This window comes from Papaver somniferum, unplaced genomic scaffold, assembly GCF_003573695.1.
Source record: "Papaver somniferum cultivar HN1 unplaced genomic scaffold, ASM357369v1 unplaced-scaffold_19, whole genome shotgun sequence".
Classification (NCBI taxonomy): domain Eukaryota; kingdom Viridiplantae; phylum Streptophyta; class Magnoliopsida; order Ranunculales; family Papaveraceae; genus Papaver; species Papaver somniferum.
Genome location: NW_020628818.1, coordinates 13,921,436 through 13,993,524, shown reverse-complemented (window position 1 = coordinate 13,993,524; position 72,089 = coordinate 13,921,436). Strand labels below are relative to the sequence as shown.

General features: G+C 35.7%; 2 protein-coding genes and 2 pseudogenes across 2 annotated transcripts; all 4 read right to left on the bottom strand.

Moving 5' to 3' along the window:
* Positions 1 to 41,361: 41,361 nt before the first annotated feature.
* LOC113338915 (uncharacterized protein At2g38710-like) lies at positions 41,362 to 44,472 on the bottom strand. Its single transcript, XM_026584310.1, has 5 exons — positions 44,156 to 44,472; positions 43,680 to 43,799; positions 42,868 to 42,982; positions 42,276 to 42,369; positions 41,362 to 41,811 (listed from the first exon to the last, which is right to left on the bottom strand). Exons 1-5 carry the CDS (start codon positions 44,260 to 44,262, stop codon positions 41,615 to 41,617), a joined length of 633 nt encoding a protein of 210 aa, XP_026440095.1. The 5' UTR covers positions 44,263 to 44,472; the 3' UTR covers positions 41,362 to 41,614.
* Positions 44,473 to 47,918: 3,446 nt separating this feature from the next.
* On the bottom strand, positions 47,919 to 49,213 carry LOC113338703 (protein PXR1-like). The gene is made up of 2 exons (XM_026584077.1): positions 48,925 to 49,213; positions 47,919 to 48,508 (listed from the first exon to the last, which is right to left on the bottom strand). Exons 1-2 carry the CDS (start codon positions 49,140 to 49,142, stop codon positions 48,193 to 48,195), a joined length of 534 nt encoding a protein of 177 aa, XP_026439862.1. The 5' UTR covers positions 49,143 to 49,213; the 3' UTR covers positions 47,919 to 48,192.
* A 6,555-nt stretch (positions 49,214 to 55,768) lies between these two features.
* LOC113338702 lies at positions 55,769 to 58,796 on the bottom strand (annotated as a pseudogene).
* A 3,501-nt stretch (positions 58,797 to 62,297) lies between these two features.
* On the bottom strand, positions 62,298 to 65,694 carry LOC113338701 (annotated as a pseudogene).
* Between the last annotated feature and the right edge of the window lie 6,395 nt (positions 65,695 to 72,089).

The window sequence follows — 72,089 nt, the reverse complement described above, 5'->3', positions numbered from 1 at the left end:
AGTTCCCTGTGTCTCACCAGGGATAAAGTAAATAATTGGCCAAAAATAAGTAAGTAAATAAATAAATAAAAGAGGAAAAAAACGGCAATGTAATTCAATTCCCTATTATCCACCTTCCTACAATCTACACCTCATATTAAGGAAATGGTTAACCCACCTGAACCTGAATGCGGATCTCGATAGAGATGTAGGGTTTAGATTAGAGGGAGGTGAATAGGAAGGTGGATAATAGGGAGTTGAATAGCATTGCCAAGCATGGTCAACGACTATGGTGAGCGATTTTGCCAAGAGCAAAGGCTATGGGTAGTTTCCATTTGGAGACTAACTCGCCCGTATGAAGGAATTAACGTATACTCCCAAACTACCTGAGCTTTGGACACTCTAATCCTACCCTCTCAAGCCCGGTACTTTCTAGTCCAAATTTTTAAACGCGTGTACCGTTTAGTCCAAATTAGAACGGGTTAGACCAAATTTCAGCCAATTCAGAAAATACGACCTTTTCTCATTACCTTCATTACCCTTTCTATCTTCCGTATTCATCTTCCAGATCGAGAATTTTTGAAAGATCAGAAAGAGAGACAGATGCGATTCAGTGTTGTTCTTTAGCAAAGATTCGTTCCTCAGGTTAGCATTTGAGATTTTAGATTTATGTTTATTTGATTGGTTTCTTCTTCTTCGATTTTCTAGGTTGGATCTGTTTCTCAATTTTATTTTCAGTGATTTTTCCTCTTTCCTTAAATTGCTTATTTGTGTGATTAATTAACACGGAGACTTGTTGTATTGCTGATAAATTTGCTTCATGTTCTGTAAATAGTGTAATAATGTCTCCCTAACCCCATCTTTTTCTGGTTGACTGAAACTGTTCCATGTAGGATTAGAATGTAGTCCACCAAATAAACACCGAATTATATATATACTTTTTTTTCTTGCTTGCTTAATTTTGAATATATTTGTATTTCATTGATGTTATGTACTTTAAGTAATGTGTGGTTGTTTGATGATGGGAAATTTCGGGAGTACATTTTGCATTTAGGGTGTTTGAAGACTGATTGAGATGTTGTTTCTTTGTGTTTGATTGATTTATGAGCTTAGTGGGTAAGAGATTTAGTTTTCATTTTGCCTTTAAAAATACTGGAATCTGGTGGAAATTATAGAACAAAATTTGACAAAATGGAGTGGCGCCCGTGATTTATGCAGTTTAGTTAAATGCATATTTCTTTGTTAAATTGGAAATTTGGGGTTTACAAAACTAGTCAAGAGGTCTTATTAGTAGTTTCAATTGCTTCAGAGAGAACATCCATTATAAAAAAAAAATTTAAACGAGATAGGTTCCCTTGAGCTTCCAAGAATGTTCATGCATTATTTCTCATTATTAGGCAAAATACGGCAAGATTACTTTTTTAATTATAAAATGTGTCTTGATTACTTTATATGCCAATTAATGGTGATTTAGTCCACTTTGCATCAGTGAGAACACCTGGAATTCTAGGTGTGTGATTATTGATTAACGCACGAGTATAAGGGTTCAATTATCTTCATAGGCTTTTGCTTGTAACATGAGACTGAAATTCATGTTTGTTTATAATTAATTCCCATGCGAGTACAGCTTTAGCGAGCATCGAGTTAATGAAAAAATTGCAGATCTTTGAAACCAGTCTCCCATGTCTTTTTGGTGGTTCCATGACGAATTAGTATGAAGGCTTTTGTGAGTCCTAACTAGATTTGTGCTATTTTTTCAGCGTGCTTAGTGTAATGAGTGCAAGACTGTTCTATATCAATATCCTTAGTTTTTGAGAGCAAGTGGTTCTCGGGTGTATGTACTTTTGCTACCTGATTGGAGCAACGATGCTAATACTCTTTTCACTTGTCAGATGAATTTACAAGTGTTCGCTTACCTGTTTATGGCTAGGTTAATAGGTCAAATGTTTTTTTCCTTGAAATCTGATTTGAGTTTGCATATTTTTTTTTTCAACACTTGTCATTTTAAACACTTTCTTTACTAGTTTGTGCGTGTTTTTTTTTTTTGAATTATTAATGTGTACATATTTAGAGAAACTTACCAAATGTTAGAAAGACCCCTAGTCCAAGTTCTTATCTCAATATACAGATACTTTAAACACTTTCTTTACTAGTTTGTGCACTTTTTTTTTTTTGAATTATCAATGTGTACATATTTGTACACATGTTGATTATGTAGGTGTACATAGTTGTACATGTGTTATTCATTTTGAAGTCTAAGAAATTAGGGACAACACTAATGTGAACGTTATGTTATTTAGATGTACATAGTTGTCCACGTGTTGATAATTTAGGTGTGCATAGTTGTATTTGTGCAAAAATTACAAACCAAAAATTAGGGAAAGTACTAATGTGTACAGGTGTTGGATTTTTTTAGGTGTGTATATAGTTGTAAACCATTGCCGTATCTCAATAATATATAGTCTGTTTTGTGGGTATGGATGTTAGATTTTTGTAGGTGTGTATATAATTGTACAACATTGTGCTTTCTCAAAAGTATAAAAAAACTAATTTTTAGTAAAATCTTAAATTGTTGTTTTTCGACATCATGGGATGATTTTAATAGCATGCTTGCTATATGTTTAGGTACTTTTCGAGGGAGCTTAAGAAAGTGGAGAAGAACAATGGAGAAGTTTCAGATATTAATGAGGTAGCTTTCAAAAATATTCCTAAATGAGAAAAATACTCATTGTTTGCTCGTGCTTCACTTTTTTTTATCTTGTTTTAAGCCCAAGTTATTTTCATAATAATTATAGTTATATTGAAAAGAAATGGACTATCTCTGCCATTGTGTGTCCTCAGATAGTGAGCTCACAGATCTCTGTAGTTTTGAAGCAAGATTGCACTAATATTACTGCTGCTCTCACTTCTGATATTCCATAGTGGGACAACATAAACATCAGGAGAGTTTGTGTAAGTGATATGGTGCCATTTTACGTTGGTTTTTCTGACAGTCGGGGGGTATCTGATGATGTTTGTTCTACGGTTTGTTGAGTTCTTTATGTTTGGTTGAATCATTTAGGACTGAAACCATACGTTGTCACAGTCGAGGTTCTTTTTACTTTTTTGAGAATTTTAATGGTTCGTACATGATTTTATTTGCAAGTGTGATGTTGAAGATTTTAATCTGGGTGACAATTATTGTAGCTAGGGATTGGTAAAGAGAAAGATGCAGACATTACTCAAGATGTGCAACGAACGACATGGAAAATTATTGATCTAGGTGAGTTTATCTTCTTCCTTTTCTTCTTTTCTTATTTTCAGTAACTACGGGTACGAAGTTGCGCACATGTGAGAAAACGACACATAGTTGGTTATGGAGATTCCTGAAAGTGTTTTCGCTTACATTATTTTATGGATACTCAAATGGTTGTCGTGTTGTTGGTGAGAGAAACTTGGGTCACAGGGTTATACACATGTTGATTCTTAATGTGTATATACTTATACACATGTTGATTCCTAATGTGTACATAGTTGTACACCTGCTGATTTTTAGTGTGTACATAATTGTACAATGTAGATTGTTGATGTATACAAAGTTGTGCCGATGTTGATTATTTCATACCCTGATGCACCTTTGGCATCCGTTTTTCTTTTTTTCGTTTTATGCATCAAATTTAGGGACTCACAAGCTCAAAATGGTAGAGTTCCCAAGCCTATCACAAGGTTTGTGGAGGTTGACGGTTCAAATCCATTTGAGTTTCATGTTATGTGGTGCACTTGTGTAAATCCGATGAAATAGATTAGTGTGTAGGGGAATATGGTTGTTTGTTCCATGATTTGTATAGTTGTACATATATGTACACCAGTATATCTTCCATGAAATATAGGTCGATGTGCGTATGAATGGTCGACTTTATATGTGAGTGTTTTGTAGGGTATAAATATTGGTGCATCTGTGTAATTCCCATGAAATAAACTTGTGTGTGGGTATGAATAATCAATTTTATGCATGTTTGGAGGGGTGTACAGATATGTACATCCATGTAATTCCCATGAAAAAAAAGGTTAGGTGTGGCCATGAATGATCGTTTTTATCTATGTTTTGCAGGGATGTAAATATTGATGCACCAGGGTATTTTCCAATGAAAAAATAAATTTGTGTGTGGTTATGAATAAATAGTTGCATGCATGTTTTGCAGGGGTGTACAAATTGGTGTACCAGTGTAATTTCCATCATGAAAATTAAATTTTTTTAAAGTGCAAATTATATAGTCATATGGGTACTCTTTTTGTAGCTATCTGAAAGAGCTTCTCGGATATAAAAAGTTTGTGAGTTTTGGACGAGCGGTTTGAAAGATAAATCGTTTTTAAATTATTTTTATATTATTGAAAATTAGTGATGTCATCATAAGTCACGGTGGACTAAACTGAAAACATTTGGATTAAATTGTAAATATGAAGGGTTATTAATGTACTTCCCACATTTCAAATAAATAAATGACTAATTTGTACCTAGTTGAATGGGTGTGGACTAAATAGTATATTAGGATGAGGTTATGGACTAAACTGTATTTTTTCCTATGAAGGACCCGTCGCTCATATGAACGAGTGAACCCATTATGGGCAAATAAGAAAAAGACAATATACGGGAGACTGTCTCATGTGCGTTCATTTTTTTGAAAATAAACGGGGGACTGTCCCCCGTCTAAACCTTTTTTTTTAGAGAGAGAACTGTGCGGGACTTTCATTCTTCAGAAAAAAAAAAAGAAAACATAGATGAAAATGGAGAAGCGATTAGAAAACTAGAGATTACTACAATAGTTAAATATATGTGATTCAATTTCAGATGAAGAATTCAAAAAAAGCTACGAAGAATTAAGTATGAACGAAGAGAATCATAGCAACTGCTTGTTTACGCGTGTCCTTAATCCTCTAGAAACGACTCTTCTCCAAATATCTCCTCCTCCTACTTTCTCTCTTCTCCAGAAATCTCCTTCCAACATCTCCTGGTTTCTCATGTCCAAAACCTTCATTCTTCCTCTGATGTCTCTTCTTCTTCTTCTTCTTGATTGATAATTTTTATATATTTGACTACAGAATCCATTGATGATTGACGCTGCCTGCTACTTCAAGATGCTTAAATTTAAAGATCGTTTAAAACAGAATTACTCTGTGATAGCATAATATTCCCGTTACAAAACATGTGTGAGAAATTGGTCCATCAAACGGGGGATAGTCCCCCCGTCTAACAAAAAAAAAACTCAAACGGGAGACAGTCCCCCGTCCAAACCCAAATATTTTTATACACGGGAGACAATCTCCCGTTTTTCTTTCTTTTTCAGGACGGGGGATAATCCCCCGTCTAATGTTACACTCCCAACCACTTGTTCAGATGAACGAGTGTATGAACGGGTTTGGGAAAAAAGTGGGGTAAACACTACCCATAGCGACCTCTAATCTGCTCAAATTGGTAGTGCAGTCCTTTATTTGAAAGAGTGATACTACCCATATGATTTGCTCTTAGCAATAGTTTACTTGTAGAGAAATTTAAGTATTATGGTTTTTCGTGTCGTTATAGTTCCTTGTAGCAAAGAGAAATCACACGAAACTGAGTAATCGTATGCTTTTTCGCTTTATGAAACTCAATTTCCGTGTAATATTCAACAGATATTTCGTATTATCTTTTGATTTTCATTATTTTACACTAATATTTCTCTTTTTCTCTCTTTTTATTTAATTTCACTATTTTTCGTTTACTACACCATACTTAGTATTCGTTGGGCATTATTTACACAGAAACTAAGTTTACACAGAAACTTGGATTTGGAACATGAATTGTTCTGGCTGAAAGCAATAGAAGTACTCATAGCGTATACTTCTGAGGAGGCACTAAAAAAGATGGTCAAAATTGTAGGTGCCTATCAAAAGCATGATATTCTACCTGGAAACAATATGCTATAAAAGGATGTGATGGTCCAAGTCAAGGTGGAGGTTAAGAAAAAGGTGAAATACATGATGGTAGCGGCTGATGAGGACGGGGTGAGAATAATTATCAACTTCGAATATGATTTCCTCCCTCCAAACCTATGTACAAAATGCAGTATCATGGACCATCCCGAGATGCATTATAAAGGCAACAAACAATGGCTCAATCCGGCAATTCAGAAGAAAACGGGTGGTGGAGAGGGGTCAAGCTCAAAGACTATAAGAAACACTGATGGTATGCTTGGAGGGAAGGAAAAACATAACTTTTCTCTCAGGAGTGGGAGAAAAACAGAAAGAAGGGAGGAGATGAAAACTCACAGCCAGCTTTACAAATTAAAGATACAAATATGACTGACTGGCATGAGAAGGAGGCAGAGACGGACACAGGAAATCAAGATGGAAAGAACATCAAATGCAAGAGTGGTGGAGTATGAAGCACAAAGCACATGGAAATCAACATCAACGATGAAATGGAAATAAGGGGAAAGGAGCAGAAAAACTCACTGAGAAGACTAAAGGAAAAGAAATCGTTGTAGAAAACAACATTAATGATATGTTGGCAGGGTCAAATTGGAATCTGAAAGGGTCCCATAAGGGATAGTAATAAAATATTATCAGAGAGAATACCCTGATAACAAGATCACAACAAGTAAGCTCAGTATACAAACTCTCAATTCAGAAGAACCACTCAAAAAGGCATTTCACAACCTGAACCAGTCAGAAACCTTTCACCCAGAAAAACAGAACCCACCCATTCATGAAGTTTACAAGTCAAGCCAGAAGAAAACCGTCCCAATTAAGCAAAGAGCCCGAAATGTAAAAAATCCAAGTCAAGCTTCTCCTCTAACAAAGAGGAAACTTAACTTATGGGAAGATGAAGTAAATACTGAAGGACATAAGAAACTTATGTCGAATAAGTAAGAAAGAGTTGTAGAGTTACTTCATGATGGTTCTAAGTTCCAGATGGGACAGGTGGATGCAAGGGAGAACATCAATAAGCCTACACACAATGAAAAAAAAATCAAAGCCAAATTAGACTCCATAAAAAAGAGCTATAATATCACAAGTCTAAACTCATATCAGAAAGAGGAACCATATCATGAGGATGCAACTAGGGGGTACATGGAACTATGCAGGCAAACCCGGATACGCACTCCATCCTTGGGCACCAGGTACAACCTAATTTCAACATTTCCCCAAATACTGAATTTTACATGATGTACTACATAGTAATAAAGCCTAAAATGAAACTAGGATTGCACCTATGGATTGGCTTGATTTATAAGGCTTTTAAATTCCATGTCTTCAACAATCATTATATGCACGATGCTGGATTTGTTAGAAATATCTTCTGGAATTACCAAGAAATATGAACCAACCTGCAGGTGAGAATGTTCTCCAAAAGAATAATCAACATGTTCGCCAGAATCTCTTGCTTCAGATTTCATTTGCACAACAACCATTATAGACATCATGCTGGTAATCTTAGAATCATTGTTTGAAATTGTCAGGGCCTGGGAAATGACACAACACAATCATAAGTATGACCCCGGCATATTGTTTTTATCGGAAACCAAAATATGGGGAAATATGTTTCAGACTACATCACTAGTCTGGGATATAAAAAATGGTTTATAGTAGATCTGATAGGTCTTGCTGGTGGTATTGTACTTGCTTGGAAATCAGGTAATAAGTTTAGAATAGGTTGTTCCTTTAGCAATCTAATAAACTGCCATGTAACTGATGCTACAAATGGAAAAGAAACTTTGATATCATGTGCCTATAGCCCTGCAAATTGTAACCAGAAAGAAAAATTCTGGAACTACATGGAAGATGCTTCACCAACTTTTAACAACAATTGGTTAGTGATAGGGGATCTCAATCTCACTTTTCACCAACATGAGAAACAAGGAGTAGGACCCTTTAACAGAAACAAGGCAACCAAGTTGAAGGTCATATTGGATAAAGCTGATCTCCAAGACCTGGGACACAAGGGATATAAATTCACATGGACAAACAAAAGGAAATATAGGCAATTAACATAAGCACGTTTGGATAGAGGAATGGAAAACACGAACTGGTGCAAAGAGAACCCGAATGCAAGTATCACTCATATCCTAGCAGTGGACTCGGATCACTGTCCAATAATGTTGAATACAAGAACTCGGACTCAGAATAGCCACAAGCCTTTTAAAGTGTTAGGAATCTGGATGCAACACCCCTCATGCAAACAACTAATTCAAAACTCATGGAATCAGAAAGTGCAAGGTAGTAATATCTTCATATTGGCAAAAAAGACTGAAGCATACCAAAAATGAGTTAAGATTGTGGAACAGGTACACATTTGGAGATATAAGAACAAACATCAATAAGGCAAAACAACTAGAAATCATCAGCAACACCAACTCAGTAACAAATAGAAGTGAGAAGATAAGAAATAAAGAAGAGGAACTGGCATACTGGCACATGACATAGGAAAAATACTGAAAAGTTAAAAGCGGAGACAAGGACATATCTTTGGGGGACAGAAACATGGGATATTTTCACCAGAAAGCTGAAAAAAGGTACAGAAGAAACAGAATTGAAACATTGCAAAACTCAGAGGGAAAGTGGATAGAACGAAAGTTGGATGTAGCAAAGCTAGTGACTCAACATTTCAAAAATGTGTCAACCTCAACTACGCACTTCACTGATGCAAGCTACTTAGACGTTCTTCAGAAAGTGGTCGATGGACAAGATAAACCTTCTCAACCGTCTACCAACCATCACTGAAGTAAGATCTATCATTTTCTCAATGGTCCCAGATAAGTCCCCAGGGTCAGAGATATACATCATCCTTCTTCCAAAATAATTGGGAGATAGTAGGTGAGGATGTCCATAAAATGGTTAAAGTTTTTTCAGAACTGGTCATATTCTCAAAGATAACAACTTTACTTTTATTTCGTGAATCCCTAAAGTACAATACCCTCAGACCCCCGCTGACTATAGGCCAATAAGCCTATGCAACATAGTATACAAGGTGGTGTTTAAACTGTTGGATAATATACTCAAGAGTATACTACCAAAAATAGTCTCACTTTATCAAGTTGTTTTCATTCTGGGAAGGAAGATCTCTGAAAATGTTATGGTGGCTCATGAGATCCAAACAAGGAAGCGAATTCCTCATGGGGATTAAGATAGACATGTCAAAGGCTTTTGATAGGATAGAGTGGCATTTTCTGTTAGCTGTTTTGGAAAAACTCGATTTCGACAAAAAATGGTGTATGATGATCTCACAATGTATTTTAACAATATCTACTTCGGTTCTTATAAATGGGGTCCCTGGGGAAAGTTTCATACCTTCTAGAGGGGTCAGAAAAGGCGACCCTTTCTCTCCAGACTTGTTCATAATCTATATGGAGGTGTTATCTAGAGTACTCTCTAATGCATAAGATAAGGGTTTTATTCATGGGATAAAGGTTGTACCAAGTGCCCCTTCCATTTCTCATATACTTTTTTCCGATGACCTTCTGGTTTTTGCTAATGCAACTAAGGAAGATGAGTAAAATATTTTTAACTTGATTTCTGAATTTAGCAAGTAATCTGGTCAACTTGTTAATTTTTGAAAAATCAGACATCTTTTCAGCTCCAACACTCACCAGTTAGTTGTTGATAAAGTCACTGACATTCTAGGTGTAAAGGTATCAATTAGGGATAAATACTTAGGTTCCCCATTGCTTACTCATGTTTCAAAAATCACCTCTTTTCAATATATTTTGGACAGAGTGGAGTGTAATCTCCAAAATTGGAAATACATTACTCTTAACACGTCTGGAAAAACCACCATAGTCCAAGCTTCCACATCTACTGTCCCTTTATACCAAATGAGCTGATTTAAAGTTTCGGTTACTGTTGTTGACCAACTGGACAAGATGCAAAGGTTTTTTTTTTGGGGTAAAGGACAAAGAAGGAAGTAGAGGGGTGTTATTGAAATCTTGGATAGGAATTTGCAAACCCAAGAGTATAAGAGGTTTGGGCTTCCTAAATCTAAAGGTCTTCAATGTTGTGATGCTTGATAAGTTTCTGTGGAGGTTACTAAAGGAGCCGAGAGCTTTGTTGGCACAAATTTTTGAACACAAGTATTTCAAAGAAAAGAATATACTACATGAAGATTACAACTTCCCAAATACTGCTTCTTGGGTCTGTAAAAACATCATCAAAGAGACGGATAATATAAGAGGTAATTCGATATGGATTGTGGAGGATGATTTCACATTCAGGATATGAGAAAACGAATGGTGCATACAAGGATTAGTTCTCTCGAACAATATGGAGGAGAAGAATAAGTTGGTGGTTGTAAATGATCTGATGGACTGTACCCAACAGCCGTGGAGATGGGATCAGACAAAACTAGCCGGTTGTTTTGAGGAAAGCAGTATCAGAAACATCAATCTTATAAAAATTCAGCTGGAAAAGAAGGACCAAATCAGTTGGAACCTTGAGAAGGATGGAAATTTCACAAAAAAAATCTTTGTATAGCAAAATGATAAGAAAAGGTCACACTGCTGATCACGAAGCGAAAAAATTATGTGATAGAATTTGGAAAACGGATGTGGTTCCTAGAATAAAAACTTTTATATGGAAATGTGTTCACTCGATTTTCCCCCTAAATAAAAAAAATATCTCGCATTGTCAAGACAATAAACAAAATTTTCCCCAACTGTGGGAAGCAGGAAGAAACTCTTGACCATCTTTATGCATTCTGATTTTGCTTTGTCTATGTTGTTATGTTATATCTAGATATCCCTGCTAACATAAATGAACAACATTTTCATAAATGGTTGCAAAATTGGTTTGACAAGTCATATAATGCTCACATAGGTATAGAAGATTGGCCAGAGATTATGGCCACTGTGTTGTGGGGTATTTAGAAGTCGGGATGTGACTGAGTCTTCGAAAAGAAAAAACTACAGCTGAGATGGTAATAAATTTGATAATCTGCAATAGAAAAATGAAATCCAATTTAGATAAATAGAATGAAATCATCATTAGCACAATTTCTGCTTTCAGTTTACTTGGTATGTTTTTTATAAAAATCAATAGAGAAACTTCTTACAACGGATCAAGGACTAAGGCCGCTGTAATAATAGTTGAATCTGATTGTGCAGGTGATGTCCTTGAGGCAGAAGTCTCAAAGCTGAAGGATCTTTAGAGGGCAGGGAGACAGAAGGACAAACGGCTTATGCGATAATCAAATTGCTACAACAATAGAACCTACCAAATATAAAGATATAAAGTAACAACGTGAAAGTTTTGGAAGCGGTCTTGCTCAAAATCTTAAAGTACAAGAAAAACAGGACAATGTTATATGGAGGCACCACAAAAGACTTAATCTTATGTATTAATAGCTTTAAATATCTTAGCCTTATTTCAGAAACAAAAAACTCAATAGCCTGCATGCTAGCGGCTAAATGTCTTACCTCAGCTACCTTCAGAAACTGGAATGCTCAATCCCTGTTTAAATTTACAACCTTGTTTAAGGGACAAGGATAGAAACATTTCGGAGATGTAACTCCAGGGCGACGTCCCATGTTTTATCTATTAAAAAAATGTAAGGGATAATAGCGCCATACTGGGGTTGGCTTTAGACCCATTTCCCTTAGCTATAAATAAGTTATAGCTAAGAAAAATCTCTCTCCATAGTACTTGGCCTTAAAGAGAACATTTTTTGTTTGTTGAAGAAGTTCCAGTGGGATCAGAAGATAAGAAGATTTTCACATTTTCACTCCACAGTGGGACTGATGAGTGCTAAAAAGTGCATATTTCTATATCTTTTTGTTGGCATTTAACTCATCTTTTGTGCATTAATTCTACATTTTATCCCATATTCTGTATTTTCTTTGTTTTCAAGAATAAATATTTTTATTAACTAATTTTGCATTTTTAGGTAATAAATAAAGTTTGGATGAATAGCGGAGCGGAAAAGAGCAGAAAAGTGGTGAAAAGCCGGGAGGAATTACACAAGGAAACCGCGAAGGATGTTGTGCACAAGACCAGAAGGATGAAAATGGGCTCACAAAGGAAGAAATTGTTCTTAAAGAAGAAGTGGGCTCAAGATTGTTTAAGCCCAAACACATTTCCTAAACCCAAACCCATTTTCTAAGCCTAAAATCAATACCCAAACCCGTTTCTCCTCTTAACCGTCAGATTGGATCCATTCCATCATCCAACGGTCGCTTCATCACAGTGCATCAAACTCTGAAGCTCATGTCTAACACTACAGCACCTAACTCCATATGGAGCCATCAGTTTTGTTGTGTCTCACAATCCTACGGTCGCTGCAAGCATTGCCATCTCAGCCAATAGATTCGATCCAGATGTGTCGATCCAACGCTTTAACTCACTGGACATCGAATTCTGATACATCCGCTCAACACCCTAATACCTAACCCTATTCCTACCCAACCAAACACCCCCCTCACTCTTTTTCATCGACTCCATCTTCTCTTTCTCCCCTCACCTCCTCTGCAACCTCCATGTCCGCCACCATCTCCTCCACCTGCTATCCCAACTGCTCCGCCATCACCACCATAATTACCACAGCGTCGAACAATGATAACCCATCATTGTTCCCCTCTCCCTAGTCCGTCTACTTTACTTATTCCACACATTTTCAACCGAAACCCTAAAGTGTGAAATAGGTAAATTAGGTCGATCTAGAGGCAAATTGAAGGTATGGGAAGCAAGAGAAGACTAATTCTAAGCATGGGTCGAAGTTTGATTGGAGTCAGAGATTAGGTAAATTTCTAATTTTAATTTCTAAAACCTAATTTTTCTGATTTGGGAAATTTTTTGGGGAAATCAATTGAATGTTAAATTGAAGTATGGGATAGTCTATTAGGGTTGTTATCAGAGTTAGGTAGGATTTTTTTTGATTTAATTTGTATTTTCACCAAACCCTAATTGGACTGATGTGGTCCTGTTTTGGGGAAAGTTGGTTTGTGTATAAATAGAGATGATGGGTGTGTGTTAGAAGGCATGCCTGGACTAGCCAGAGCACCACCAAGAGGCCTGGAATAGCCAGGACCTCAGCTGTTAATTTTGTTTTCAATATCAGTTCATTTTAAATTTCAGCTGTTCAATTCATCATGTTCTAGTTTAATTGTTAAGGGGGAGATGAAATCATGATGCTTCTGCTAATTCAATCCAAGCTAGATATTGTGCTTGTTGTGCTGAAATGTTTAGGATAGTCTTAATCAAAGAACATCCTTTAGGTTGTTAAAACACCTAAGTGGCTTCTCTGCGGGTAGTTGCAGTGTGAGAGCCCCAACTATCACAAGGTTTAGAATTATCTTAGTACCTTTAGCCTCCTTTCTAACCCAACCCTTTGATGAGCAGCAGGCATAGAACCTCCACTGCCATCTAGTTAGTCAGAAAGCCTAGAAGCTGACTGATAACTAACAAGGGACGATAGCAGTATTGAACTGAGATTGCCTTAGCATAGGTAAAATGGTGGATTTGAAGCCTTAGTACCCTGTTACCTTGCTTTACTTTCTGTCACTAATTCAGTTACACCAAAATAGCTCAGTTGTGTTTTAACACAACACAAAAATCTCTAGGAAAACAACAATAGCTCCCTCCAAGTCCCTGTGGACAAACCCCTGCTTATTCACTCACTACAACTGACCCTGTATACTTGCAGGTCTAAGTTGTAGGTTCTTTCAAAACCCTACCAAGTTTTTGGCGCCGCTGCCGGGGACTCGGTAGCGGCGCTGTGTTGTCTCTTTGTTTTTCTTGCATTCTTGCTTGCTGTCCATAACCATCATTCCCTTCTTGCACTGTCATCTTGCATATATTACATTGTTATCTAGTGCATCTTCTTGCATATACTGCATATTCATAGCATCATTGCATCTTGCATTCTTGGTGTAACTTAGTGTAATCCTGTAGCTTTAACTGCATTATTATTAATTGTTGTTAGTTTGCTAGTTTATTGTACTTCATCTTAGCTTAGTTTGCATTACTGTTACCTAACTGTCATAAGCATTATTGTCATCCTCTTGTTCATTGCTCTCACTGCATAACTTGCATACTTTTCATCACTGCATCACTGCATCTTGTCATGTTCTCCATTTCTTTTCTTGCTTACAGCAGCATCTCAGTTACAACTCAGATTGTATCATAGTGTAACGTAGCTGCACTGCACCTGAATCTTGTTCTTCATGGCTATGCAATAGTCACTTTGCACCATTTCAAATTGGTTCCTAAGAACTGCAATCTCTGCAATTTCTATGTTCATTCCCATTGTTGTGCACTGAACCATTGTTTCTGTGCTATGTTGGTTATCTCTGTTGAGCCAATTTTGAGTTGTTGCAAGAACTAATTAACTCTATCTGTTTCAGGTACCTGAGGAGCTGTTAATGGACTTGATAAGCTGTTGCTAGCAGCACTGAGAACCAAAGACTGCAGCTGTTGAAGTTGCTACACAGTCAGTTCTGTGGACTTGAGTTAAACAAAACACTGCTGGTGCCAGAACTGTTGCCTGAAGCCTGCTGGGCCTGTTGCTGAAGCCTGAACCTGCCTTGCTGAGCTGCTGATCTGTTGAGCTGGGCTGGGCTGGTGCTGTTGGAGTAGAAGTTGTGACCCAACTGGGCCTCTGTTAAGGAGTTGAAGAAGGATGATCCAAAGCCCAACTGGGCTTTTGCAACCAAACTGAACAGCTGGGCTGTGCTTCAAAGGTAAGCCTAAACCCATTAAGAGAACCCAACCTGTGGGCTTCCATTTTTAATTTGTGGGCTTGTAATAATTTTTTCCATTTTTTTTGTTGGGCTTGTAATTTAAGTTAACTTTTGGGTTTGTATTTGAGCTTAACTGTGGGATTGTCCCTATCAAAATTTTGGGTTTCAAAAAAAAAAAAAAAAAAAACCCAACAAACAACCTAAACAAGTTTAACTGAACCTACCAACTTAGCTGGGCTTCATTAGTTTCTGGGCTTGCTGAAGTCGTTAGTGGGCCGTGTACCCAAACTCTAGGCCGAAAGTTGGGCTCTGTTTCACAACAGTTCCCAAAACCCATTGCCTCACCAAAGCACAACCAAAACAGTGGGCTTATCCCAATAAGAACCAAATTTTTAATCCCATAAAAACCAAAGTTTTCAAAACCCATAAAAACCAAATGTTTCCCATCAAAAACCAAATGTTTTTCATTCCCATCAAAACCAAATTTTTCCCAAAAATCCAAACCCATTAAAACCAAATAGTGGGCTTTGTGTCTTTTCAATATGGGCCAACCTCGTGCTCTCCATGAATACATGTATCCGACAATAAAAATTCCATTATCATGTATTGTATTACCTCAAACCAATAACCCTTTTAAAATAAATGCAAGCATGATACAAATACTTCCTATTTTTCGAGGGTTCGATTCTGAGAACCCCTATACTCATGTAAGAGAGTTTGAACACACTTGTCGGACTATGCAACCTGATCATATGTCCGAAGACTCTCTGAAATTGCGTTTGTTTACATTTTCTCTAAAGGAAAGGGCCAAAACATGGTTTTACGGTTTGAGACCACAATCAATCAACACTTGGGACCAACTCACAGATCTATTTTTCAAAAAATTCTTTCCACATCATAGGACCATCGCTATTCGTCAAAGTATCAATTGTTTTGTCCAATTGGATGAGGAAACTGTTTTTGACTATTTTGAACGTTTTAATGATTTGTTGAGCGAATGTCCACACCATGGATTTGAGAAGTGGAGACTTGTCGCTATCCTCTATGAGGGACTAGACTTTAAATCTCGAGCCATGGTTGAGTGTATGTGTAATGGTGAATTTCTTGATAAAACTGTGGATGATGCATGGAAATTTTTAGCTGAGATTGCGGAGAAAACCCGTCAATGGGAATCCATTAGGGAAACTGAGACACTATCACATGATATAGGTGGTAATGAATTGAACTTTGAAAATAGCATGTCTAGTCCTTCTCATGTGTATGATATTGAATATGAACCTAATCTAGAGGAACATGAGTTGACTAATGACACCACAACTGCTAATAGGGACAACTATGCATATTATTATGATGATGATGATGATAATGTTATGTTAGAAGAACATGTCTATGCTGAAAATGTTGTGGAACCTTTGGTTTCAAATACATTAGGCTTTTCTGCCCCGACCTTCATGAATGATATTTCTTCTAGTATTCCATATGCATGTGATGTTAATACTGATTTAGATATTGTGAAATTATCCTGTGAAGAGCATGACTTAGGTAAATCTTCTGTTGACACTAATGATCCTATGCATCAAAACATAGTTGATGTGTCTGATTCCATACTTAAGCCACAATATATTGCTTCTGTTGATGATAATTTGAATATATCGGATAACCATGATTCTGAATTAGGACTTGTGCAAATTTTTTGTGATGAGCATGCTACACATCTTGAGTGTGACTTAGATAATGCTGATGTGACTGATATTATTGATACTCTTGATCTCATGCATGTGAGACACTTAGATGTCACTTTCTTGCCTAAGTCACAATCTGATAGCCTTGCACCCTACCTAGATTTGGTTTGTAACAATATTTTCAAACCAATTTTCATGAGAATACCTAATCTAGGCCTGGAACTGTGTGCCTCTCAAGTCCTCTTGGACTATTTTGCATCCAAATACAATACTTTCGAGGAGCCACAGTTAGGATATGCATGTTTGCCCGTCCCTAGCAAAGTTCACTTTGAGTTAGACCTTGTACATGATGAACCCCCAAAACTGCGAGATTTTGTTTCCAAAATTTTATTCGTTGAAAAATCCAGGTTTGGGGGTAGCTCATTTTGTTTCACAGCTTCACTTGCATGCCTATTATATTATTATTGTGTGAAGCTGTTGAAATGTCTACATTTCGTCTTTTGGGTTGATCCTCAACTCTTTAGACTGTATGTATATAGTGAATTGTTTGTATATAATCCGGTAGGTAATGTTTAGTGGAATCATATGTTTCTTGTATATATTGTGTTAACCCAATGTGAATTTAGTTGAGTTACTGTTGGGTTTTTCCCTGAATAACGGAGTTCTAATATTACTTTCGCTGAAATCGGGTATTCTCTTTCCTTTTTCTCTACTCAAAATGATCCTCTTCATATGTTGTATTATAATTTTGTTCATACTTTGAAACATTGAGGACAATGTTTAGTTTAGGTTTGGGGGTGAAAAGTAGATACTTTGATAATATGCCATAATTGAAAACAAGAACTCCTTCTTTTTGAAAAAATTAAAAAATTCCAAAAAAAAAAAAAAGAGCTCATTTACCTTGAAATGTTGACTCTTGTGCAAATATGTAATTTTTAGGAGTCTTAGTCTAGATATTTAGGCACCCTGATTCTAGCACAATTCACATAGTGATAAGAAACTTGCACGCGCAAGATCTACCAATACATGTATAGCCTCGATATTCAAGGTGTTTGATAGGAAGTCACGATTGCCAATCACTTTAGAATACTGAATGAGACTTGACTAGCTTGTTCTTTGGTTGGCTGGGATAGAAGTTGGAGGATACGTTAAGAAAAGCAACCATAGAATTTGACCGGATGCATTCGATAAGGGCCACCTCTTGCTAAGAGTCATGTAATTATGTTTTTCTTTTTGTTCATGTATCAAAAGTGTCACTATGTTGTAAAGATCAAAGTTTTTTCTTGAAAAAAAAAATCAAAAAAATAAAAAATAAAAAAAAATCAAGTATTTATTTATTCCATGTTTTGTCATGTTAAAGACAATAGTTCTCTCTTGTTCCAAAAATAAAAGAGAGTAATCAATGTAAATAAGAGTCATGTAAAGAGTCATCTTTTTGTTGTAAATAGTCTTGTAATAAGAAAGGAGGGTGCAGCCATCGATGTATAACGCGGGTAAACTGAAATATCACCAACTCATTGGGTGAACATTCACAATTCTCGTAAAGCCGGACAGCTAGCTTGGCTTAGAATTCGGTTCTTAGCCTAAAAACTATCTCTTGGTGATTAGTAGTCATAACTTCAGGTCATTCTAGAAACATGTGTAGATACACTTTACACTCTTATCACATGTCTTTATTTGTTATCAGTGCTAGGATTGTGTCTTTGATAGCTAGATTGACATCTCCATTTTGCTGTAAGCTTCTACTGTCTTGCACATGTCACATTTGATGGAATATGAGCTTATATTTTGGCCTAGAACTTTGTAGGTACGTTCTAAGCAAACCTTCACGAGACTTCACTCGTCCACTAGGGACACTTAGTGGTTTAAAAGGCTTAGTGCATACGCTAAATGCATTCGAGAGACCAGCGACAGTGGTATAGGTAGGATTTCCTTAGTTTTGTTTTACTTGAGGACAAGTAAAATTCAGGTTTGGGGGTATTTGATGAGTGCTAAAAGGTGCATATTTCTATATCTTTTTGTTGGCATTTAACTCATCTTTTGTGCATTAATTCTACATTTTATCCCATATTCTGTATTTTCTTTGTTTTCAAGAATAAATATTTTTATTAACTAATTTTGCATTTTTAGGTAATAAATAAAGTTTGGATGAATAGCGGAGCGGAAAAGAGCAGAAAAGTGGTGAAAAGCCGGGAGGAATTACACAAGGAAACCGCGAAGGATGTTGTGCACAAGACCAGAAGGATGAAAATGGGCTCACAAAGGAAGAAATTGTTCTTAAAGAAGAAGTGGGCTCAAGATTGTTTAAGCCCAAACACATTTCCTAAACCCAAACCCATTTTCTAAGCCTAAAATCAATACCCAAACCCGTTTCGCCTCTTAACCGTCAGATTGGATCCATTCCATCATCCAACGGTCGCTTCATCACAGTGCATCAAACTCTGAAGCTCATGTCTAACACTACAGCACCTAACTCCATCTGGAGCCATCAGTTTTGTTGTGTCTCACAATCCTACGGTCGCTGCAAGCATTGCCATCTCAGCCGATAGATTCGATCCAGATGTGTCGATCCAACGCTTTAACTCACTGGACATCGAATTCTGATACATCCGCTCAACACCCTAATACCTAACCCTATTCCTACCCAACCAAACACCCCCCTTACTCTTTTTCATCGACTCCATCTTCTCTTTCTCCCCTCACCTCCTCTGCAACCTCCATGTCCGCCACCATCTCCTCCACCTGCTATCCCAACTGCTCCGCCATCACCACCATAATTACCACAGCGTCGAACAATGATAACCCATCATTGTTCCCCTCTCCCTAGTCCGTCTACTTTACTTATTCCACACATTTTCAACCGAAACCCTAAAGTGTGAAATAGGTAAATTAGGTCGATCTAGAGGCAAATTGAAGGTATGGGAAGCAAGAGAAGACTAATTCTAAGCATGGGTCGAAGTTTGATTGGAGTCAGAGATTAGGTAAATTTCTAATTTTAATTTCTAAAACCCTAATTTTTCTGATTTGGGAAATTTTTGGGGGAAATCAATTGAATGTTAAATTGAAGTATAGGATAGTCTATTAGGGTTGTTATCAGAGTTAGGTAGGATTTTTTTTGATTTAATTTGTATTTTCACCAAACCCTAATTGGACTGATGTGGTCCTGTTTTGGGGAAAGTTGGTTTGTGTATAAATAGAGATGATGGGTGTGTGTTAGAAGGCATGCCTGGACTAGCCAGAGCACCACCAAGAGGCCTGGAATAGCCAGGACCTCAGCTATTAATTTTGTTTTCAATATCAGTTCATTTTAAATTTCAGCTGTTCAATTCATCATGTTCTAGTTTAATTGCTAAGGGGGAGATGAAATCATGATGCTTCTGCTAATTCAATCCAAGCTAGATATTGTGCTTGTTGTGCTGAAATGTTTAGGATAGTCTTAATCAAAGAACATCATTTAGGTTGTTAAAACACCTAAGTGGCTTCTCTGCGGGTAGTTGCAGTGTGAGAGCCCCAACTATCACAAGGTTTAGAATTATCTTAGTACCTTTAGCCTCCTTTCTAACCCAACCCTTTGATGAGCAACAGGCATAGAACCTCCACTGCCATCTAGTTAGTCAGAAAGCCTAGAAGCTGACTGATAACTAACAAGGGACAAGAGCAGTATTGAACTGAGATTGCCTTAGCATAGGTAAAATGGTGGATTTGAAGCCTTAGTACCCTGTTACCTTGCTTTACTTTCTGTCACTAATTCAGTTACACCAAAACAGCTCAGTTGTGTTTTAACACAACACAAAAATCTCTAGGAAAACAACAATAGCTCCCTCCAAGTCCCTGTGGGCAAACCCCTGCTTATTCACTCACTACAACTGACCCTGTATACTTGCAGGTCTAAGTTGTAGGTTCTTTCAAAACCCTACCAGGGACTGCCAAACCAAGGTAATGAATGGGCTAAGGATCAACTACAGAGTTTGTATATCCTGTCTCAGATTGAACTGAAAGTCTTAACATGAGACGACCAGTTAAATCTACAATGATTGTCTCAAATTATAAGAATCTTAAATAAGTTGAGACGAGTCTCTCCTCAACTTGAGAAGATAGTCTCAACTTGAGCCGGGACTCTCCTCAACTTGAGAAGATAGTCCCAACTTGAGTCGGGACTCTCGTCAAGTTGAGACAAGACATGATATCAAAATATTTAACAATTAATATAGTTTTTTAATAATATTATATACATTGTGGCTCTCGTTCATCATTATTTATTGGGTGGTGCCGCTCCACTCCCTTCTTTCCTCCCCACTTTCCTCCCTGATTATGTGTCATACCCTCGTGGCGTTCAAGGTGTCAAAAGAAAAAAACACATCACTGATAACTCATCATCTTCAGTTCAGTTTGGTTTTTTCTTTCTCATCTTTGTCTGTTCTTTGCCTGTGTTAAACTTTTCCCAAAAAAAAAAAAACAGAAGTAGTTTAATACTGTTAATCAAAACATTTGCGTTTATCTTGATGTAATTTGAAGAACTTAAAAATGATAGAGAATTTTGTAATTGTCTTTGAAATTGATCCAAACAGGGTAAGAGTATGCAACAAGCATGATATAGATTTAGATTTTGTTGAAAATTTAAAATCAAGATCCCATTTTGTTTCATCAATTCATGATAATACTGCTTCTTAAACAATAGGTCTTGGTTGTTTAATTAGTAATTTGATTTTCAAGATGGATGTATTAAGATAATTCAAGAAGGTATAAAAACTATTTCATTTTGATTATCTTTTTTAGTCTGTAAATAAATAAATGTGGTAGAGGTGGAGGTGATGGTGTGATTTGAAATACAGGTTGGAAAAAATTATGTCAATCTGAGATCTGACATTAATACTTTTAGTTTTACAAGTTCTGGAAAAATTGAACAAACATAAGATCTACATTTTATATTTTGATCGGTAGATAAAAATTCGTGGATTTAGTTAACGGCTGAGTTTCGTGGCCATTGTTCACATTAGAAATGTAAAAAAAAAAATGAAGAAAAGGATAAAGTAACAAAAAAAATTCATCTACCTAATTTTTAGTCCAGGTCAATCGGACGTGTTTTAAGATTTGGTTGATTTCAGTTTCCACATGTGACACCACTTCATTAGGGAGGAGAGTGGGGAGTAGAATATCTAGGATAATAGCATTTCCCTCATTTATTATATTAGAAATAACTCGTGCCGTAACGGCACGGCATGAGGCTAACAATTTCTTTTTTTTTTTGTAAATATCTAACTTAAAAAAGACTAATTCGATATTTATCTAATTAAAGATTATATTTAATTATATTTCGAAATGTTGTTAGGTTGAATTTCACACATATGAACTTATGGATCAGGAAGTCTCATATAAATAATTCTTAAATTTGGTTCAAAGTACAATGGATTAAAGAATATATATTGAAATTAAATGTTATTAATCAAATTGTTTTATTGTGTTAAAAATTTTATTTTTGATGAATCAAACTAAAATCGCATAAGCTCGATCAAGCTTGGATCAATATACAATATCTTTAAGATTGTATCATCAATTCATTTAACAACCCGAAGCATTTTACCAATTCATTTTACTTTAAAATGTAGATAGTTTTTATCTGGTTTACCTGAAAAAGAATTTTTGCATGTTATTAATTATATATCTTCCTACAAGCATTCAATATGAGGGAGGGCATAACATGATCAGTAGAGAAATTCTTACCAACATAAAAAAAAATATTTTATTTTATTTTTCCAATTCTACTTGATTAACGAAGTTTGATTGATTTTGTAAGAAAATAATAATGTAATTATATCTTGTTTATAACCGTAAAAGACATGAAGAATACTCTTAAAATAAATTTGCATTGAACTTATTCAATTAAAATGAAAAAATCCAATCAATAATAAAATTTATGACCCTCTTTAGGAGGGAACTCCAGTCAAATTGATTCATAATAAAAGAAGTTACAACTCTTACATCGTTGGATGTTTTTGGATGGGATGAGACTGAGATGGTCGGATTTGATGTTTGTCTCTCAAAATATTATCTATCCGTCCAAACTCAAAATCCATTTTGTTTTGTATTATAGATATATATCAGATTATTTTAGTAAAACGAGCCCATTTAACTTAAAAAATATTAGTTTATACAACAACGGGTCTTACTAGTTAGACTTGTCTATTTACTTTTGTCCAAAATCGAGTTTGCTTATCCACGTAATGGGCAAACAAGCAAATACTCCGATCTCGGCTGGACTTTTTCTTAGATGTGAGTGCGACGATGTGCACCTCCTCTAAACCCGAGGTGCAGAATCTTCCCTTCATTATTGGTTGTGTAGTTAACTATGATTGTTACAATTTTTGAACTTTTTTGTGAATGCTAACGCATATCGAAAATGGAAGAAAAACTTCTTGCGCAGAAAACTAAATGCCATTAATACTCTCCAAAGTTTCTTATTTCTGTTTCTTTTCTAGTCTTTTTCCCATCTATTTATCTTTTCAACAGAGCTCTTAATTATTACACTAAGTCCAAACCATTTGGTACATGATATAGAATCAATTTTCTAAAGAAACCAAGAGGTCTTCGTTATATACTCCGAACATTAAGAAAAAAGTAAAGAAATTATATAATGAAGTAACCACTATTTTGATGATTAGCGAAAACATAAACAAAATTAAGTAGTCAAAATTCAGCAAGAGAGCATCATGTTGCAGAAAATTAATGTGCCTTTTTTTTTATTTGTTACGAATTAAACAAAATTTAAAACCGTGAAATTATCGAAAAACTAAACACTATCCTAAAATTTTCATTCTAATGACACATCTGTGTTTTTTTTATCTCTAATTATTCTTGTGATCCCTCTTCTTCCCTGAATCCAACGTAATTTCTCTTTTTTTTCAGCAATTTTTTCACTCTTCTTTACAACTTGTACTTCTTCCTCTTCTATCAAACAAATGCCTCTTTCTGCATTCTTTTCGTATCAAGAAGATCAATAAAATCGTTCATTATTCATACAAAGTTTTTGAGATTTCGAAGAAAAAAATCAAAGCTAAACAAAATTCTAGATAAATTCTAGAAGGCTCTGGCGACCGACTCAGCGATTAACTCGGCGACTGAATTGGCCAACTGAGTTTCCATCTTTCTTCGAATCTTATCTCAAATCTTTCGAATTCAATGCTCTGCAATGTCTTACAAGGCTTTCTATTTAGTCTACATCTATATTTAAAGTGATTTCTCTTTAATTTTGTTGTTTTTCTCTTCAATCTGAACTAATTTTCATTGTTTCCTTTATTTCTTTTTTCAAGGTATTGTTTGATCATGTTTAGCAGGTATTGCTAGCTGACTTCTGATCTTTCTCTCTGATAAAGTCTCCCATCCAAAGGTTGTTTAATATCCAAAGGTTGTTTTGAAGAGTTCAAAGTGATAAGGATGCATTTGTTACATTCCGACAAGACAAAAGACAAAGTGCTAAGAAGGAATGCTTTATGGTCCGACTTTACAAGCGGGATTTATAAATTTGTGTACAGAGATCAAGACCAACACAATATGATGAATCATCAATTTTATTTCATGAGAAGTGGCACTAGTTCTCTGCAATGCTTAACACGTATTCGACATAAGTTTTGTAAGTTCTATTTAAATAGAGGAGGTTTCAAGTTTAAATTATACCATCACTGGCTTTACTACTTGTTTATCTTTCTATTGCTTTGTTGTTTCACTATGTCAACTATAAGATCCATAGTAGAAGTATCTGAGATCATAGAACAAATCAAAAATACCAATTTGGACGAAGATGATCAAACTAGAAAAGTCATTATATATCCACATATTAAGTTACAGCCAACTATTAAGAAATGGGATGTTAGCCTAATGGGAAAAATAATCTGTGAATTTCCCATAGGGGCTTATAAAGTGGAGCAGGAGCTTACAATGGCTTGGGGTCATGGTCATTTTCAAATGAGGAGGCATGATACTAAAATGTTTATCTTCAGGTTTTATGATTGGCATAGTTATAACACAGTGTTGGAAGAGGACCCATGGAGTGTTGATGGTTACTTAGTTATCTTCAGAGTGGAATACATCACTCATCCCAGAAAAAATTGATTTTTCAACTCAGCAATTTTGGATCGACATCAAAAAATTTCCACCAGAATTTCTTAATGTTGAAGTTGAAAATCAAATTGCAAGCATCCTTGGTAATCCTCTCAAGATCCTTCCAGAAGATGGTAATCCTACTGATACAAATGCTGTAAGTGTTCTTATTGAGTTTAATATTTACAATCCTATGCTAAGAGGCTTAATGATAGGGAATGCAGCAAAAGTAACCTAATGGATTCCCATGTATTTTCAAAGACACCCTAAAAAACTTTGTCCTGTATGTATCATTCTAGATCATGATAAAAATGAATGCTCAGATAAAGCAGAAAATGTGCAGACTATTGCTAGTTATATCTTCAAATTTGGAGAATATTTTAGTGAGATTATTGATCCCAGGGATAATAATCCTAAATATAAGAAGGGTGAAAAGATCCTTATTTCTTCTAAGAAAACTAGGAGTAAAAAGAGGTTGAAAAAGAATCCATTTCAAATTCCAGAAGATGGATTTCATGTTTCAACAATTTATACTGCATCAGATCAAGGGGTTGAATCTTCTATAGCAAGACGCTACAAGCGCACTAGAGATGGATCAACTGCAAGTATCTATGCATGTGATCCACTGAGCAAAAATCCAGATTAAGAACAAATTTCCAGTGGATATCAACAAGAGGAGTATATGCAGTCACTCTACTATGGGAATGAACATCAAATGCATCCAAGTCTTTACAGGCCAATTCCTCACCAAGGCGAATGGGACAACCTTATGGGACAGTACTATGGGAATCTTTCAACAGAGCATGAAGATCAGGTTTTTCCGTACACTTACTTTTTTCCTATCAATTTTCATACACTTTATTTTACTTCTGGTTTTCCTGCTGTTGAATACTCTTTTTGTTGCTTTAAAATGCGTCGTATACTTGCATGGAATGTTCAGGGCTTGGGGAATAAGAATACTAGAAATCATCTACAAGATTGCATTCATCAATATTTCCCTGACATTATATTTCTTTCAGAAACGAAAAAACAAAATAAAAATGCACATTTCTTATTCCAAAGCATGCATTATCCAAATATTTGGTGTCATAATACTAAGTTTAAGGCTGGAGTACTTTCATTCTTACGGAAAGATGGTTCTAAAATAGAACTTATGTATTTTACGGATTATATGGTCAATTTTATTCTACATAATGGTCTAGGAAATCAACAATGGGTGCTAACTTGTTTGTATAGTTCTTGTTCTCAGGAAGAAAGAAAACAACAATGGCAGATTATAGCTGATATGGGAAAACACATGGATTTTCCTTGGATCATCATAGGGGATTTAAATGTCACTCTGTCCTGTCATGATCGAAAATCTTTTTCTAATCATATATATTATACACCAGAGATCATTCAAGATACTATTCATATATGTGGTCTTTAAGAAATTCCTTTTACAGGTCATCCATTTACTTGGTCCAATAAACGTAAAAAATGTTCAACTTGTTCAAACCAGATTAGACAGAGCTCTTGCATCCACACACTGGTTTTCTTTATTTCCTGATGCCATTATTAATCATCTTATTCCATTGGGCTCAGATCATACTCCCATATTATTATCTACTAAACCTCACTTCATCAGAACCTATAAGCCTTTTAGATTGTATGAGACATGGACTAAACATGAGACTTTTAAGGATCTGATTCAGCAGGAATGGGGAAAAGTTCAGTTTGGTTCTTCGGCAATATAGTTCACTAAGAAACTTCAGCAGGTTCGGAAAGGTAGCATTACATCGAAGAAACATCATTTTGGTAATATTAATGATCGTATTAAAACAGTGCAACAACAAATTAAAGAAGCTCAGGCTTATTCAAGCACATCCCAAAACAATCTTATTGATCTGCAAAAAACTCTTCAGCATTGGTACAATGTCAAAGCGGATATCAACCACCAACAGTGAAGGGATAAGCTGCTTCGAAGTCTGGACAGAAATACAAAAGTTTTTCATGCTCAAGCTAATTACAGAAGGCGAAGGAATCAAATTGATTATATCAGGGATGAGAAGGGGCAATGGTATTTTTCAAGAAATACATTCAAAAGATTCTCATACAACATTTCAGTTCTATCACTACTTCTTGTAACCCTTCACAAGACTCAGACATATTTAATTTGATTAATTCATGTATATCTTTGGAAGAAAATAAAGCGCTTATACAGATTCCATATAGAGAAGAAATACGACAGGTTGTTCACCAGATCAATGCTTGAGCAGCTCCAGGCCCGGATGGATTTCAAGTAGGATTTTATCAAGTTTGTTGGGATGAAGTAGCTGATGGATTGGTGTCCATGGTACAAGAATTCTTTCAATCTGGCAAAATGCTTCCACAAATTAATTTCACTTATAAAGTTTTAATACCAAAGAAAATATGTTTAGAAAATCCATCATATCTTCGTCACATTAGTCTCTGCAACATTTCTTATAAAATTATTTCGAAGATTTTGGCTAACAGATTAAAGAAGTTGCTTAAAAAGATTATTTCTCCATTGCAAGCTGCATATGTTCCAGGTCGAAACAATCTTGATAATACTATCATAGCACATGAAGTCATTGATTATATGAAATGAACAAAAAAATTTCCTGGGGCAGTGGTGATTAAATTAGATATGACAAAGTATTTTGACCGTATGGAATGGGGATTTATAATCAAAATTATGCAGTGTCTAGGTTTTCATGAAAAAATGGTGTTCATTAATACATCAATGTATCAACATCTATTTCAATAATACTCAATGGTTCTCTTACTCCTCCTTTTATGCCAACAAGAGGAATTCGCCAAGGTGATGCTCTTTCTCCATATATATTTATCATATACATGGAAGCATTTAGTAGAACGTTGCAGGAAGCTAAAGTACAGGGAATAATCAAGCCTTTAAAGCCAGCCATAGAGGTCCAAGTATTTCTCATCTTTTTTCGCAGACGACTGCATTTTATTCTCAGTGGCTTCAACCATCTCAATAATAACATGATGCAGATTATTTCTCAATTATGTATGGTTTCGGGGCAGATATTTAGTCTTAATAAATCTAGTATTCATTTTAGCAATAATTTGAGTGATTCAGCTACGGAGTATCTTTCAGAAATGGTTCAAATGCCAAGAATGCCACTAACATAGAAATATTTGGGCATTCCTCTGTTTGTAGGCCGTAACAAGAATGCTTGCTTTGTAGAAACTGTGAATAATATGGATAGCGGACTACAATCATGGCAGGGAAAATTAGTGAACCAAGCAGGTAGAAGCACTCAGATTCAAGGTTTCACAGGAACCATGACACAATATCAGATGATTTGTATGCACATTCCAGATAAATCAGTCAAAAAAATGAAGTCTTTACAACGTAACTACTGGTGGAATAAGAATTCTAAGCAAGGAGGATATTTTGTTGGTTGGAATGAATTAATTAAACTAAAAGATTTGGAGGGATGGGTTTTAAAAATCTGAGGTTTTTTAATGAAGCTTTGCTTACTAAGTTGGCTTGGCGAATGCTGACTGAAAAATAAGCTAAATGGGTGTAACTTCTCCAAGCGAGATATTTTCATAATGTTGATCCTCTGTATGGCAAGATTAAGAAACAAGGTACTTGGATATGGAATGAATTCCAAAAAGGCTTAAGTTTGATTAGAAGATATTATATTTGGGAAGTCAGAGATGAATCACAAATTCATATACAAGGTCAATGGTTTGGCGGAGTTTCTAATAAGCATTATCAACATCATCCTCTCAATGTTCAAAGTTCTCAAGCTACAATGGCTGAATATATTGATCATTCAACAAGAAGATGGAGGATTGATAAACTACATCAAATTTGTTCTCCTGATCAACTTCAGCATATTCAAAATATCATCATCCCTCCACAGCCAGCTTCAGATCAATTTAGATGGTCTCTCACAAGAAATGATAAATTTACAGTTAACTCAACTTATATTGCCATTCTCATGCAACAAAATAATCAAATAATCACATCTCAACAAAAACAAATGTGGTTAATGATTTTTCATGTAGACGTTCCTTACAAATGCCAGCTGTTTTTATGGAAGCTGGCTAAGAATATTCTACCAATGGCGGAAAGATTTCAAAGAATAAATAATCCTGAGAATTCTATCTATGTTCAGTGCTCTAATGGAATTGAAGCGACCAAACATCTCCTCCTTCAATATTCTCTTTCTTAAGAGGTTTGGTCTGCTGTCTCAATTGCAATTCTTCAAGATGCTAACAATTATGAGGATATCAATCAATGGATTCAATCCTGGGCGGATAAAAGATTGTTACTTTCTACGAAAAGAAGAAATCTCAGGAATTTAACAGTAATAACAATGTGGTTCTTCTGGAAAAGTAGATGCTTGAAAATATTTGAGGGAAAACTTCAGTATCCTGCAGTCATTATTCAACAATTTTTTTAATTTTTCTATTTTCATCGCATTTGCATCCATAATAGTTGCGGTTCACATAATTCTGCTTGCACTCATATAGTCATCAACCCTAGAAATTTTTGGACACCAACTCCTTGTGATTGGTTAAAACTATACTTTGATGTTTTTATTCTCCCAGATTCTAACTTTGCTGGTTTCTCTATTGTGTCACGAAATCATCTAGGAGAATTCTTGAAAGCCGTGGCCTGGACAAGGAATGTAAGAGACATTGATCAAGCAGAAGTTCTGGCTGTGCTGAGGGTGTTGCAATGGATTAATATTAAAGGTCTATGTAGAATTCAAGTAGAGTGTGATAATAAATAAGTTATGAAGGTTGTTTCAAAGCAACAAAATGAATCTATCAAATGGGAATTTCAACTTGTGATGTCTGAAAGTATCATCCTTTATCAAGCTTTAGTGAATGTTCAATTTAGGTTTGTTAATAGAATCTATAACAAGGAAGCGAATGCTTTAGCTAAGTTAACTCGTTCAAATAATTGCACCAATCGTTGGGATATGCATCCACCAAAATGCATAATACATGTTCTTTAGCAGGAGGTTGTTTTTTAGGAGGATTGATGCTCTTGGCTGGTGCTTGTAGGATTTTTAGTGTTTTAGGGTTTGTCCCAGTGGACATAAGTTTGTTCTTATGTTTTTTTAGTTAGTCTTGTAGTCCTTGTCTATGTTCTTAAATCTCAATGGCTGTTTAGTTTGTTTGTTGTAGTTTGGTCTTGGTAATCCTTGTCCTTGTTTTTTACCTACAAGTTTGTATCAGTGTTTGGTTTAATATAAAGTGCTTATTTAACAAAAAAAAAAAAAAAAAAAATCTAAGAATCAGATAATAAATGTAGATGTGCAAAAAGGAGAAAAAAACATAAAAGATAATTTTGGATCTAATTCTTTTTTTTGTTTCTACAAATTCCAATGTAATAATATCTAGTCAATGTTAACTAAACAACCTATAATAAAGGGAGGAATGTGCACCTCGGGTTAAAAGCGGGTGCACAAAGTCGTACTCGTTAGATGTGGTACTGATAATTGGGTCATTGGACTTGATCACCCTCCTGAACTAGCTGAGCGTTTAGTGAATATGGTGTTTTATACTTATGTCTATGAGCTGTACAATAACGGCATATGATGTGGAATGTCCATCTGGTTAATTATTTGTTTTCTCCCAATTATGTAACCAAGATTTTGTAAATGCAAATTCCTTTAATGGGAGTTGATCGTCTCATTTGTACTCCTAAAAGAAAGGAAATTTTTCTGTCATAAGTGTTTATAATGTCTTGAATAAAACACTAATGTTGTTGCAGGAAATCAATTGATGTCTGCTAGGTCTTGGAAGATGTTATGGAAACTTAAATTGTCTCGTAAAATCAAACTATTTATATGGAAATGTATTAAAGATATTGTTCCTACTAGAAGGAAAATATCTAGATACAACATAGACATTTATTTGCACTATTTTGTTTGTGTAATGATCGTTTTGAATATGTTGATCATCTTTTTATAGATTGCCGTTATACTAGGTCCATATGGTTTAGTGTGAGGATAAATTCCAGTAATATTGTTGCTGATCATGGAAGTTTAAAAAATTGGATAGTTTATTGGTTTGTCGTGGGTGCTCGGAGCAATACTCATGCAAGTGGTATATGTCAACATTATCTTTGTTTTTTGATGTCGAATGTCGGGAAAATATGGTAGGATAGTTTTCCCCTAATTTTCAAAAAATAAAAAACCTAATAGAGTTCCATCTATGGTTGGGACTAGTGATCTGTGTAATCATTGTGTTTCTTTTAACGATGTAATTGTTTCCTCGAGTGTTGTTAGAGATGTGCATATGCAAAGATGGGAACCACCAGACATTAACTACTGGAAAATTAATTTTGATGCATCTTTTCTGAAAGATAATTCACATGGTGGCATTGGACTAATCATTAAAGATTTTACAGGTATAATCTATAGAGTCAAAGGGAGATACTGTCATGGGGTTTTGATTGAATATAATGAAGTGGAGGAACTTGAATGTCTGGCAATGAGAAAAGTTGTTAGCCGGGCAGATTCAAAGAATTTTTGCCAAATAGTTTTTGAATCTAATAGTGAGGTATTAATAAAGTCAGTCAATGGACAAACTTACTATGTTCATCGGAAAAATCAAGGCTTAATTCTTGATATTATATTTCTATTAGGAAAATTAATTTTTGGGTTCGTAAATCAGTCAATACACTGAAAAATGGAGTGGCGGATCATATAGCTAAGAAAGGCGGAACTGATAAAGGATAATATCCATCATGATATCAAATCACTTATTGAACAACCTTTTGTATCTTCAACTCTCAATTGATGAAATTATTATTTGAATTTAAAATAAAAGTAGAAACCAATCACAAAATTTAAAAGTAAACCGAATTTAGTGTATAAAAATTAACTTTTTTCTATCTAAAAATTATTCTGAAATTATATTGTCAAATTCACTTTTAAATTTTCGACTTAATTAACTCGAAAAGTAAATTCTATAGATGTTAGACATCCTGTCGATAAAACGCACAAAATTTTGAAACAAAGAAATTTCGCTCAACCTACCAAAAATCCCTAAAAAAATAATCATAATTCCTAAGTAATCATTTTTTATTGAAAAGCCAAAACACTTGGTTCTTATGGTCATAAAAATCTTCACCCCCCAAAAAAGAAAATAGAAACATTGAGTATAATAGAATATTCGTATATCAGTGTAGAATTGTTTTTTCTTTTCCAGAAGCAGGAATCAATATCGTAAAGTGTGAAGCAAAATGCTAACTTCTTGCTCCACTGTGTTGTTTTTTTATGGGAAAATATCATATATTAATTAGCAAATATAGTATAAAAGATTTACAAAATCATTTTTACCAAGAATATTAGAATCTATGCAAAATTTATGAACTTTTTGGTGCAGGTTATCTGACATGTGCTGTAGCTTTTTAATCCTTGCCTCCTTGGCAATGTAGTCCACTGCTGAGTTATTCTTCCTCTTAACATATTTCACTTTAGCTTGAGGTAGATCGCCCAAGATTATTCTTATTTCTTGCAAGGTGTTTTCCGCTGTCCAGGAAGAATATGTGCTTACCTTGTTTATGTTGTCTGCTAATGCTTTGCAATCAGTTACTATGAAAACACTTGATAAAATATTTTCTTTTAACCACGTAACTGCCTTTAATAAAGATTTTTCTTCCGCGTGGAAAGCTGACGTAGCCCACTCCGAACCCGCAAATAGGTGCATGAAAATCTCTTCATCTGCTGAATATATAATGAAAGCATATCCCATCGACAAATTCTCTTTCTTAAATGAAGCATCAATGAAAATTATCCAATCTGAGTTTAGGTTGGACCAAGAGTAATTGGTTGAGATTTTCTTTTGAGTTTTCATATCACTTTGAAGGATATTTGACGAGGAAGATTGTAAGAAACTATTGATTTGCCCTATTAAATTAATTGGGTCTGGGTTTATTTTCTCAAACACTACTGAGCATCTATATTTCCAGATAAACCAGAGTACGGTGGATATTTTTACCTGAAGATGGCTCAAGTTAGTTTCCGTAATCCATCATTTAATACAGGAAATAATTGTGCTAGAATTGTAACTTTCGATTATATTATTAAAGGAAAGACCAAACCTAACTGCTCTAGAAAACGAACACTCGCAGAAGAGATGAAATTCTATTTCTTGCGCTTAATTGTTACGTAAGAGTCGATATCTGGATTATGAGCACCTAGTCTAGCAGATGTTGGAAGTACTTTTTGTGATAGTTTCCAGATTAAAAGTCTTATTCTTGGAATTGTTTGAATTCCCCAAATCTTATTCCACGGGAAATCTAGGCTGTCATTATTGTCTTGATCCTGATTGGATAGAAAGTTATAAATATTCTTGGCCGTGAATTTTCCTGAGTGATGATGCCTCCATCTAATGGTGTCTTGCTCTTGCTTCCTTGGATTTATAGCTTGAATTTTTTCCCTATCCTGTGGATAAAAGAATTGATTTAGCTTTTCTTGATCCCACTTATTCTGATCCGTTATTAGATCTTGAACTCTTGCTAGTGTCTGATCTTGAGAGTTGGGGACTTTATGGACTATATCCGCGTTAGGAATCCACCTGTCTTCCCAAATTTTTGCCGAAGCTTCATTTTTGAATTGCCAAACAAAATTTCTTTTTATTAGCTCTAATCCTTTTTGTATGCTGGCCCAAATCCAAGACAAATTCGAGGTTATGGAGTCTTCTAGTAGGTGCAAAATTTGGGAAATATTTTGCTTTTAGGAGTTTGACCCATAATTGGTCTTTTTCGGTTACCAATCTATTGGCAAGTTTAGTGAGAAGAGCTATATTGAAATGATGAGGGTTTTTAATTCCTAAACCACCTTGGGAAATGGGCTTGCATATACTTTTCCAAGCTTTTATAAATCCTCCTTTTCTTTTTTTCCCATCTTTTTTCCACCAAAAATTTCTCTAAATCCGGTCGAGTTGATCAAGTGTTTCTTTTGGCAGAGCAAGAACTTGCAATAGATTTAATCAAGACAGTCCTACCCGCTTGAGATAACAGTTTTGATTTCCAACCTTGTAAAGTAGAATAATATCGTTGTAGTAGAGGCTCAAAATTGGCTTTTCGATTCTTATCAAAGAAGAGCGGGGTACCCACGTATCTATCGTTTTTGGTTATCAGTGGGACTCTTAAAATTTTTGCTATAATCTTCCCATGTTTCAGATGAATTCGTGGGCTGAAGTAGACGCTGGAATTTTGAAGATTAACCATCTGGCCTGTGATATTCCCAGATAATTCTAAGATTTCCAAAAGACTTTTCGCTTCCCCCAGATCCGCTATTGTAAATAAAAAGTAGTCATCCACGAAAAATAAGTGGGATATATTGGGAGCATTTTTGTTGATTTGAAATCCAGTGATTTTCTTGTCTTTAATAGCTTTTTCAAGGAGTCTCAATAGAATTTCCATTCATCTTAGGAAAATATATGGCGATAATGGATTACCTTGGCTTAAGCCTCTCGATGTATTGAAAGCGGGTCCCGAGGAACCGTTGAGAAGAATTGAAAAAGAGGTAGTCGACATGCATTGCAAAATGAGGTTTGTCCAGTTTTCCGAAAAGCCAAAACCTAAGAGTACTTTATCAATAAAAGTCTATTCAACCCCATCAAAAGCTTTTGATAGTTCTAGTTTTAACGCTAGAAAACGCTATTTTTTCTTAGAAACTAGTTTTGCACCCGTGCGATGCACGGATATGTTTCTCGCGATAAAACATTGGATGCTTATTTCATTAAGAATAATATTACTAAAAAGCTAATAGACATTCAATAAGGTGATGACCCTAGAAACTACGGGACAATTTGGGATTAATATCTACAAAAAAAAAACATATATTATCTTTGCGAATAAATTTGGCTGAGTTACGGTTCTTTCGAGCTTTAGTACTGCAATAATGATTTCCAACATGGTATCCATCATCCCGTCCGGTAAAAAAATATAGATATCATAAGATACAGTATATATACACACACACGATGTGTACTTCTTCTTCCGCGTGGCTAAAGCCTGGATCAACCGGCCATAAGTTCCGATCGTAGTGGCTTGTCCTTTACTTAAACATCCAATTTACTACCTGAAACCAAATGAAACAGGTTAGGCTAAAAGGAGAGTAGGAGACTATTAATACAAATACATCTGGAAAACAGTTCCAAAAACAAATATCAACCTCTCATCTCTTTCTAAAAATTTGGTTATGTAGATTTTAGTCAAAACTTTATTATTTCCATGTCGACAAATTTAATAAATATTATTATTTTCTTAATTTGATCTATCTTTAGGTTAAAATGATAGTATCTTTTTAAAAAAAAAATTGAGGTAGTATATTATATATGCCATATTGGGAACTGGGAAGGTCAGTAACTACCTTGATGCCATACAGAGTTATAATCTATGCCCGGCTGAATTCAACCATTTCCACCAAAGAGAAAGCAAACCGCAACAGCGTCTACTTTAGCAAAAGATCCGATCTGGTGCATTATAAACAATCTTCTCTTTCGCATTTTTTAGTTTTCATATATTTTTCCTTTTGTACATACTGTTTTAGTGGTACATTATACTTTTTTCTTTGAAGAAAGGTACAGTTACTTGATGCAACGTTCCCTTGGGTTCCGTAGTATGTGTTGCTTGTTCATTAAAACTTTTACTAGCAAATGGAACTTAACATTTTAGTGGTAAAATTAATTCCCCTAGGGTTGGGACATATCTTTGGTACGTACATCCACTTGATAATTTTACTTTCGGGGTTGCCCATGCTAGTGATAATCTCATTGTATGGTACTTTCAGGTGGAACAGTCAAGAGAACGAATAAAGAAGCTCCAATAGAAGATCCTCGACCTAAAGATTTTGATGTATCATCCAAAGTGATATGGCCAAAAGATCCACGCTAGATAAAAAAAATACGAATGTGAAAGGATTCTTGGATTAGAATTTAGGGTGACGTTTTGTGTCTTTGTTAGCTACAAAAACATCAGAAAATGAAAACAACGACATCGATGTAGTTTTCTAAGACATTTATGGGTAACATAGTAGGACATGCAATCACTGTCTTCTCTTGATTAATCTATTCTTGCGTCTATCTTTTACTATAATTTTCTGATAAATATGTGACTTCACGAATGGCATCTTAAATTGGCGTGTTTACTATATGACGTTGATAAAATACATGCCAGATAGTGGAGTCTTTGATTACCTGAAGCAAAATGATCAAGTGCACAGCTGCAAAATTCAATAGTGCAGAGTCTTACATTCATAAATTACTCGTATCCTATTAGAAGAAAATCGAAATGCATCCACTTGAGTCGACTGACAATGGGACATAAATATCCCTATAGGATAGAAGAAACAACAACAGACCAGTCATTCAACAATTCGAAAAGTCCGTCTATAGAACACAAATAATGTCACTAAGGTCTAAAAAACTAACAAACATTTACCACACTCACAATACTTAAAGACCACACTATGAAAATAAACCATGCAAAAATATTAAAGTCTGCGGGAATCTAACTCAAAACCAATTGGCAATGAGTGGAGAGGTTCTAAGGGATTATAAACCGTAGGATCTTAGATTTCCCAACAATGTGGGACTAATAATCTCAACACGCCCCCTCACGTGTAGCCTCGTTGGGTCTAACACGTGGATAATTAAATCGGGTGACGCGGAGTAAAGGCGCGGTCTAATGACTCGTCGCAAATAGCCTGCTCTGATACCATATTAAAGTCTGCGGGCATCCAACTCAAAACCAATTTGCAATGAGTGGAGAGTCCCTAAGGGATTATAAACCGTAGGATCTTAGATTTCCCAACAATGTGGGACTAATAATCTCATAATTTTTGTGGCACGCATAAGACCTATTACATACAAACTATGTTGTTTTCATAGATAGGTAGATTCAGAGCATATGTCCTCCATGAGTCGATTATTATTGGTTGAGGGATTTTTTTATTTAACTTCTTCCTAGTCTCTTTTCTTTCTTGTCATTTGGTTTATACTTGTACTATATTTTTGTGCTCGACTAACATTTATAGCTAACTGCAGTATCAGTAGAGATGAAGCAACATGATGTGGTCCCATCGACCAATTAGTTACCAAATTTAAGAGAGTTGAAACAAACCAATTAAACATGCCACCTTTCATTTCAAGTTTTGGATAACGAAACCCTGATATGGTCGCAGTTACCTTGAAGAATTAACTACACATACAGATCCCACGACATTTAGCATTTCTATTTTAAATGATTTCCTGGAAAACAATAATATCTCATGTTCAAGTAACTCAAGTTACATAACCAAACTTCACAAAAAGCGCAATAACAGTTGATACCAACGAGGGACAAAGCCAGATGTGGGAGAATTGGAAAAACAACGTACTCCACTTTGAGTCATCAACATAGCTAAGCACATTTTAGGAGATTGACATGCACAAAGGAGAAACAAAAGAGAAAACATACTGCATGGTCTAAAAAGTTCAAATGGATACAAAATACAAAAAACAAATAATACATAAAAACAACGTGGAGGGCCAAAATACATTAGTTTCATGTTCGTCAATAATCCTTTTGAAATACCTTTTCAGAATCTATGGAGATAGTGTCCAGTTGAAATCAACCTTCGTACATAACTATTTCCGATGGTGTTTGCTTCTCTTGGCTTGAAAAATCTACTATTATTGCTTACGTATATGTACTAATTGTACTTGTCGCCTGCCGGAAGCTGGTAGAAGGTTCCACGCTTGTCTAGCTTGAATATATATGTATATACCACAAATGACTGCACCACTTGATTCAGAGCATTCTCCACATTAGCGAATATTTAGAACAAAAATTTAAGAAAGATATATTTAAATCATCAACTCTGAATTCTGAACAACTTCATTATAATTTCGGCAGGTTAATAACTAAAAAAACAAATACCTGTGACGTATAACCAAAAACACAAATACATATGACGTACTTCGTGCAGTCAGTAAAACTGTAACGGATGTCAACACCGCTTGCTTGGGAGTGAGGTGATATTGCCATAGTCAATCCCAACGATACTTGTGGAGGTGCTTTTCAAGCAATTGCAAGCAGCTGACGGCCAAGAGTTGAATAACATCCCACGTCAAGTTTCCAAGGGCATCATTCCGCATATAATTTCACTTTCAGATGTCTAAGGTGCCATATTTGCTTCATTAATATAAGAAATAAGAAGAGAAAAAGAATATATGAGCAAACCTCTATTGTTTGGTTGCAGTCAGGGTTTTGTTGCTGTTTTATTATTACTTTCTTTTTCATGGCTGGAATATCTAGACAACCTCTTAACAACATTATTTAAAAATGTAAATTCAAAAAGTTTGATAAATTGTAGAGCTACCAAAATATAATGTCATTGCACTGTACATTTGTCATCCAAATGATCTTACTGTATAAAGCACGAAAATCCCACATGAGAAGTTATCAGTACTTACGAATCCAAGATAACACAACATCTATGATTTTGGTACTAATAAGGACTCCCAGTGAATTAGTACACATTGTTTGTTAACCTGTTAGCAAATAAAGAAACTTATACTGTTGTATGAGCGCATGTAATCTTCACTCAGTGATATTGAGCATAAGAAGCAGTACCAATAAGTGAGATACGTACCATGGTTACCTACAAAAATAGCCAAGAATAGTTTTAGAGTTGCAAAAAAAAAACACCCCGCTAATGCTGGTACCCGTCTCTGCTTTAAAGATGACTTTTCTGAAAGGCTCTCATCGTAACATATAGCATTTTGAGGTTCAACTACATCAACCACCACCCAAACAAAGCAGAAGCCACTGCACCCCCACCAAAATTAGGAGATTTTATCAACAACATCAAATAAAAAAATAAACAAATTGAATCAAATTGAGAAGAATCAAAATCACCAAAATAACTTCAAAAAGACCTTACTTGTAAAGTGATGGAGTATCTGGGACCACCATATGCTTTACTCAATGGTTGTAAAGTCGCACTCTCTAGGTAAAAAAAAAGGTAAAGAAGAAGATAAAAATCTATCTCTTAAAGATGGTTATTTTACACTTGCTTTGTTTAGATTTAGATCATATGCATATACTAAGATTTGAAACAGATTTCAGAGATCACAGATATTTACCGATTTTGTTATGCGACAATCTATTTCTATTACCGTGCCAGTCGACTACGCCTACGAAGAAACCAGCAAAGTAACAACATACGTAGATCTGTAAAGCAAGAACAGACGTAGATTAGACAACAAAACCATTAATCGAGAAAAAAAATAAAAATCATAGCCTCCCAAGCGGCGTCGAAACAATGAGTTTCATTTATCCTCTGCATGCTTTATATTGATGAAAATGCTATATAACCCGCTAACCAACAGCTGAATAACAGCGGATGGTGATGTGACCGGGTTAGCTGGTGAGGGTTAATGTTTTACATGACAGGTCACCGCCTAGTAAATAGTATATATCGTTGATTTATCCAATGGTTGAGATCTACTTCTTCATTTTCTATTTCCTTTGCATTTACAGTATGTCTCCGAGAATAGATCTAACTTCCGTCAATTGAATTTAACACTAAGTTGAACAAGTCTGCTACCTAATTTCTTAATGGCTATCAAGTGGTTTGTTAAACCTTATTATATGGTTATATCGTGTATCATCGTCTTCCCTTAAAGGCTGCCAAGCAGGGCACACCAATTTTCTCCAATTTTTTTATTTCTTTTTAACAGTTTATACCAATTTCAGTGGAATCTCTATCCATCTCAGCCAAATTAACTTCTATAACACGACAATATCTTCAAAAATCACGAATTAACCCTACTCCCAGACGTTTGATCAAACAAATCACAGATGCGACAAAGTGATTCAGAAAAAAAATAGTAGAGAGAAGATATACAGAGTATAAATCATCATTTTTTACAATGAAAGCAAAATTAGCCAAAGCCATTGAACATATCCATTGATTCAGAGGAAAAAAGTAGCGCCCCATTGATTTAGTTTTGTTTTGATCTTTCCATAAAAACACTTAAAACAGATATTTTGGAGTAATGACTTCCACAGAACTTGTGGAGATGAAACACTTCTATTTATATTAGACATAAGTACATTGAGATAACAAGATATTCTAAATAAAGATAACTATCCCATGTTATTAGTCAGATCTTATTGTTGCTGACCAGACTTGGTTGTTGAGTCTTCAGATTTGTTACTTGACTGAGTTGATTGAGAGATTCCAGGGTACACCACACTACCTGCCTTAACAAAAACAAAAAATGTTTTGTTTTGATTCCGGTATGACTGTATTTTTCTATTTCTGTTTAAGTGAGGTGGCAAAGACAAGAACAATTTTTTCCAAACATGTCAGCGCCACATAGACAACCGCTGTTATTTAGCTGTTAGGCAGCGGGTCATGTAGCACGATTGGACACCAAACCCATAATTAAAAGAAGTGTATTTTGGACATAATATTAATATATAGGATTTTCAATATTTTTGTTTCCTACTGTGTCATTTCCCAGCGAGCTCAAGCCATGGAAATCACAAGTTTTCCTTATCTTATAATTTTCTACCATTTGGATTAATCAACATATCCTTTTTTGGTGCGCACTCAATATCTTTGAATAAACACTTAGATTAAAAATAGCAATAAAATCACAATATAAAAAAAAATTATAGAAAATTATAACATTTCAGGATTACCACATTTAATTAGATTACCACATTTACTTGATGTGATATTTGTTTAAAAAATACTGAGAATTTTTTACATGTCTAAAAGTGGATTTTTCTTTTTTCTAATTTTTGCATTTCTTAGTATGGAATAAACAATACTAAAAAAAATAAAATTGAAATTTCTTCCTTTTCGTTTAGTAACCTTTTTTGTGCTCTCTTTCACAAAAACTTTCTTAATATCATGTATTGTAAATCACAGTTTTCTAATAACGGTATTGTTTTCTGATTATTGGACAGGATCGATGTTCAGATTTTTCATGCGGAAGAGTGCGAGGCTCTTGTCTACGGGTAAGTATTCACAATTTTATGTATTTTTTCTTAAATTTCAATCATTGATCAAAGTTTTTTTTTTATTTCACTGGAATTGTAATTGGAAATCATAATTAGAGTTAATTTAGATATCAGTCGCTTAATTGGGATTGTAATCAGGATCTTTTTTTTTCATAATTATAAGAGGTGTAACTGGACACTGGACATTGAACATTTTTTTTTAGATCATTTATGATCATATAATTTTATGATGCTATGGCGATGGATATAATATATTATGATGTGATTTTATTTTATTTTTTGATATAATGAATTTGGCAATTTAGAAGATCTTGTAAGATTTATTTGTGTTAAGTAATATTTTTCCTTAAATGTGATTGGTTGCGAATATATATTGTGAGGAAAAAATATTCTACTTTGATTCTATTGGCCGAAATTCTAAATACTGGGACTAGAATCAACCAGAAACTCCGATTAACCGGAAATTCTATTGCTCCACTGCGTGGACGAGCCCCCGAGACCCGAGTTGATTGAGGTGGAGGATGCGTCAAATAAAGTAGGTGTGGAAAAAGAAAAAGTATCAAAGGGTGTTTTGGGAATGGTGTAAAAAAAATTTGTGAGTACAACGTGGGGAAGACGGATCTAGGAACTTTAGCCATTCGGTAGTTAAAAAGAGCATTCCGAACCAACTTCCACGTTGCAATTAAGGAACAAAATGTGATGATGGCAAGTAGGCAAAAGGAAGTGTCCTTGCCAACTTTTACACCTCTTGATGGCTCAATCTACTTGCGAAAAGAAAACTAGAGTGCACATTCTTCTGGTTCCAATTAACATAAGAACCACAACCCTGCAGGTAAGGCGGCCTCGTAAGCCACAATCCATTTTGAAATACGATGCTGACAAGAAATGATAGCAGATTTTAGACGATCCGCGCTAGATAGTCAACTTCGAGTAAGAATCATTTATTGAATTACAAATCAAAGAGGTCTATCTCACTAACCAGTTTCATCCCTGAGAGTGATGAAGAAATAGTTTACCAATGGTTAAAAGCACTAAAGCAGTTGGAAGGAGAGAAACTAAAATCCTCTGCCGACCCAACTATGGGATTGATTAGTTTAAATAACCCAAACAGCTGAGAATTTATATGCAGCTGTAGGGAATGATTACTAGGTTTGAGACCCGACTGCTGAAGGGGTCTCACCTCTGGTTGTCTTAATGTAGGACATGTAGTCATTGTAGCTCATGGTGTAAATCGTGCTCTTGTAACGAGTCAGCTGAATTTGCTTCCTCAATGGCTCCGTGATGGCACCGTTGTATCCAGCTTTACGCATAAGAGAATCGATTGCCTCAGTTTGTGTCCATCCTGAAATCATAAATGGCCATACATGAAAAATTAATTAAAAAGGAGATCCCACTACCAGTCAATTTAAAAAGATTGAACTTTATTTTCAGTGTCTTCTATTCAAGATTCAGATCAATTAAAAAAGATAGGAATTTTACTTTCTAAGTTTCAATGGCTTATATTCAAATCCAGATGCTGACTGTTGAATCTAACAACGTAATTCTGGACGTAAACGAATTCTAAAAACAAGCATAGCATCACTAGAATACCAACAAAGTTTTATTTCTTACTCCACTGTTTGGGATGTTCCAGAACTGTATATATGACAACCTAATAGCAAGGACATTATCGGATGTTCTGCATATGTAACTTGTTTTCACAAACAGTGATTTCATAATGCTAACACAAACTAACATGCACTTTGTTTGGATAAGTTTACCATATCAAATGAACATACAAGAGATTTTAAGGAAGGAAGCACATACCTTGTTGCTCTGCCACTTCAGGCAAGTATGTACCGCTTCGTCTCACATTGTTATCAGCGTCGATAAACTTAATAATAATACCATGGGTTCCAACCTAAACCAAGAAACAACTGATATTAGAAACTAACCAGGTTGAATAAACAAAACATCAATCAGGGACTGCAACTTTCCAGTACACAGTCAATTCATTTTCAAAACTATAACAGCACCACGTCGTTTTCTGAGATATCTTATAGATTTTCAATCACACTAATGAGAAAATGAAAATTTTCACAATAACCATCGCAGCTATTTACATTTAATCTTGGTTGCATATACCAAGTCTTTCTTTATGTTTGAATGCAACTAGGGTATGAAAGAACATAGCGCCAAGCAAATAGAATTAGGCCAGGGCACAAATAGCTGAACATACGAGGTTTAACCATAGTAAAAGCATAACTAACTCTGAAAAAGAAAATCAAACATCGATCAGGGAATTTCTTTTGCCATGTTGTGCGAGTAATTGTCAGTAATGTACAGGGATTTGGTACTAACTGTCTTGGCTTCCTTGAATTATTAAAATGATTTAAATTCTAAGGGTAGAATGACAGACCTCCCAATCAAGATAGTCCGAAGCAGTTTCATAGTCTGTCAGAACAGAAACTGTGCATTCCAAACCAGGTAATTCTTCAGGCTGTATGGGGGAGAACCTGCGATCCCTAAGAGCACTGCAAGAGATGACAGATAATATCACTCACAAGGTGATAATGTAAATGGCGAAGGTTCTGAAAATGGTGATCAAATGTTTCCAATCATATACGACCTCAGTGGAAGGAATTTTAGAGCCTGCCTAGTTCCACTGCAAGAAATAAAGGGAATCTATGATACTAGCCAAACTCTCCAAGGAATCTAAGTGGCCAGCCTAGTTTAGGCAAAATAAGACGAGAAGTTGCCCCAACTCTCTTGAATTAGTTTCCAAGGAGGCAAGGATATTTAGCAAATGATAGACGGTTAGGGGGTTCTTAATATCCAGTTTTTTTCTTTTCGTCCAAAACATTCCCCTGCGAACATGGAGAATTTTGCAACAAACATAGCGAAGTTTGACTGAAAAGATTGTATCTCATGTAGAGATCCTGGAGCAAATATTTGCTGCACGCAGCACTTTTCAAATAACAAAGTATCTAGGCATCGGAAATGGGGTTCATACAGGACCGCAGTGTAAAAGAAGCTCAGCTATCACCGGCTACTAGTACCTGATAACTTTTTCAAGTAGCAATGAAAAACATTAAATCAAAAGAATATGAGGAAGATTAAAGAATACATAACAAAGCCATCAAGAAATCGAGCTCTGACAACTTTTCTTGCTTACCTTAACTTGCACAAAAAAATCAGGCAGAACAAGAAAACAGTTTTTCAAGAAATTACCTAGTCAAAGCATAGTCCCTGAACCCATCAATCAATGCATGTGGCTCTAAAGTTCCAATACACCCACGAAGACGAGGCTCCCCGCCATTAACCACTTTCTTCCAAGTGACAAACAATGGGCTGTAAAAGTGTAAAGCACGTTATAGATAACTAGTCGCCTGACAAGAACAAAATGTTGAATCTAGCTTCCACTATATGAGCATTATAAATTTCCAAGAAAACCCACAACAGAAAACATAAATTTAAAGAATACCCAAATCCAGCAAAACCCATAAATTTTTTGATGTTCAAACAATCCCATAATGTAATCACATTAGAGAATCAATCAAAAACTATAGAGGTACTAATTTTCTTCATACCAATTTGAGTTGAAACAAAGACATGCAATTTGACAATCAACTATCAAATACTAAAAAAAAAATACAAAATAAAACCCAAAATTAAACGGAGTCTTTAAAAAGTGATTAGTTGCTTACTGGTGGCCGTCCTGAAAAGCTGGTACAGGAGGTTCTTCACTGTTGTTGAAATGTGCAAGCAGAGTGTCGAAGCAAAAAACAGCCATCTCCTTATTTGCAGACACCATTTTTGAATTAACTTTAGACACACTCTCTGAAAGACTGAACTTGATCAAGGAAACTAGGGTTTTGTTGTTGTTTTTTATGGACGGAGAAACTGAAGAGACTGACGAGAATTAAAGCAATCTAGTTTGGATATAAGAGACTTCTATTTTCTAGTTTTATTATTTTTATTCTTTTTTTCTTTTCTATTTTTTCCTATTTTCTAGTTCTAATCAGTTTTTTAGTTTAACGATTCTTTTGCTTTTTTTAAAAAAAAAAATCAGACTCAAGCTCCTACTTGAACCCAGCCAGTTGGGCTGGCCACACTACTAGACCCAACTTGCCACACCAGAGGCCGGATTATACAGCTAGACTAATACAAATCTTTATTGTGGAAATTGAATCTTTACCTTCCTTTTTCCTGGTTAATTTCTTAGTTTAAGTTGATTTCCATTTTGCAATTAAAATACTTTTAGGAAACAGTGAAATTTATTCTGGTTTTTGGAAACAGTGAAGTCTATATGAGATGGCCCAGAATTCCGCTACCATTTTTATTTGTTTTATTTTTCCTATTTATTTTTTTAGTTTTGTTGTTTGGTTTTGTGAATGTATTGATTTTGCACTAGTTTTTAATATTCATTGGATATTTGAATATTTTCGTTTTCGCCACGTTAATAATTATCGGAATGCCTACAAAAATAAAAAAAAACATTATCGGTAAGCTTTCTGATTACACTAAGGATTGGAATTGGTTTGAGTTAGATGAATATCCAGAAGACTCTGAATTAGCTTTACATAACTTTTCAGTGAGATTGCCTGAATGCCCAATTGAAACCGAATGTTTTGCCAAGGCCAGAAAGGAAGCCGGAGAAAGGTACCCGGGGGATAAACGTACTGAGGAGGAAGTGCTGGAGGATATCTCCAGGTATGTACAGGATGTTTCCCGCAGGCTTATGCAGGCAAGACTTGGTGTCAAATTAGATAGAAACGCTAAATGGAGATTCTTGGAAGAGTATCTTCTTCAGTCTGACATAGAGCTGGCAAACAAGCCGAAACCCGCGGATAAACCCGTACCCGGCCCGTGAAAACCCTAACCCAGCTTGGCTGGGTTATAAACAAGCCGGGTTAGGGTTGGAAAAATGTTGGCTTGTTGGAAAACGGGTTAACCCGGACCGACCCGTGAAAACCGCAAGCTCACCCGTTAACCCGTAATGTCATTCCCCCACAGTATATTATGCTGTGTGTCCCACTCCCCTTAATATAACGTGTGTCCCCTCTGATATATAATCGAAAAACCCTAATGAAAGCGGCCTTTTCTTCTTCTTCTTCTTCTTCTCTTCTTCGCTCTTCCCCGACGGAAAAAGCAATAGGCTCCTCTTCATTTTCTTCTTAATTTTAATTGAAACGAAAAAATTCTTAATCATCTTATCAATTGATGAAAAGAATTAACACGGATTTAAAGATGGAGATAGAAATAGGTGGTGATTACTGTTGATTTGAGAAGAGAAAGATGGAATTGAAGGTGAATCTGGGAAATCAGAGAAGTTTGAGAAGAAGCTAGGGTTTAGATTTAGGAGGAACGAATTGTCGCTGCTGCCATGACAAACGAGAATGAAGAGATAATTAGACGGAGATGAAATATATGGGTAATCTTTAAGGTTGAGACGGAGATGCCGATTTAGGTCAATCGGCAATTTGAATTGAATTTAAACCGAGAGGAACAAAAATATGTGGTTGTTAAAATTGGTGCTCTGAAATTGAATGGGTCGATGGTGAAATTCACAGGGGGAGAGAGATGAATTTGTGATAAACATGGATATAGAGATGAAATTTGTGTTGATGGGTGTTGTTGGTGGTAACTGCTAAGAGAGTGGGAGATAAATAATGGGCTCTGGTATGACTGATTGTTGCTTCCTGAAGTGTAGCTGTTGTTGCTGTTGATGTAGTTAACTGAAATTTGTGTGTGATTTTAGGTTGTTTATTTTTAACATAAGCGTTTATGTGATAAATTTTGTAGCTTCGATTTAAGGATCAGGTGGAAGACAGAAGACTTATACTTCTGTTGATGAACCTAAAATTATTAAGGTAAGCAATCTGAGCTGTTAATAATGGAGACATGGGTTTGTAACTGTTGGTGGAAACCCGGTGGTGGTTTGAAGCTCTGTGACTTTGAATCATCCAAGAAGAAAATGAAGTTTCAGAAATTGAATAGGGAATTAGAGATTGAAGATGGGTTTTGATTTTTGTGTTGAATGGATTTGTGTTTGTTTTTGTGTAAAAATTGAATGGATCTTTGTTTGATTTTTGTGTTGATAGAGATTGAAGATAACCAAAGCTTAAACAGGACCGGAAATTAGCTAAATTAATTTTTAATTTTAACATCAATTAAACAAGCTGGGTAACCCGTGAGCCCGCAAGCTTTACCCGTTACGGGCGCGGGTTGGAGAAATTACCACCCGTGAAAAATAACAACCCGCAATCTTTGGCCCGTGTTAACCCGAACCTGTGTAACCCGTAACAAGCCAGCCCCGGCCCGCCCGTTTGCCAGCTCTAGTCTGACACAACATGCAGTACCAAAAAACAAAAACCTGCAGATGGATAAACAGGCCAATGTTATAACTTTAACTGGCCTCAAACTCTTCTATCCCAAGGTAGGAGAGACCATTGTTGGCACCATTGAAGTCCATGCCAACGGGTTCATCTTCTATGCAACCTCCAGTCTCAATTTCCATTTCCATTTCTTATACACCAATGTAAAGAAAGCCTTCTTTCGACTTGAAGACGAGAAGATGCCGCCTCTCTTGCACTTCCACTTGTGTCACCCCGTCAAGGTTGGGGCAGAATAGAGACAGGATATCCAGTTCCTGATTTGGAGAGGAGATGTTACGATGATGATTCAGATAAGATCGTTGGCGGTAACGAAGATTTAAAGAACTTTTTCCACAAAGTTATTGAAAACAAAGTTGAAGCTAAATGGAGCATCTACCTATAATCAGTTGTTGTTATCCATTTGCTGGTGCTGAGCTTCGCAAGGAGGAAGAATTTCAAGGAAAGCTTCCCTCCAAGGCATCAACCGTCTTCGTCTTGAATTGTTTTTCGCTAGTTGGGATTGTAGATGAACCTTACCTTGTGGTCCACCTATTCGACATTGAGCTTGTTAATATGGCAAAGCTTAAACCTGGTGAAGTAGATATGACTGTCGTTTTCCGGGACTTCAAGCGTGATCCAGTTCAAATCAACTCGATTCCCTTAGACTCGCTCGATCTCATAAAAAAACGCTTTAACAGTGGGAGTGTGAAGTATATTGAGAACTGTAACGAAGATTTAGACTGGGATTCCATTTTGAAAGAGAGAGCAGATTTCCCGGGGAAGTTCTATGAAGAAAAGGGATGGGTTTTTTATGACCTGGAGGATTCAAAGCCTAAAGACTTGTACAGGTACTACTATGCAAAACCAGAAGTACCTGCAGCAGCAGACCTCGAATTAGAGGATGACTGATTATTAATCAGAGATAATCGGAATGGAGGGTCAAAAATATGCTCATCAGTTCAGCAACTAGCCTAGATTTCGTAGGTCTGTCATAAATGATCAACCTACTATACGAAGTCAATATTTTGCATATTTTCTTGTATCAACATTGTCGAAATTCACCATTTTATTCAGCAATCCAACTCACTTTCAGTTTTTTGATCAGTCAATGAACTTTGTTTTGCTTTATCATTAGATACTGCGTTGTTCCAACAAGTTGTTCTTTTTCTTACAGAGCAAGTTGTGAACCAGAACATGGCGTCAGATTCCCCAATTTGGATGTTAAACAAGACCTAAACTGAGGAGTACAGGAACAGATTCGAAAATTTAGTTCAGGGTAACAATTGAAAGATTCTTAAAGAAGACGACAATGACATGAACAACAATACAGTGGTGAACTGGGTGGAGGAGATTGGTACAATTTCTTATCAGTCAGAATCATGCCTCCTCCTCTTTTCCTTGTCTCCTCTGTAACTCTTTTTGTCATCGGAATCACGTGACCTTCGCTTCTCATGTTTATCGTGTCTTTTCTCATGTTTATCATGTCTTTTCTCGTGTCTTTCATGTCTCCTCTCGTGCTTTTCTTGTCTCTTCTCTTCTCGTTTCCTTTTCTTTCGGCTTTCATCTTCATCTTCACTTTCTTGGACAGGTGGTTTTTGCGTTGTTTCATTCACCACTTCAGTGGGAACCGCTTTTTGGCTGTGTGGAAGAGAGCTTGATTCTTCAAAAGTGCCTTTGGGAGGTCTGTAATTAACAGAGAAATAACATCAGTTAAAACATGGTGAGATGAAGAAAAAAACCTGATTATGAGGTGTTGATTTAAAGGCCAATCACAATTTTAAGTCCTTAGCAACTACTGATATGTTGGTACGAAAATTAGAAGGAAAAAATCTACAGGGATGCTTAGAGCTACTTCAAATTGAAGGTATCCAAATGATTGATCGATCCGGTTGATAAAGGATAACCATAAGGTCCATAACCCACAATCAGAAATAGTTATCTGAAGCAACACTGAAAAGTTTTTCATGCACCATTGCAGCCCAAGTTGGGTTACCACCACACTGAACCGCCAGTTTTAGGATTGCCATGAGTTTGAAGATAAACAACTAAATTTTACTTACTAATACTATTACGAGGGTAGTTTTATTTCAGAGCAATACCTTGCAAAGCCAAGACCTTGAACCTGAGCTGCTTCAGCATGACCAGCACCCAAATCTTCTGCAGTAGACCCTCTCTTCACGAGCTCGGAGAATTCATGCTTGTCTAATCGGTTACCCTGAGGTCGATTACTGCGCTTAGGAGCTAAACCAAGAGCCTCGCGCATTGCCTGTTCTTCTTCTTCTTTGATCCTTTGTATCTCGGCTTTTGCAGCTTCCATATCTGCCTCCTGGGATTTCTTGTCCTTGGCATACCAGTGTAGGTCTTTGCCTATTAATAAATGAAACAGAATGCAAATTAGCCAACTTCAATGAATTTTTGGTAAGTCATACGTGACTATAACTGTAACCTGAATCCTGGTGGCCATATTATAATAAGAATTCATGTGTGGTTACTGAAACCTTCATTGCTCCGATAACCAAAAGTCAGAGGACATAAATTTTGACAACTAGGCCTATTTAACGCAACAATATACTAATTTTTGCACCCAAAGAGCTTACACATGAATTAGATGTGTCAGCCAATATGTGATTTTGTGGTAAAAGGAGAACAGACCCTCTCAATGAGTACAGCATTACATATGCTAAACCCAACTAGATTTCTTGTGGAAAAATCACATATAAACTCATGTTCATTGGTGTCTCTAACTCGTATAAAAAAATACTTTTAGAAGAGTAAAACATTAAATATGCACAAGCTAACTAGATTTCTTACAAAAAAAAATAACATAAAAACTCATTTTTGTTGAATTGGTATCCAATAGAAGATCCTCGACCTAAAGATTTTGATGTATCATCCAAAGTGATATGGCCAAAAGATCCACGCTAGATAAAAAAAATACGAATGTGAAAGGATTCTTGGATTAGAATTTAGGGTGACGTTTTGTGTCTTTGTTAGCTACAAAAACATCAGAAAATGAAAACAACGACATCGATGTAGTTTTCTAAGACATTTATGGGTAACATAGTAGGACATGCAATCACTGTCTTCTCTTGATTAATCTATTCTTGCGTCTATCTTTTACTATAATTTTCTGATAAATATGTGACTTCACGAATGGCATCTTAAATTGGCGTGTTTACTATATGACGTTGATAAAATACATGCCAGATAGTGGAGTCTTTGATTACCTGAAGCAAAATGATCAAGTGCACAGCTGCAAAATTCAATAGTGCAGAGTCTTACATTCATAAATTACTCGTATCCTATTAGAAGAAAATCGAAATGCATCCACTTGAGTCGACTGACAATGGGACATAAATATCCCTATAGGATGAAGAAACAACAACAGACCAGTCATTCAACAATTCGAAAAGTCCGTCTATAGAACACAAATAATGTCACTAAGGTCTAAAAAACTAACAAACATTTACCACACTCACAATACTTAAAGACCACACTATGAAAATAAACCATGCAAAAATATTAAAGTCTGCGGGAATCTAACTCAAAACCAATTGGCAATGAGTGGAGAGGTTCTAAGGGATTATAAACCGTAGGATCTTAGATTTCCCAACAATGTGGGACTAATAATCTCAACACGCCCCCTCACGTGTAGCCTCGTTGGGTCTAACACGTGGATAATTAAATCGGGTGACGCGGAGTAAAGGCGCGGTCTAATGACTCGTCGCAAATAGCCTGCTCTGATACCATATTAAAGTCTGCGGGCATCCAACTCAAAACCAATTTGCAATGAGTGGAGAGTCCCTAAGGGATTATAAACCGTAGGATCTTAGATTTCCCAACAATGTGGGACTAATAATCTCATAATTTTTGTGGCACGCATAAGACCTATTACATACAAACTATGTTGTTTTCATAGATAGGTAGATTCAGAGCATATGTCCTCCATGAGTCGATTATTATTGGTTGAGGGATTTTTTTATTTAACTTCTTCCTAGTCTCTTTTCTTTCTTGTCATTTGGTTTATACTTGTACTATATTTTTGTGCTCGACTAACATTTATAGCTAACTGCAGTATCAGTAGAGATGAAGCAACATGATGTGGTCCCATCGACCAATTAGTTACCAAATTTAAGAGAGTTGAAACAAACCAATTAAACATGCCACCTTTCATTTCAAGTTTTGGATAACGAAACCCTGATATGGTCGCAGTTACCTTGAAGAATTAACTACACATACAGATCCCACGACATTTAGCATTTCTATTTTAAATGATTTCCTGGAAAACAATAATATCTCATGTTCAAGTAACTCAAGTTACATAACCAAACTTCACAAAAAGCGCAATAACAGTTGATACCAACGAGGGACAAAGCCAGATGTGGGAGAATTGGAAAAACGTACTCCACTTTGAGTCATCAACATAGCTAAGCACATTTTAGGAGATTGACATGCACAAAGGAGAAACAAAAGAGAAAACATACTGCATGGTCTAAAAAGTTCAAATGGATACACAAATACAAAACAAATAATACATAAAACAACGTGGAGGGCCAAAATACATTAGTTTCATGTTCGTCAATAATCCTTTTGAAATACCTTTTCAGAATCTATGGAGATAGTGTCCAGTTGAAATCAACCTTCGTACATAACTATTTCCGATGGTGTTTGCTTCTCTTGGCTTGAAAAATCTACTATTATTGCTTACGTATATGTACTAATTGTACTTGTCGCCTGCCGGAAGCTGGTAGAAGGTTCCACGCTTGTCTAGCTTGAATATATATATGTATATACCACAAATGACTGCACCACTTGATTCAGAGCATTCTCCACATTAGCGAATATTTAGAACAAAATTTAAGAAAGATATATTTAAATCATCAACTCTGAATTCTGAACAACTTCATTATAATTTCGGCAGGTTAATAACTAAAAAAACAAATACCTGTGACGTATAACCAAAAACACAAATACATATGACGTACTTCGTGCAGTCAGTAAAACTGTAACGGATGTCAACACCGCTTGCTTGGGAGTGAGGTGTATATTGCCATAGTCAATCCCAACGATACTTGTGGAGGTGCTTTTCAAGCAATTGCAAGCAGCTGACGGCCAAGAGTTGAATAACATCCCACGTCAAGTTTCCAAGGGCATCATTCCGCATATAATTTCACTTTCAGATGTCTAAGGTGCCATATTTGCTTCATTAATATAAGAAATAAGAAGAGAAAAAGAATATATGAGCAAACCTCTATTGTTTGGTTGCAGTCAGGGTTTTGTTGCTGTTTTATTATTACTTCTTTCTTTTTCATGGCTGGAATATCTAGACAACCTCTTAACAAATTATTTAAAATGTAAATTCAAAAAGTTTGATAAATTGTAGAGCTACCAAAATATAATGTCATTGCACTGTACATTTGTCATCCAAATGATCTTACTGTATAAAGCACGAAAATCCCACATGAGAAGTTATCAGTACTTACGAATCCAAGATAACACATCTATGATTTTGGTACTAATAAGGACTCCCAGTGAATTAGTACACATTGTTTGTTAACCTGTTAGCAAATAAAGAAACTTATACTGTTGTATGAGCGCATGTAATCTTCACTCAGTGATATTGAGCATAAGAAGCAGTACCAATAAGTGAGATACGTACCATGGTTACCTACAAAAATAGCCAAGAATAGTTTTAGAGTTGCAAAAAAAACACCCCGCTAATGCTGGTACCCGTCTCTGCTTTAAAGATGACTTTTCTGAAAGGCTCTCATCGTAACATATAGCATTTTGAGGTTCAACTACATCAACCACCACCCAAACAAAAGCAGAAGCCACTGCACCCCCACCAAAATTAGGAGATTTTATCAACAACATCAAATAAAAAATAAACAAATTGAATCAAATTGAGAAGAATCAAAATCACCAAAATAACTTCAAAAAGACCTTACTTGTAAAGTGATGGAGTATCTGGGACCACCATATGCTTTACTCAATGGTTGTAAAGTCGCACTCTCTAGGTAAAAAAAAAGGTAAAGAAGAAGATAAAAATCTATCTCTTAAAGATGGTTATTTTACACTTGCTTTGTTTAGATTTAGATCATATGCATATACTAAGATTTGAAACAGATTTCAGAGATCACAGATATTTACCGATTTTGTTATGCGACAATCTATTTCTATTACCGTGCCAGTCGACTACGCCTACAAGAAACCAGCAAAGTAACAACATACGTAGATCTGTAAAGCAAGAACAGACGTAGATTAGACAACAAAACCATTAATCGAGAAAAAAAATAAAAATCATAGCCTCCCAAGCGGCGTCGAAACAATGAGTTTCATTTATCCTCTGCATGCTTTATATTGATGAAAATGCTATATAACCCGCTAACCAACAGCTGAATAACAGCGGATGGTGATGTGACCGGGTTAGCTGGTGAGGGTTAATGTTTTACATGACAGGTCACCGCCTAGTAAATAGTATATCGTTGATTTATCCAATGGTTGAGATCTACTTCTTCATTTTCTATTTCCTTTGCATTTACAGTATGTCTCCGAGAATAGATCTAACTTCCGTCAATTGAATTTAACACTAAGTTGAACAAGTCTGCTACCTAATTTCTTAATGGCTATCAAGTGGTTTGTTAAACCTTATTATATGGTTATATCGTGTATCATCGTCTTCCCTTAAAGGCTGCCAAGCAGGGCACACCAATTTTCTCCAATTTTTTTATTTCTTTTTAACAGTTTATACCAATTTCAGTGGAATCTCTATCCATCTCAGCCAAATTAACTTCTATAACACGACAATATCTTCAAAAATCACGAATTAACCCTACTCCCAGACGTTTGATCAAACAAATCACAGATGCGACAAAGTGATTCAGAAAAAAAATAGTAGAGAGAAGATATACAGAGTATAAATCATCATTTTTTACAATGAAAGCAAAAATTAGCCAAAGCCATTGAACATATCCATTGATTCAGAGGAAAAAAGTAGCGCCCCATTGATTTAGTTTTGTTTTGATCTTTCCATAAAAACACTTAAAACAGATATTTTGGAGTAATGACTTCCACAGAACTTGTGGAGATGAAACACTTCTATTTATATTAGACATAAGTACATTGAGATAACAAGATATTCTAAATAAAGATAACTATCCCATGTTATTAGTCAGATCTTATTGTTGCTGACCAGACTTGGTTGTTGAGTCTTCAGATTTGTTACTTGACTGAGTTGATTGAGAGATTCCAGGGTACACCACACTACCTGCCTTAACAAAAACAAAAAATGTTTTGTTTTGATTCCGGTATGACTGTATTTTTCTATTTCTGTTTAAGTGAGGTGGCAAAGACAAGAACAATTTTTTCCAAACATGTCAGCGCCACATAGACAACCGCTGTTATTTAGCTGTTAGGCAGCGGGTCATGTAGCACGATTGGACACCAAACCCATAATTAAAGAAGTGTATTTTGGACATAATATTAATATATAGGATTTTCATATTTTTGTTTCCTACTGTGTCATTTCCCAGCGAGCTCAAGCCATGGAAATCACAAGTTTTCCTTATCTTATAATTTTCTACCATTTGGATTAATCAACATATCCTTTTTTGGTGCGCACTCAATATCTTTGAATAAACACTTAGATTAAAAATAGCAATAAAATCACAATATAAAAAAAAATTATAGAAAATTATAACATTTCAGGATTACCACATTTAATTAGATTACCACATTTACTTGATGTGATTTGTTTAAAAAATACTGAGAATTTTTACATGTCTAAAAGTGGATTTTTCTTTTTTCTAATTTTTGCATTTCTTAGTATGGAATAAACAATACTAAAAAAAATAAAATTGAAATTTCTTCCTTTTCGTTTAGTAACCTTTTTTGTGCTCTCTTTCACAAAAACTTTCTTAATATCATGTATTGTAAATCACAGTTTTCTATAACGGTATTGTTTTCTGATTATTGGACAGGATCGATGTTCAGATTTTTCATGCGGAAGAGTGCGAGGCTCTTGTCTACGGGTAAGTATTCACAATTTTATGTATTTTTTCTTAAATTTCAATCATTGATCAAAGTTTTTTTTTTATTTCACTGGAATTGTAATTGGAAATCATAATTAGAGTTAATTTAGATATCAGTCGCTTAATTGGGATTGTAATCGGATCTTTTTTTTTCATAATTATAAGAGGTGTAACTGGACACTGGACATTGAACATTTTTTTTTAGATCATTTATGATCATATAATTTTATGATGCTATGGCGATGGATATAATATATATGATGTGATTTTATTTTATTTTTGATATAATGAATTTGGCAATTTAGAAGATCTTGTAAGATTTATTTGTGTTAAGTAATATTTTTCCTTAAATGTGATTGGTTGCGAATATATATTGTGAGGAAAAAATATTCTACTTTGATTCTATTGGCCGAAATTCTAAATACTGGGACTAGAATCAACCAGAAACTCCGATTAACCGGAAATTCTATTGCTCCACTGCGTGGACGAGCCCCCGAGACCCGAGTTGATTGAGGTGGAGGATGCGTCAAATAAAGTAGGTGTGGAAAAAGAAAAAGTATCAAAGGGTGTTTTGGGAATGGTGTAAAAAAAATTTGTGAGTACAACGTGGGGAAGACGGATCTAGGAACTTTAGCCATTCGGTAGTTAAAAAGAGCATTCCGAACCAACTTCCACGTTGCAATTAAGGAACAAAATGTGATGATGGCAAGTAGGCAAAAGGAAGTGTCCTTGCCAACTTTTACACCTCTTGATGGCTCAATCTACTTGCGAAAAGAAAACTAGAGTGCACATTCTTCTGGTTCCAATTAACATAAGAACCACAACCCTGCAGGTAAGGCGGCCTCGTAAGCCACAATCCATTTTGAAATACGATGCTGACAAGAAATGATAGCAGATTTTAGACGATCCGCGCTAGATAGTCAACTTCGAGTAAGAATCATTTATTGAATTACAAATCAAAGAGGTCTATCTCACTAACCAGTTTCATCCCTGAGAGTGATGAAGAAATAGTTTACCAATGGTTAAAAGCACTAAAGCAGTTGGAAGGAGAGAAACTAAAATCCTCTGCCGACCCAACTATGGGATTGATTAGTTTAAATAACCCAAACAGCTGAGAATTTATATGCAGCTGTAGGGAATGATTACTAGGTTTGAGACCCGACTGCTGAAGGGGTCTCCTCTGGTTGTCTTAATGTAGGACATGTAGTCATTGTAGCTCATGGTGTAAATCGTGCTCTTGTAACGAGTCAGCTGAATTTGCTTCCTCAATGGCTCCGTGATGGCACCGTTGTATCCAGCTTTACGCATAAGAGAATCGATTGCCTCAGTTTGTGTCCATCCTGAAATCATAAATGGCCATACATGAAAAATTAATTAAAAAGGAGATCCCACTACCAGTCAATTTAAAAAGATTGAACTTATTTTCAGTGTCTTCTATTCAAGATTCAGATCAATTAAAAAAGATAGGAATTTTACTTTCTAAGTTCAATGGCTTATATTCAATCCAGATGCTGACTGTTGAATCAACAACGTAATTCTGGACGTAAACGAATTCTAAAAACAAGCATAGCATCACTAGAATACCAACAAAGTTTTATTTCTTACTCCACTGTTTGGGATGTTCCAGAACTGTATATATGACAACCTAATAGCAAGGACATTATCGGATGTTCTGCATATGTAACTTGTTTTCACAAACAGTGATTTCATAATGCTAACACAAACTAACATGCACTTTGTTTGGATAAGTTTACCATATCAAATGAACATACAAGAGATTTTAAGGAAGGAAGCACATACCTTGTTGCTCTGCCACTTCAGGCAAGTATGTACCGCTTCGTCTCACATTGTTATCAGCGTCGATAAACTTAATAATAATACCATGGGTTCCAACCTAAACCAAGAAACAACTGATATTAGAAACTAACCAGGTTGAATAAACAAAACATCAATCAGGGACTGCAACTTTCCAGTACACAGTCAATTCATTTTCAAAACTATAACAGCACCACGTCGTTTTCTGAGATATCTTATAGATTTTCAATCACACTAATGAGAAAATGAAAATTTTCACAATAACCATCGCAGCTATTTACATTTAATCTTGGTTGCATATACCAAGTCTTTCTTTATGTTTGAATGCAACTAGGGTATGAAAGAACATAGCGCCAAGCAAATAGAATTAGGCCAGGGCACAAATAGCTGAACATACGAGGTTTAACCATAGTAAAAGCATAACTAACTCTGAAAAAGAAAATCAAACATCGATCAGGGAATTTCTTTTGCCATGTTGTGCGAGTAATTGTCAGTAATGTACAGGGATTTGGTACTAACTGTCTTGGCTTCCTTGAATTATTAAAATGATTTAAATTCTAAGGGTAGAATGACAGACCTCCCAATCAAGATAGTCCGAAGCAGTTTCATAGTCTGTCAGAACAGAAACTGTGCATTCCAAACCAGGTAATTCTTCAGGCTGTATGGGGGAGAACCTGCGATCCCTAAGAGCACTGCAAGAGATGACAGATAATATCACTCACAAGGTGATAATGTAAATGGCGAAGGTTCTGAAAATGGTGATCAAATGTTTCCAATCATATACGACCTCAGTGGAAGGAATTTTAGAGCCTGCCTAGTTCCACTGCAAGAAATAAAGGGAATCTATGATACTAGCCAAACTCTCCAAGGAATCTAAGTGGCCAGCCTAGTTTAGGCAAAATAAGACGAGAAGTTGCCCCAACTCTCTTGAATTAGTTTCCAAGGAGGCAAGGATATTTAGCAAATGATAGACGGTTAGGGGGTTCTTAATATCCAGTTTTTTTCTTTTCGTCCAAAACATTCCCCTGCGAACATGGAGAATTTTGCAACAAACATAGCGAAGTTTGACTGAAAAGATTGTATCTCATGTAGAGATCCTGGAGCAAATATTTGCTGCACGCAGCACTTTTCAAATAACAAAGTATCTAGGCATCGGAAATGGGGTTCATACAGGACCGCAGTGTAAAAGAAGCTCAGCTATCACCGGCTACTAGTACCTGATAACTTTTTCAAGTAGCAATGAAAAACATTAAATCAAAAGAATATGAGGAAGATTAAAGAATACATAACAAAGCCATCAAGAAATCGAGCTCTGACAACTTTTCTTGCTTACCTTAACTTGCACAAAAAAATCAGGCAGAACAAGAAACAGTTTTTCAAGAAATTACCTAGTCAAAGCATAGTCCCTGAACCCATCAATCAATGCATGTGGCTCTAAAGTTCCAATACACCCACGAAGACGAGGCTCCCCGCCATTAACCACTTTCTTCCAAGTGACAAACAATGGGCTGTAAAAGTGTAAAGCACGTTATAGATAACTAGTCGCCTGACAAGAACAAAATGTTGAATCTAGCTTCCACTATATGAGCATTATAAATTTCCAAGAAAACCCACAACAGAAAACATAAATTTAAAGAATACCCAAATCCAGCAAAACCCATAAATTTTTTGATGTTCAAACAATCCCATAATGTAATCACATTAGAGAATCAATCAAAACTATAGAGGTACTAATTTTCTTCATACCAATTTGAGTTGAAACAAAGACATGCAATTTGACAATCAACTATCAAATACTAAAAAAAAAATACAAAATAAAACCCAAAATTAAACGGAGTCTTTAAAAAGTGATTAGTTGCTTACTGGTGGCCGTCCTGAAAAGCTGGTACAGGAGGTTCTTCACTGTTGTTGAAATGTGCAAGCAGAGTGTCGAAGCAAAAAACAGCCATCTCCTTATTTGCAGACACCATTTTTGAATTAACTTTAGACACACTCTCTGAAAGACTGAACTTGATCAAGGAAACTAGGGTTTTGTTGTTGTTTTTTATGGACGGAGAAACTGAAGAGACTGACGAGAATTAAAGCAATCTAGTTTGGATATAAGAGACTTCTATTTTCTAGTTTTATTATTTTTATTCTTTTTTCTTTTCTATTTTTTCCTATTTTCTAGTTCTAATCAGTTTTTTAGTTTAACGATTCTTTTGCTTTTTTTAAAAAAAAAATCAGACTCAAGCTCCTACTTGAACCCAGCCAGTTGGGCTGGCCACACTACTAGACCCAACTTGCCACACCAGAGGCCGGATTATACAGCTAGACTAATACAAATCTTTATTGTGGAAATTGAATCTTTACCTTCCTTTTTCCTGGTTAATTTCTTAGTTTAAGTTGATTTCCATTTTGCAATTAAAATACTTTTAGGAAACAGTGAAATTTATTCTGGTTTTTGGAAACAGTGAAGTCTATATGAGATGGCCCAGAATTCCGCTACCATTTTTATTTGTTTTATTTTTCCTATTTATTTTTTTAGTTTTGTTGTTTGGTTTTGTGAATGTATTGATTTTGCACTAGTTTTTAATATTCATTGGATATTTGAATATTTTCGTTTTCGCCACGTTAATAATTATCGGAATGCCTACAAAAATAAATAAAAACATTATCGGTAAGCTTTCTGATTACACTAAGGATTGGAATTGGTTTGAGTTAGATGAATATCCAGAAGACTCTGAATTAGCTTTACATAACTTTTCAGTGAGATTGCCTGAATGCCCAATTGAAACCGAATGTTTTGCCAAGGCCAGAAAGGAAGCCGGAGAAAGGTACCCGGGGGATAAACGTACTGAGGAGGAAGTGCTGGAGGATATCTCCAGGTATGTACAGGATGTTTCCCGCAGGCTTATGCAGGCAAGACTTGGTGTCAAATTAGATAGAAACGCTAAATGGAGATTCTTGGAAGAGTATCTTCTTCAGTCTGACATAGAGCTGGCAAACAAGCCGAAACCCGCGGATAAACCCGTACCCGGCCCGTGAAAACCCTAACCCAGCTTGGCTGGGTTATAAACAAGCCGGGTTAGGGTTGGAAAAATGTTGGCTTGTTGGAAAACGGGTTAACCCGGACCGACCCGTGAAAACCGCAAGCTCACCCGTTAACCCGTAATGTCATTCCCCCACAGTATATTATGCTGTGTGTCCCACTCCCCTTAATATAACGTGTGTCCCCTCTGATATATAATCGAAAAACCCTAATGAAAGCGGCCTTTCTTCTTCTTCTTCTTCTTCTTCTTCTCTCTTCGCTCTTCCCCGACGGAAAAAGCAATAGGCTCCTCTTCATTTTCTTCTTAATTTTAATTGAAACGAAAAAATTCTTAATCATCTTATCAATTGATGAAAAGAATTAACACGGATTTAAAGATGGAGATAGAAATAGGTGGTGATTACTGTTGATTTGAGAAGAGAAAGATGGAATTGAAGGTGAATCTGGGAAATCAGAGAAGTTTGAGAAGAAGCTAGGGTTTAGATTTAGGAGGAACGAATTGTCGCTGCTGCCATGACAAACGAGAATGAAGAGATAATTAGACGGAGATGAAATATATGGGTAATCTTTAAGGTTGAGACGGAGATGCCGATTTAGGTCAATCGGCAATTTGAATTGAATTTAAACCGAGAGGAACAAAAATATGTGGTTGTTAAAATTGGTGCTCTGAAATTGAATGGGTCGATGGTGAAATTCACAGGGGGAGAGAGATGAATTTGTGATAAACATGGATATAGAGATGAAATTTGTGTTGATGGGTGTTGTTGGTGGTAACTGCTAAGAGAGTGGGAGATAAATAATGGGCTCTGGTATGACTGATTGTTGCTTCCTGAAGTGTAGCTGTTGTTGCTGTTGATGTAGTTAACTGAAATTTGTGTGTGATTTTAGGTTGTTTATTTTTAACATAAGCGTTTATGTGATAAATTTTGTAGCTTCGATTTAAGGATCAGGTGGAAGACAGAAGACTTATACTTCTGTTGATGAACCTAAAATTATTAAGGTAAGCAATCTGAGCTGTTAATAATGGAGACATGGGTTTGTAACTGTTGGTGGAAACCCGGTGGTGGTTTGAAGCTCTGTGACTTTGAATCATCCAAGAAGAAAATGAAGTTTCAGAAATTGAATAGGGAATTAGAGATTGAAGATGGGTTTTGATTTTTGTGTTGAATGGATTTGTGTTTGTTTTTGTGTAAAAATTGAATGGATCTTTGTTTGATTTTTGTGTTGATAGAGATTGAAGATAACCAAAGCTTAAACAGGACCGGAAATTAGCTAAATTAATTTTTAATTTTAACATCAATTAAACAAGCTGGGTAACCCGTGAGCCCGCAAGCTTTACCCGTTACGGGCGCGGTTGGAGAAATTACCACCCGTGAAAAATAACAACCCGCAATCTTTGGCCCGTGTTAACCCGAACCTGTGTAACCCGTAACAAGCCAGCCCCGGCCCGCCCGTTTGCCAGCTCTAGTCTGACACAACATGCAGTACCAAAAAACAAAAACCTGCAGATGGATAAACAGGCCAATGTTATAACTTTAACTGGCCTCAAACTCTTCTATCCCAAGGTAGGAGAGACCATTGTTGGCACCATTGAAGTCCATGCCAACGGGTTCATCTTCTATGCAACCTCCAGTCTCAATTTCCATTTCCATTTCTTATACACCAATGTAAAGAAAGCCTTCTTTCGACTTGAAGACGAGAAGATGCCGCCTCTCTTGCACTTCCACTTGTGTCACCCCGTCAAGGTTGGGGCAGAATAGAGACAGGATATCCAGTTCCTGATTTGGAGAGGAGATGTTACGATGATGATTCAGATAAGATCGTTGGCGGTAACGAAGATTTAAAGAACTTTTTCCACAAAGTTATTGAAAACAAAGTTGAAGCTAAATGGAGCATCTACCTATAATCAGTTGTTGTTATCCATTTGCTGGTGCTGAGCTTCGCAAGGAGGAAGAATTTCAAGGAAAGCTTCCCTCCAAGGCATCAACCGTCTTCGTCTTGAATTGTTTTTCGCTAGTTGGGATTGTAGATGAACCTTACCTTGTGGTCCACCTATTCGACATTGAGCTTGTTAATATGGCAAAGCTTAAACCTGGTGAAGTAGATATGACTGTCGTTTTCCGGGACTTCAAGCGTGATCCAGTTCAAATCAACTCGATTCCCTTAGACTCGCTCGATCTCATAAAAAAACGCTTTAACAGTGGGAGTGTGAAGTATATTGAGAACTGTAACGAAGATTTAGACTGGGATTCCATTTTGAAAGAGAGAGCAGATTTCCCGGGGAAGTTCTATGAAGAAAAGGGATGGGTTTTTTATGACCTGGAGGATTCAAAGCCTAAAGACTTGTACAGGTACTACTATGCAAAACCAGAAGTACCTGCAGCAGCAGACCTCGAATTAGAGGATGACTGATTATTAATCAGAGATAATCGGAATGGAGGGTCAAAAATATGCTCATCAGTTCAGCAACTAGCCTAGATTTCGTAGGTCTGTCATAAATGATCAACCTACTATACGAAGTCAATATTTTGCATATTTTCTTGTATCAACATTGTCGAAATTCACCATTTTATTCAGCAATCCAACTCACTTTCAGTTTTTTGATCAGTCAATGAACTTTGTTTTGCTTTATCATTAGATACTGCGTTGTTCCAACAAGTTGTTCTTTTTCTTACAGAGCAAGTTGTGAACCAGAACATGGCGTCAGATTCCCCAATTTGGATGTTAAACAAGACCTAAACTGAGGAGTACAGGAACAGATTCGAAAATTTAGTTCAGGGTAACAATTGAAAGATTCTTAAAGAAGACGACAATGACATGAACAACAATACAGTGGTGAACTGGGTGGAGGAGATTGGTACAATTTCTTATCAGTCAGAATCATGCCTCCTCCTCTTTTCCTTGTCTCCTCTGTAACTCTTTTTGTCATCGGAATCACGTGACCTTCGCTTCTCATGTTTATCGTGTCTTTTCTCATGTTTATCATGTCTTTTCTCGTGTCTTTCATTCTGTCCTCTCGTGCTTTTCTTGTCTCTTCTCTTCTCGTTTCCTTTTCTTTCTTTCGGCTTTCATCTTCATCTTCACTTTCTTGGACAGGTGGTTTTTGCGTTGTTTCATTCACCACTTCAGTGGGAACCGCTTTTTGGCTGTGTGGAAGAGAGCTTGATTCTTCAAAAGTGCCTTTGGGAGGTCTGTAATTAACAGAGAAATAACATCAGTTAAAACATGGTGAGATGAAGAAAAAAACCTGATTATGAGGTGTTGATTTAAAGGCCAATCACAATTTTAAGTCCTTAGCAACTACTGATATGTTGGTACGAAAATTAGAAGGAAAAATCTACAGGGATGCTTAGAGCTACTTCAAATTGAAGGTATCCAAATGATTGATCGATCCGGTTGATAAAGGATAACCATAAGGTCCATAACCCACAATCAGAAATAGTTATCTGAAGCAACACTGAAAAGTTTTTCATGCACCATTGCAGCCCAAGTTGGGTTACCACCACACTGAACCGCCAGTTTTAGGATTGCCATGAGTTTGAAGATAAACAACTAAATTTTACTTACTAATACTATTACGAGGGTAGTTTTATTTCAGAGCAATACCTTGCAAAGCCAAGACCTTGAACCTGAGCTGCTTCAGCATGACCAGCACCCAAATCTTCTGCAGTAGACCCTCTCTTCACGAGCTCGGAGAATTCATGCTTGTCTAATCGGTTACCCTGAGGTCGATTACTGCGCTTAGGAGCTAAACCAAGAGCCTCGCGCATTGCCTGTTCTTCTTCTTCTTTGATCCTTTGTATCTCGGCTTTTGCAGCTTCCATATCTGCCTCCTGGGATTTCTTGTCCTTGGCATACCAGTGTAGGTCTTTGCCTATTAATAAATGAAACAGAATGCAAATTAGCCAACTTCAATGAATTTTTGGTAAGTCATACGTGACTATAACTGTAACCTGAATCCTGGTGGCCATATTATAATAAGAATTCATGTGTGGTTACTGAAACCTTCATTGCTCCGATAACCAAAAGTCAGAGGACATAAATTTTGACAACTAGGCCTATTTAACGCAACAATATACTAATTTTTGCACCCAAAGAGCTTACACATGAATTAGATGTGTCAGCCAATATGTGATTTTGTGGTAAAAGGAGAACAGACCCTCTCAATGAGTACAGCATTACATATGCTAAACCCAACTAGATTTCTTGTGGAAAAATCACATATAAACTCATGTTCATTGGTGTCTCTAACTCGTATAAAAAATACTTTTAGAAGAGTAAAACATTAAATATGCACAAGCTAACTAGATTTCTTACAAAAAAAATAACATAAAAACTCATTTTTGTTGAATTGTCTAGTTCATATCAAAATACTACTGCCCCCCCCCCCCCCCCCCCCCCCCCCCCCCCCCCCCAACCCCTTCAAGGGCCTCCACAGACAAGATTTTCTATTTTGAGGCAGGTATCATATCTATTGACTACTTGTAGATTGTAGCACACAAGATGCAACCGTAGGAGAGCTAAAATTTCGAAGTAAATATACTTGAATATTTCCCAGTTCCTGGTACAATTTTAAAAGCAGAACCTGGACACACACACAAGATCTTTGTGCCACTGCGTCAAATGCATGAGAGCAGAATCAGTATATTACCTTTCTGCCATCTCCCAACTGGGGCCTTGATACTATGACCAAGATAGTTCTCACGATGCTTGTCGACCTTCACGTCGTCCCATTTAAACTCTGCAAAACCACAATTAGAGACAAGCAAAAAATTAGAACACGGAAGAAAAGAAAAACAAGCAAGAATAAACCACAGGAACACACTTTCATATCTCAAACAATGTAGATTTCTATTAGCGGCAACAGGAGAAAAAACAACCTAACCATTGAGCTTTAGGGACCCAAAAGCAAGTCAGAATTTCCCTTATCCTTATTTTATCGATAACAAGAACTTCCATTATTGCTTCTAAGTATCCACTCATAACTGTAATACCAGCGTCAGTTCTACTTTTTCCATAAAAAGGAAGACAGTAGGGAAACAACAACGAGAAGTGAAGGAACTTCCAATTAGTCATAGCCTAAACATTCTGATAACAGTACAACACTGCGAGGTATCTAAATTTCTGGCCGGATTGTTTCCCTCTCCTATGCTATACCAATTCCAAACTTATCATTCCTCAGATCTTGAAACAGTACGAATGATCACTTCATATGATAGAGAAACTATTATTAAACCTACAAATGCAAACTACACAAGTGCAAACTAAAGAGACAAAATCTCAAGTTCACAGATCTCATAATCTACAGAAAGAAACAGTTATCAAAAGATTATCATGAATCTTTCTTTCGGAGCCTCTGTCACGCTCTTCCTATAATGTTAATTACTATTGCTAAAAGTCATCGTTTTCCTATTCGAACTAATCAAGTCTGTAATCACAGCTTTAAAGGTTCCAGTAACCACTGAGACAAAATCACCATGTGTCATCCACACCACCATTGCAAAGCAGAAAGTGACGCAAATTTCAGTTTCATTAACGGAACTATACACTAGATAACACATCATCTGAATCTCTCGCCAAAATTTTGCAGCTTTGAGAAGAATAAAGATTTACATATAGAATCTGAGCCATTTAACAAACCCTAATTTTGCATCCAATAGACAACGCCCTAATCTTGTTCATCAAAAGACGATCTTATAAATTAATCATGAACTAAAATTAGGGTTTCACATAGCATCATCAAAGGTAGAGAAATCAAAAAAAACTCTTTATGATTTAATAAAATTAACAAACATGGGGAGATAAAATATAAAATAAACCCTAGAAAGAGAGGACTTACGATCTCTGCCACCACGAACACCTCCTCTTGAAGGATGATACATGCTTAACTGCAATTGCGAAATTGAGAATTTGTAGAGGATAGAAAAGAATTTTAAGTTTCTCTCTCAGTTTAAATTAGGGGGATGTGTGTCATGCTCATCCGGTTGTATACACTTTACTTTGTAAGTTCGCGTACTTAAAGTATAAATGGGACGTTTTATACGATATTTGTCCAAGGCAACAAAGGGACAAATTTTATTTGCAAAGGAACAAATTTTTTATTTTTTTATTTTTTGATCAATAAATGTGTTTGGATACAAATATGCTTTTGATTTTTCGTGCTTCTCCAGAAATCGAAGTTAGAGACAAAACTATTTTGCTTCAAAAAAAAGGTTAACTTTTCTATTTCTAGAATTTTTTTTGAAATCTGCCAAACTAACTTCTGATTTTTCGACTTCTAAAAGTCCAAAATTTATTTCTATCCAATTATCTTATAAGATTTTATTAAGGAAAAGAAAAATTAAAGCCCGACGTCAGGCCAATACAACAGTCTCGCTAAATGGTTACAACCCAAAAACGACTTCTCGGTTTAGGATTAAATCATTAAATGAAATACAATGCCTAATGGTTCACAGACTCCTCGAAGCTATCACAGAAGCAGCACTACACTTCTTGAATGTCACAACCTCTCCTGCATACATTGTAGATTGTAGGAATAGCATTCTGCACAGCTAGCGAAACAAAATTTGAGCTTTGGGGGAGCATTTTTCTTTCACACATATTTGAAGTCAGACAATAAGTCGTTGAGGTGAGAACATGATAACTAACATAAATAGCCCTCTCTTGCAGTGTTTACGGAATTAGTGAAGCTAATTGCATCTTCTTCATCATATTTTATAACTGTTGGATCACCTAAGAATATAACGTGATAACTAAATCATCAATCACTTCAGTGTTTGGATGTCCTTTCAGACTTATCCTCCATCTCCCTTGAAAAACTAAATCAACTATTTGTCCCTTTTTGCGGCAGCTGCTTTGTAAGCTGTTCGGAAAGCAAGAGGTGTATTGCCTTTCCAAAAGTCAAGCCAGAACTTGATATCTCTTTCACTCCCAACTGAAAGTTTAGCATTTCCTTGTATCAAGTCTTTTGTCTGTTGGATGCTTTTCCAAAAACCTCTTCCATGAGCTGGTTTGTAATCCTCTAGACATAAATCTATCATATCTGACTTTGATTTTAGTTGAATGATCTTTCTTCACAAAGCTTCCTTTTCTTTGGCATATCTCCAACTTCATTTCACCAGAAGAGGTTTATTTGTGCCTCTGAGACTTCTTATAGCTAAACCTTTCATTTCCTTTGGTTTGATAATTTTATCCCAAGCAACCCAGTTAACTTTCTTGTTAACAGTTGAAGATCCCCATCGAAAGTTCCTCATGAGTTAAGTCATCTTCTTTTCAATTATTGTTGGTAGCTGAAGTAGTGACATAAAGTAGATATGCAAGCTGGAGAGGGCACTTCTAATGAGAATTACTCATTCAGATTTGGATAGAAATCTCCTTATCAAAGGAGCCAGCTTCTTGCTAAACTTATATAGAATTGGATCCCAAATGTTATTTTTCCTAAAAGATGCTCATAGTGGCAATACCTTTGTTAATCATAAAGTTTTTCTCTAAGTTAACTATTGGACCAGTAATAGCTTCATTGACTTTCAAAGTCATAAATAATTTTTTACCACCTCTTCCTTAACATCCATAAAATTTAAAGTGTCATTTGTAAATTGTATATGTGACGCTGAGATTTGAGAATGGATGTCGAATCCACTAATCATGTTCATCTCCTCACTTCTTTTTAGCAATTTTATAAGAATTTCTGTTACTGGAATGAAGAGGAATGGTGATAGAGAATCACCTTACCTCGAGCCTTTTAGGTGTTTGAATTTTTATGTGGAGATTTCATTTACTAATACTGAAGATTGAGCTGAGGAGATACACCAATGAATCCAAGACCTACACTTGACTCCAAAAATGAATGGATTATTTGGATATGACTAGATTAATATTGGATATTGATTTTTTAGAACGTCCAAATACTCTTCTTAATAATTAGGCTCACATATTCCATTATCAAAACTTTCTGATTGAGAACATATAGAGGCATAAACTCAATTGTCAAGGATCATTAAGTTGGTCTACTTGCAATTATATTAGGCTTTTCCATACAGTTTGTCGAACGAAAAGGTTGGTGGTGTACTTGGTACCCCCTCCTTTTCAGAATCACCACAACCACTGGTAGGAATTTCTTTACTATCTCCTTCAAACCCCTAGCCTTCCATGTTATGACTAGGAAATTCATTGGGATAACCTATTAGCCCCCTATAAGACTACAAGTGTAATTTTCACTACCTGATCTTCCCTTACATTAATCATCAGGATCCTTTTATGCATAACAATAATTTCTACAAAATCCTATGAACTTGTTGGTATTTACCTAAATGTTGACTCTTATAATTGCAACTCACTTCCATAAGCAGTTCAACTGTATAGTAGATGGTTTCCATTTATTTGCCAGAATCAGCCTTCAAATTAGCTAAATCAAACATGACTATCCCATTCCAAAATTCGCTTAATAAATATAGGTCTCTCCATATTGAATCTTACTAACATTAGATTAGCATTCCTCCCTTTATCCAATTGTGTTTATGGAATAGATTATTCAGATGCATATCCAATTATGTTTCTGGAATAAATTCTTCAGATGCATTATCGGTCATCTCCTCTGCACTATTCTGCTGACTAGAAGCATTAGCAAGGGTGCTAGATTGAGCTTGACGAAGTTGTTAGAGCATTGCTCGGTCGAATTCACAAGTGTTGATATTTCAAGCTTGTTATCAAATTTAGTTATCAAAACTATATCTTGGTTTCTAGTTTACATTTAGTCAGGTCTCGGATTAGGATAGAAGTGTGTAGTTGAGAATCGGATATCACTGCATTCTACCGTTTGAAGGCGAAAATCAACATGAGCTTTGGAGAACTTCAACATCAAAAGGTAAGTGAATACTGAACCACCTATTTCTCAAGTTTTCACCTTTATATCTTTGAGACATTGTCGCATGACTAAATTAGACAGTACATGCATAATAGAAATTTCGAGTCAAGTTTATCTTGAATATCATTCTCGAAATATGACTAAGCTTAAGAACATTTGTTCATAATTGATGAATATGGTTTTTGTTTATGACCTAATCATGATTCAATATTTAATCATTTGAAAATAACATGGAACAGTGATACGTGTCATTAATGTTATTCGGGAATGTTTCGTATTGATTATTAGAGACACATATAGCTATTGTTATATGGATAAATGACAAAATGCATACCAGTTCACATACTGGGAGAACTGTTATAAGTCCAGAATCGTAGTACATGTATCTAGTACACGTACCGACGTAGCTATAATTCGGCAGCGACTTTTTGGTACGCATATCTGGTATTCGTACCATAAAAGTCTATTGATCTTGAACAAGGAAAGGTACGCACACCTAGTATGCAAACCGAAAAAGATCTGTTGGTTTCAAAACCGAATTAGGTACGCATACCCAGTATGCAAACCATAAAAGATCTGTGAATTCCTGAACTCGTTTTTGTCTTAACGGTATCCATACCCGGTACATGTACTATGACAAAAATATTCACGAACAGGTACAGTACACGTACCAGGTACACGTACTTTCCATGTCGAATATTTCCAGATGCATCAGAATTATTTATATGAGATAATCCTCATCTGAACAACTCTCTAAAAAAAACTATCTAGACATTTTTGATCATATATGTGACTCAAGAAAAGTCTTAAAGTGTTATATGAAAATAGTTAAGCTTATCGTTCAATTGTCTAGTTTCGGCTAACCTTCATGAACATGTCATTGTACATGGTTCGGTTATGGTCCATTCTAACCAGAGTGTATATTCTACTATGTAAATTTCAAGTCAAGTTTTTAATCTAACGGTGATTATTGATTGCTTGGTTCCAAAGCTATCTTAGTTTAAACCTAAACCAACCTTGATCTCAAAAGTCTATATTAGGAGAACCTCAAACAATTGAGATCTTTGAAACCCTGAAACTATTCTTGTGTGTCCCAGTTGTAAACTAGAGTCGTCCTCTCCTTAAAACCCTTCTAGGGTTCAGCGACTAAAAAGACTTCACCTAGGGATTCGTGAAGTCAGGTCCAACTATCTTTATCTTGATAGTTCGTGTATCCTAGTCTTGTTTTGTTTGCTGAGCTTGCTCCAACAAAAAAGATAGGTGGAAACCATAAAGTATCTTCGTCTCAGACTTTGTGATTCCACAAGTTTCGACTTGTGAGGTGAAAGATAATCTATGCTGCTCTTTGGGAATCATAAGACCAGATTTTGAGGTTTGCTAGACTTTTTCTATTGAAATCCATTTCCTACCTCACCTTGATATTTGATCAAAACGGAAATCACATATAGGCTTATATATAGGAGGCATATTGGTTTAAAGTATTCAATTGAGTTGAAGCAAATCAAAGGCTGTAAAGGACGTCAGCTAAGGGAATCAACTGCGCGGAGTTTTGCTGGGATTCAAGAGGCATAAAGAGCGCGACTTTAACTGAATTACTGTGACGGTTTAATTCGGTCTCAACTATATTCCAGTCCGAAGTTCTGATTGCAGGCTAGTGTCTGTTGCGGTTTAATACAATTTGGTTTTCAAGTCTAGACTAAGTCCCGGGGATTTTAATGCAGTTTCCCCGTTAACAACATTTCTGGTGTTGGTGTTATTTTTTTTTCTGTATTATATTGTTTATCTTTATAACTAAAATATCACGTGTTGTATGCTAATTAATAAAAGTAGATATATCCATCCTTGTTTGTTGGATACGTCTTGATTGATTCTTGGATATCGATTTTTGGAATTGTCCAAGTACTCTCACACATAATTAGGTTCACGACTTGTTTCTGTAAACATTCTGATTATGAGAGAAAGAGATATAATCTCTTCATATAATTCCTGATTGAGATTCATTAAGTTGAACTCTCGGAATTGTATTCGAGTTTAGTTCATACAAGTTTCCTAAGAAAAATGGTGGCGTATTTTGGTACCCTTACGTTTTCCGATACACTTGTATCCCCTCACATGGCTTCGGGAAAAACCTTTATTTCAATTTCTCTTTCTTATAGTGGTTAAGTGCTCAAAACTATTTTGTAACAACAATTTATTTTGATTGAATCTATTAAAAGATTGCAGATTGGACTCAGTTTTGGTTCTCTCGAGAAATCTTAAAATAATTGAAGAAAAAATGGATATCTCCACCTCTTCATTCATCTTATGAGTGGACCCCCTTGAGCTGACTTGTTGTGCTGACTCAACTTGCCGTTTGAGACCAACATTTTCAAATTTGAATTCCGAAAAACACCAACTACACCATTTTCATTCCCTTTGAGTTTAAGGAACCCTCCCGTGTTTTTCTTCTTTAAATCCAACAAAAATGAGAGTTGTCCCTTCTGTTCCGACGATTTTCATTCTCTTTGAGTTTCCCTGATAAAATCCTCATAGGGATTTCTCTGATCCAGATTGTTATTTCTTCCGACATGGTGATCCAGAACTTGATTCCAGCTTTATGTATTTCCAATAGCTTAACTCCATTTGATTTCCCCAGTGAGATCCTTGACAGATCATAAATCTTTCATTCAACTTGAAAAGATTTCTTCATTTTCGAGTTGACTCACATGGATCGATTCACGCTCTCTATTTCTTGTCCTAAAAAGTCTAGGAAAACATTTTATTTGCGCACTGCTCCAACATTTTGATCTACCAGCATCATAAACCAATCGTTTCAAGAATTTCGATCTCAGGTGTTATACTATTATACTGCAATGACGTGGATTTTTTTCTTTGATAGAAACGAATATGTTTTAAAAACAAAATGAGTGATTAAATTGTTGGATAATTTTGTTACTGAAAAGTTGAAATTGCATAAAAAACCATTTTTATTAAGTGACTCTATGGGTACCAGATATCCTCATGCAACAGTAATCTAGTTTTATTTTATACTATATTCATGCTTCAAAAAAGAAAATAAAACAAAACTAGATTGAATTTCCAACTGATATTAAACTAGTTAAATCATAGTGGTTGTTGTATGTCAAATCAATGACAAGTACTTGACAAATCACTAAGTTATTCTATCTGATTTTTTTTATGCTTAAGATAATTCTTTAAAAACTTTCCAAGATGGCGACAACTTCTTAGTAAGTGCATCAACTTGGAAAGATTCGTAAATAGTCATCATTCTGGCGTTTAATTCATAATAATTCCTCGAATTGCGCCATGACTGATTTAGTGTCAATCATCTTGAAGTATAGGGACTATAAACTTATTTACCACGACAAATCAGTCTTTTATTCCTTCTCGAGGGAGTCCCACACTTCCTTACTCCTTGCCAAATAATGATAGAAGTTGTAGAGAAATTCACTAAGAAATTTAGAATATTGTTCTTGCATAAAAAGTACGAGTGTTTTCATGCCTAAATTTCTGATACATGTAGTA

Excerpts from the sequence above, each read along its gene's own strand:
- LOC113338703 (XM_026584077.1), bottom strand. The coding sequence starts at position 49,142 with ATGGAAGCTGCAAAAGCCGAGATACAAAGGATCAAAGAAGAAGAAGAA. Across the intron at positions 48,509-48,924 it reads CAAGGTCTTGGCTTTGCAAG|ACCTCCCAAAGGCACTTTTG; the intron begins GTATTGCTCTGA and ends TGTTAATTACAG.
- LOC113338915 (XM_026584310.1), bottom strand. The coding sequence starts at position 44,262 with ATGGTGTCTGCAAATAAGGAGATGGCTGTTTTTTGCTTCGACACTCTG. Across the intron at positions 43,800-44,155 it reads GCTTTTCAGGACGGCCACCA|CCCATTGTTTGTCACTTGGA; the intron begins GTAAGCAACTAA and ends ACACTTTTACAG. Across the intron at positions 42,370-42,867 it reads CGGACTATCTTGATTGGGAG|GTTGGAACCCATGGTATTAT; the intron begins GTCTGTCATTCT and ends TTCTTGGTTTAG.